This window comes from Aplidium turbinatum, chromosome 2 (assembly GCF_918807975.1).
Source record: "Aplidium turbinatum chromosome 2, kaAplTurb1.1, whole genome shotgun sequence".
NCBI classification, from domain to species: Eukaryota; Metazoa; Chordata; class Ascidiacea; order Aplousobranchia; family Polyclinidae; genus Aplidium; species Aplidium turbinatum.
The window spans coordinates 12,394,937-12,467,025 of NC_137473.1; the positions used below are offsets into that span (position 1 = coordinate 12,394,937).

General features: G+C 38.4%; 3 protein-coding genes, 1 long non-coding RNA gene and 1 other non-coding gene across 6 annotated transcripts; 1 reads left to right on the forward strand and 4 right to left on the reverse strand.

Annotated features, from left to right (window-relative positions):
- Positions 1–5,552: 5,552 nt before the first annotated feature.
- LOC145788238 (DNA primase large subunit-like) lies at positions 5,553–30,591 on the reverse strand. 2 transcript variants are annotated; one of them, XM_082600012.1, is made up of 13 exons: positions 30,544–30,591; positions 13,689–13,789; positions 13,485–13,594; positions 12,559–12,653; positions 12,198–12,318; positions 11,303–11,455; positions 10,772–10,852; positions 9,961–10,101; positions 9,666–9,848; positions 9,233–9,359; positions 8,549–8,700; positions 7,366–7,435; positions 5,553–6,910 (listed from the first exon to the last, which is right to left on the reverse strand). In XM_082600012.1, exons 2-13 carry the CDS (start codon positions 13,762–13,764, stop codon positions 6,729–6,731), a joined length of 1,491 nt encoding a protein of 496 aa, XP_082456138.1. In that variant the 5' UTR covers positions 13,765–13,789; positions 30,544–30,591; the 3' UTR covers positions 5,553–6,728. The 2 variants fall into 2 exon arrangements, with proteins under 2 accessions (XP_082456138.1, XP_082456137.1); XM_082600011.1 differs by lacking the exon at positions 30,544–30,591 and adding an exon at positions 15,229–16,167.
- Positions 16,336–17,893, reverse strand: LOC145765219 (non-structural maintenance of chromosomes element 1 homolog). Its single transcript, XM_082577003.1, has one exon. It carries the CDS (start codon positions 17,855–17,857, stop codon positions 17,057–17,059), a length of 801 nt encoding a protein of 266 aa, XP_082433129.1. The 5' UTR covers positions 17,858–17,893; the 3' UTR covers positions 16,336–17,056.
- Positions 20,638–20,744, forward strand: LOC145765769 (U6 spliceosomal RNA). Its single transcript, XR_014288643.1, has one exon. It is a non-coding gene; the product is annotated as a U6 spliceosomal RNA (small nuclear RNA).
- Positions 30,592–31,704: 1,113 nt separating the features above from the next.
- On the reverse strand, positions 31,705–37,569 carry LOC145788329 (uncharacterized). The gene has a single exon (XM_082600107.1). The coding sequence runs from the start codon at positions 37,567–37,569 to the stop codon at positions 31,705–31,707; it is 5,865 nt and encodes a 1,954-aa protein (XP_082456233.1).
- Positions 37,570–37,663: 94 nt separating this feature from the next.
- LOC145764272 (uncharacterized) lies at positions 37,664–38,246 on the reverse strand. The gene is made up of 3 exons (XR_014288478.1): positions 38,131–38,246; positions 37,877–37,950; positions 37,664–37,776 (listed from the first exon to the last, which is right to left on the reverse strand). It is a non-coding gene; the product is annotated as an uncharacterized LOC145764272 (long non-coding RNA).
- Between the last annotated feature and the right edge of the window lie 33,843 nt (positions 38,247–72,089).

Genomic DNA, 72,089 nt, shown 5'->3' on the forward strand with positions numbered 1-72,089 from the left:
TAAAAATAGCCACTTTGAAGATAAAAATGGCAACACTATCCGGCATGGCTGATATACAAGTAGCACTGCATATGTGTGCATACACCTTTACATTAACATACCGTACAATATCATTTGTGACCTTAAAATCAGCAGAGACTAGGAGACCAAACTTGGATGAATGCATTGCTATTGTTCATGACATTAAGAAATACCAACTTTATTTCAGGATCAATAGGCAGCTTCTTATTTTTACTCCTTTAGTTTTCTTTGCTTGTTTGAGTGAAACTGCATTCACGCATGATTGAGGGTCACTTTCTCTTCATTTCTACAGCAAGTGGTCAGGAGAAACCAAAGTTGAATATATTTCTATTTTTAAGTCCTATCAATATAAATGCACCTACATCTATCACTATACTATGTATCGAGACCTTTACAAATACCCTGCATAATGACAGAATGGCTGTTTTGAGTCAATATTGACACTGTTCCTGAAATTTAAGAGTAAGATTGGCTTGGCCTGGCTGGAGAAGACTGCTAAAAAATAAATAGTGAAAACAAACGAAAAGGAAAACTTCTTCGAAACAAATGTTTGTTTATATACTAATCATTAGTTTTGAAAATCAACACCTTTCTGCAGTGCTGGAAAAAGTAAGCTGCATTGCAATTAGGACACTTCTGATTCTGTCTATAGTTGAAAGAAACTGCACTTCAACAGAAGTAAAGATCTATGATTTTTACTCAAAAAATCACACTTCCACTAATCTTTTAACTTTTTTTCGAATTTTGTTAGACTGTTATGACATTTGGCCCTGCTACAAGGACAAAATTATTTTTCTGCATTGCCTCCATGAAACTTGCTTGCATTCCAATATAGCAAAATCATTCAACAAGTCCTAAAAACTCAAAAATACTGTAACTGTCTCAGGCTATATTAGACAAGTTCCATGATTTCAGTACATGTAATTAGTATCATATCCAAAACAAAAAATACTTGAGCATTTCTGTACTGAAAAAGTGACAGTAACGACTTCTTGCTAAGTATTTTAACAATATTTCAATACTTTTTACTATTTTCTGAACTCTTAAAATATCACGCTAAACAAGATTATATATACAACTAAAATTGTACCAGTTCAACATGATCAGCCTACACATAACAGTCACTGCTTGCTTGTGTCATAAATTGACAAGATGTCAGCAAATGCATAGAATACCTTCTGTATGACTGTAACCTAACCTGATCAATCAATTGCTTATTAAAACATGCCGTACACGTACCCAAATATTCACATTAAAACACCCAGACTAACACTGAAATTAAAACACTAACACTGAAATAAACTAAAATATTCATTCATACCCATGAGGGGGCCCAATCGAAATATGAAAATACCGCTAATATAAAAAAAATAGGCTATATTATGCAAAATCAACTTGAGCATGCAAATTAAAACATTTTGTCGGGCCCTTTGAACTAAAAAAATTGAAAATTTTGTAGTTTTGAAAAAGGGCATACCCATGAGGGGCCCAATCGAAATATGAAACTACCGGCAATATAAAAAACAATATTTTATGCAAAATCGACCTGAGCACGCAAATTTAAACATTTTGTCGGGCCCTTTGAACTAAAAAAACTAAAAATGCTGTAGTTTTGAAAAAGGGCATACCCATGAGGGGGCCCAATTAAAATATGAAACCACAACCGGTAATATAAAAAACAATAATTTATGCAAAATCGACCTGAGCATGCAAATTTTAACATTTTGTCGGGCCTCCTGAACTCAAAACATTAAAAATTCTGTAGTTTTAAAAATGGGCATACCCATGAGGGGGCCCTATCAACATACGGAACTAATATAAAAACAATATTTTATGCAAAATCGTTGAAATCAACTTTAACGCGTGAATTTAGATATTTTGTCGGGCCCCCTTGAACTCACCGGGCCCCGGTGCAATGCACCGGTTGTCCCCCCCTCTTGTGGGCCCTGCCAACACGTGATCGACCGATCAATTGCCAAGTCTCAACAAGTCGATCATGTCGGTTTTTGTGTTGACTTGACAAAATTGCTTAAAGACACGTTTTTCAATTACCATTCCTGAGAAAAATTGTCGACTCACTCAGATAATTTACTTGGTTGGATATATAAATTCCATCAAGACTTTAGTAGGTGTAAAAACAGAATAGGCTACCTGTCTTACACATGACATGAAGCACATATGATTTAACAAGTATGAACATCCAAGTGTAAAAATTAGTGTGAGCTGAAAAACAAGTGGGCGATAACTTTCCAGTTTAGATTCTGCTTGCATTAAAAGAAGAAGCTAGTTATTTTTAAAAGAGATGTTATGTGCATATATTGCAGCCTAACCCTACTAACCTATACTACCAATTACCATACTAAATTAACTAACACATGAATATACTGCTCAGTGCTGACGTTGTGTGAATGTGTGATAAAATCCATTAACAGTAAGATGTCACAGAAAAAAAGTTGCTCAGTAACTTTATCACTACCGTACTGGTTGATTGGTAGTAAATAAGAAATCTTCTAGTCAATCGTAATCAATGAGAAGTTGGCTACCCCTGGTTTAGAGAAACTTTTTTAAACCAGCATTTTAACTTAAACATGCCTTTGATATATTTATTTATTTAGCCTAAATGTAATAATTCATAGTTTAAAATCAGCAAAATATCATGCTTTAAAGTTGTAAAGTAGCTTGTCTGCAAAACTTCTACATCATCCCTCAATACTCAGAAAAGAGTTTAGCTGCCTAAAATTTGCAAGACACTGCACTGTTCCTGTTTTGTTAACACTTTTCTGGTAATTTGCACACAATGCAACCAATAATTTGCACACAGGACATTTCACACTTTATCAATGACGATTATTTTAAAGTTTAAATGATACCTACGTTTTGCTAAAATTACTCTACACAAAAGGATGCAAATTCTAGCTGGCTTATCTGCACCAGCATTCTTCAAAACCGCTGATGATTCCATAGTTTGACCTATACTATGAAACAAACTCATTTTGATGCCTTGCAGTTGACTTACTACAGTTTTCTATGCTTGTAGCATTTAACCAAATTCTTGGAATATAGGTCAAAAAGGCCTTTCTTTTAAGCAAACATCACTACTAGTCTGATAATATTACAATACCTATCAAAATAAAATGACCTGTAACCTTACATAAACATTAAACAACCAACAAGGCTGAAACAATGCAGAGACTTGTGTTTCACAGCATTCATGCCAAGCTCGCGTGCTGAGGCAGATCTCTTTGTTGTTGTTGCTTGTTGTGCCACGCGAAACACGTGATCTGATCAGCTGATTTATTTATTTTGGTCTGTGACGCGTTGGAAAGAAGCCTGAAGCGAAGTGTTTCTTTTGAATCTCCATTGTTGTTGGTAGGTTTTAAGCAGGGTTATCACAAAAATTTTAGAGGGGGAATCAACACCATTGCACATGTTAGTGAGCCCAACAACGAGTCGGCGAAGCCTCTCCCCAGAAAAATTTGAAAAAAATAACTCAAAATTGTTCATTCTGAGTAGGTATTTTCAGCCAAAATCCATTGTAAAGTTTTGTCAAAAATGCTGCAACACAGGTTGAAATGTTTATTTGAAATATTTCGAGGGGGTGGCAATTGTCCCCCCTGGTTTCCAGATAATGTGACTAAACCACAACTCTGCATGTGGTGTACAGCGAGTTCTACTTTTAGATTATTATAAATCAAAGTTGCAATTACAAGTGTAAATCCTTGTAGATAATTATTGTGTTTTGTCTTCGGTTTATCAACGTTTCTGACAGCCGTAGCCTATTTGAAATGATGGAGCCCAGAGCGGAGTTCGAATGACTTCGCAAATCTTATCCTTCTTGAAACTCATGCTGATGATAGCCTACTGAAACCATTCTTTGAATTTCCACTCCCAAATTTCTAGATTTTCCTCTGCAAAGCCTACAAACCACACAAATTATTTACCTTTTATTCATGCTTAGTTTATCTTTTACCACAAAGCTTGACATTACGCTGCTATGGTACTTTTTAAGCACTTTGATAGTTGATTCATTTTTAATTATGTTTATGGTCATTACCACGAAAAATAAACTAAAACACATGTGCGCTAACTATTGACCGTTGCTTGGTAATTCACCGGACGTGCATTCAGATGTGCGACATAATAACGTATAAGCTAACCGCAGCATAGACGTGTCACATTTGCAGTGCATAAACCAAGTCGGCGTTAAAGATTGGTCATTACCGAGAACAGCAAGAGAGCATCGAAGTATAATGCTGTACGTAATAGTTAGTGTAGGTTAATATGGCAATTCGTAAGGTGACCGTGCTTCACGAGCTGCAACAAAAATGACAGGGCGCCAATAAGCAGTTCATACAATCATGTAAAGTAACAGACAAATGAGCTTAAGAGACATTGATCAACGTGATGCCAACAACAAACTCGTTGGCCTCAATAAAAAGGTAAACGATAACTTGGCCTGTATGTTTTCAAATCATGGTGCACGCTCGTGGTGATTATTCCCTTGAGGCTGTTGCTATTTCCAGTTAGCTTTTCCCACTTTTGATTTCGGTAAAATGCTAGATACAGTATTTCTGACGAGGAAACCTATCGATTGATGTTTTTACACTGGCGCTATGTCAGCAAATGTTGGATCAGTGCAAAAGCTCGATCGCAGTGGTGTCACAGTGGGTCAACTGAACATTCCTCGAAATGTCAGATCGTGTAGAACAGCATTTCACGTAACCTGCCTCATTAGTTTGCAAAACTGTTCACCCTAAACAGACGTTAAGTTTCCGTAGTGAAACGTTGCTTTCCTTCAATGAAACATCGGTTTGCTTGAGCAAATGCAGAAGATGGTGCAACTACATTCCTGCTGCATCAAGATGAGCCACTTCGCTGTCAAGTGTAAACAATTTCTATTGACAAAAGCGTTTTTCCTTCACTAACAAATCAGTTTTTACTTCGTTCCAACGTAGTAGCTGGCAAAAATATAAAGATTGCGTTACCTTGTGGAAAAGTATAATTTTGTTTAAAAACTGACCAACACAAAATTTAGTTTTAACTAACGAAGGAAAGTTGAGAAGGAGCTATCTTCCTGGGGTAAGCACTACCTGATTACTCACTATAGAACAGCGAGATCTATCGCTGAGTTCTTGCTACACTCGACTGCCGAGAAACTAACGGAAAGTTGAGATTGTTGTATGCTACCTTTTTCTCACAACAAACTTTAGTCAGATGAGTAGATTTTTCTTTACATCTAAAGAGGATCAAAACTCAAGAGCACCATTTTTAATCAAAGGACTCTAGCTTAATGCTTTTCATTAGGGCTGCCTTTTGCACCTAATCTATCTTTTTTTCGCCACACGATTAAAAATATGATCTGATGCTGATTGGGATTGTTAAGTTTATTATTTAAACATAGTTTTCAAAGTTTGGTATGGAAATCATCTCCTTGTGACTTCTGTTGTGATGTTTTGATTTGTGATGGTGACTCCAAGGAAGTGGAAACCGTTTAATTCATTCTTGTGAAGTATGAAACAATGATGTAGTGGCACTAAGTTTTATTAACTTCAAACTAAAAATACTGGACAATCAACAGACATTTTAACAATGGCCTTCGAGCATCGATAGCACCAACAGTGGAGAAGGTCGGCAATCAGTCAACTAGTTGATTGGGGAATAAAAAAAAAATGCAAAACCCGCGTAACATAAAATCTGGCAGATCTATGTGGTAATTTTATCATCGCTAGAAAAAGGTGATTGACGAAGTAATTCATAAATTGACATTTTAAATCAAACCAAGCAACTAACCTTAACCCACAATCTAGTCCGTGTTATGCGAACGTTTAATTTCAATAACAAAAAAGCGTACGAAATATACGATGTATCAAAATTCCTGGTATGCAAATGGGATTATACTTTAGTAGGCCTTGGTCAAGGGTCATGTTAAGTTTTACCACACAGGATAACACGGATTGAGCACTTGAATTTTAGTTAGGTTCAATGCAAACTGTTTCAACCCAAGACATTGGAATAATGCGACGAGACTTTCTACAAGGACAAATTACGTTCAAAGCATGTTAGAAATCACACCAACAAAACTCATTTGTCAGTCATTGGGGGCTGATAAGCGAAGAAAATTTTAGAAACATCAGCAGTCTCACTTATTTAGAAGGTGAAAATGAGGATATTTCATTTGAAAGTGCTCGTATCTTTGAAAAAAGTCTTCATATCTGATAATATAGAACACTGGCCGCGCGACCGGCCGATAATCAAGCGCCCCACATGGAAAGTTTCCGAATTCTCGGTGGAACAATTTGCCATTGGTTCAAGTAAAATCGCTGGATGACGAATCCAGAGTTTTGATGATGTTTCACAACCACTGGTTTTGCGTCACAAACAAATTTTGAAATTCTTTACTGTTAAAAATCACTGTTACACACTAAGTGCAATATCGTTCTTCAACCTAAAACCGTTTGCTAAATTGTTCGCTATGCGGATGTTCGGATGCGCTGTTCGCTGTTCGGATGCGAAAATAGTTTGCTAAATTTGTCAAAACCTTTCTCAAAAGCTGATTATCCAGCAGCAGTGAAACGAGGTTTATCAAACATGTGTGAAACTGCTGTCAACTTTCGTGTTTTTGACTGATTCTGAATGTCATCCAACAACCAATGCCGCCCACTGGCGAATATATTCCATCAGAAATGTCTCTGCTAGAGGGAAACATCTTATTCTTGTCCTTCTGAGTACTCCATCATCATTTGCTCTATTGCGGAATCTTCCCACTCGCTCTTGGCTTTCTTTGCCTGTACTGGTGTCTCTTTGTGTGGAGTTGTGACTGACCAATTGGGTGTGAAGCCAGTTTCTTGTCTGTTTTCTTTGCCAGCATTCTTCCGTGATGGCTTTTCACCTGTGATGGGAAAAAACGACAGTAAACGCTGTGTATTGGTGGAAATCCGAAACAAAACTAACAGAAACTGTGAACAGCGGTATATTGCGCACACTCGCAAAAACTAAAAACTTTTTAATTGAGTTTGAATTCACATTTGGATTAGTCGCTAACACATCTCCATCATCTTTTTTAAATCTAGGACAGAATTTCTCCATCTTTTTACTATCGATAAATTGAATTTTTTCTATCTATTACTGTTTGCCGACTTGATAAAGGTAATTTCACTCGTTTCAATGTTTCATGTCATACTGTCTGTCTTGTTTTCTCGATTAAATTAACTTCTTTGACAAGCAAAACAAACTCCATGGGGTTAAATTTATATGTGAGTGAAACTGAAAACCCTTGATCTATGACTTCCATGTTAACACTCAAAACTTGATATTAGTTTACTGACACTAAAAAACTAAATGTACCTTTCAATATCCGTTGGCTTTCATCGAAATAATGGTTGGGATGTATGACCTGAAATGATGAATCTTCCACCTAAAATTATAAAGACAATATTATGCCACTAGTTGTGCAGTGGTGTTACTAGCTCACTAGCTTTTATGAACTGGTTTGAGTCAGTTAAAGTCAAAAGCAATCAGATTACTTGAGCCGGAAAGCGAAAAAGTTGGCAAATAGGAGGAGTGATCAAGCCAGTTTGGTTTGCACATTCAATCAGTGCTTTTCCGGTTGTGAGAACAAGCATATGGTTTTGTCCACCGTTCATTTGATCGATTGTTAAACCTAATGTCATGCAAGTACTTGCTAGGTTACTAAACTTAGAAGGTCCTGAGCATAGCGCTGATTCCCAGCGACGTGGATTCCAAAAAGTGCTCCCTGATTCGCCAAGGGTGACCTTAATTGCAAATAAGAAGTAGTATGGGTGAAACCAGGATTGCAAGACCAGGCTATTGAGACAGATTTATGGGCACAGTTTGGATCCAATTCAGACTAATTTTCCGAACATATTGGATGCTTTTTACAAATACAGTGATTATACAGTATAACGAAAGTTGTCTCTAATGTAACATTGGTTTGGTTTTGAATCTTTATCGTCGGACTGACAAAGCCTTGATAGGTTATTCCTGGTAGTTTCGCATACTTGTAGAGGCTTTTGACGCAGGGCCAGTTACCGACATTGGCAAAGTGAAATTTTCCGATTGTTGAAGTGTTTTTGCTGGAGAATTATTCCATCCATTTGGTGCCACTAAATGGAGAGCTGTCCTCAAGCGCACACCACAAGAGTCAAACCAGCACCGTGTGATCTTGAGTCGAGCGCATAACCACTGGAGCTAATGGGGCGGACAAACATTGTTAAAACAAAGCCGTTTCTAGTAAGATTCGAGAAAAAGTGATATATCCATATTTGATAACCCAACCCTAACCCTTACTTTGTAGATTTGGGTTCGATTTAAGGTTGGGCTATAGCAAAGACTTTTAAAATGGCACTGATTGAGTTCTTTCTTGCATAACGTAATCAGGATAAGTCGGGTTATACCGTAATGTGGTGACATCGTAAACGATATGATACAAAACTGAATGAGAGAACTGGCGCTGAAATATCTTAGCTCTTGTAGAGAGGCAACAAATCAATACCATTAAATTCCTTACTTTGTGAGTAGCTTCGAAATACTTCTGGCAAGCGATCTGGAAATGCTGCCTTCTCACCAACTCAATGATTTCTTCAATGGCGTCGTTCGGAGTTTTGTAACCTCGCAGTTTCTGTTTCAGTAGGTCTGGGGAGGTGTGTTTGAATGGACAACCTGTATGGATATCACAAAAATAGTTCAGCTCTCGTCGGTTGGAAACGATTTTAACGTCTGCAGGCGTTGAATTAATGTCAAAAAGGACTGGTTTGCTGACTGGAATCCTTGTTTATAAACAAGGACAACCCAGACTGCAAAATCGGTCATTTTTACATTGATTCAACGTCTGCAGACGTTCAATCTACGTAAAAATGACGGACTTGGCACTGATCTCCAATGACCACTTTGGTGTTAATGCTGGAACTTTTTACAGCGAGAATTCCTTGATTTTGTTTATTTGTATCAATTTAACAGCAACTCGAAAGCAACTTTATTTTTAGAAAATTCAAAATTTTTATTTAATAAACACGAGAAAGCAACCATCAAGTACTGTATGTTTGAAATTGGCTTGAAGACCGCTGCAAAAAATTGTTTCCAAAATTTGTGCTGTGCGTGTGTGCAGTAAAATGGGCCCCTGTTATGGAAATATGCTTCCATTTGCGTGAACTAAAATTTAAAAACATTAAATAAAAGCAGCGTTTGCACATACCATGGTGGTCTTGGGCGGATGGTGGGTTACTGGTGATTATTTTCATGCAGCTGTAAGGAGTGTAGTTTGTCCTTTTACCCTCCTTTCCATAGTTGTGGCGGATGTTATACGCATGCTCTTTTTCAAACTGACACAGACAAAAAAAAGTTTCGTAATAAAAATATATACAAAGTACAGATAGCGTCAAATATCTCTAAAGTCGACTTTTTACGCTACTGATAATGGTACATAAATTTTTTTTTGACACACCTAAATGTAAAGTGAAGACAATTAATATCATCAACTTTAGGCCGCATTTCAAAAGTTAGCCCAAAACCATTTTAGTGGTGAAGTATAAGTTTTAAAAACGTCAAATCAAAATGTTCAGCACAAATCTCTAGCTAGGCCTACTGAAACAAGTAGCTAGAGATTAGTCTTTAAATAAATTGCTCACCTTTTCTTCGCCTATTCCTTTGCTAAATTCTTGTCTCCAAAATTTCAAGGAATCCTCCAAAGTGACTCCTATACCTTTCAGGAACAGCCCGTATTGCATTCTTCCCCAATGCCTCATATGGTGAGTTTCTTTCAAAGCCCTATGCACTTGTCGCATGCAAAGAGGGTAAGAAATTTGGGATAACTGAAATAAAAAATAAATATAAAAAAACGTGTAATGTTTTTAATAACAAAAAGTTGACATGCAGCGAAGGTACTTTTTACACATAAAAAATCTATGGAAAAATAATTTGAACCTCATCTAAGTCTTTGATAGACACTTTTCCTTCGTTCCTTTTCGGGTCGTAGGCAGAGGACACCGCGTTTTGATTAAAGGAACGCAGGATGGGAAGGATTCTGTCATCCTCCTCCAGCTGGGGGAGTGATCGGGATGTCAACTGAGAAAAGATTCCGAAATCAATGGGAAGCTTGAAAGGCATTCAAATAGTTGATGAATCATGAAATTTTAACTTCACAAATGTAGATACAAACGACCTGTATTAGCCTCATGCTGTGAGTTCGCTGTGAGTAGCGGTTTGCATCAGCTTTCGGAACACAGTTTCCTAGTCAAGTGCTATGACGAATGGTCTTCGTCAGTCGCCAATGGTATTCGTCATAGCACATGACTAGGAAACTATGTTCCGAAAGCTAGTGCAAACTGCTACTACCAAAACGAACACGCAGCATCAGGCTAATACAGGTCGTTTGTATCTACATATGTGAAGTAAGCAATAATCATGCTGCTAAAGGCGAAACTCAATCTATTGCTTGAAACTTTTTGGTTTTTAGTGAAACCTGTTGGAAAACAAATCACGGAAATGACACGAAGAGGAAAATGACACGGAAATGACATGAAACTGAAGAGGTTATCTCTAACCCTAAGCACTGAAAATCAAAGGTGGTGACTTATGAAGATAGGAAATTTTATAATAAATCTATCAAGGTGCTTCCAACAGTAACCAATAATGGAAACATATCCGCTAACCAATCTATAATAGAAATTGTGATAAATTGTTAAGTGATTTGTTGTTACAATTATTGTCTTAGAAAATTTTAAGAGGATCCTACCACTAAAGCTTTCGATAAATCTTCACGGAAACGGGTACTTATGATTGAAAGGAATTCCTTCTGGGGCACAAAACAATCGCCCTGAAAAAAGGAAGAGTTATTGCCAAATACGATATGCCTAAGCAGTGGTTATTGACCAAACTGAATGATGCAAAACTGTTTATTTTCTTCAGTAAATAACGCAAATTGTTTGCTTGGCGAGTTCCTTTTTTACAAATAATCTCAAAAACCATAGACAGACAAAACAAAGTAACTTTAACGAGTTTAACACAATGTATTACACAAAAAAATATATTGTACTTAAAATAAACTCTAATGTTTTTCGTAAAACGTAAGTAAAATAAACTCTAACATTTTCGAAAACATTAGAGTTTATTGTAATTATGTTATATACAATAATACAGATTTTTATTTCGGTAATACATTATGATGAACCCGTTAAAATTACTTTGTTTTGTCTGTATATGGTTCGACAAAGCGAACTCTCTACCAAAGCTTAATCAATCTCAAAAACACAAAAAAAGTTCTTACCTCATAAAGGAAAACGCGCCTGTTGCTGACCAAATTCAAAACTTCGGTGAAAGGAACGCGATAAAAAGTCGTTTTTTCAACGCTCGCTTCTGTTATTTCGGCTGTGACTTTGCTCAGGCTTTGACTAAATCGTTCCTTTTCGTCGTCGGAAATCTTTCGAGCAAAAAAATAAGAGTGCATTATAAAAAAAAAGATTCTGTTTCACACGAATTACAATGCTTCTTTAAATTCACTACAGCGATAGTAGTTTGATAGTTTAGTATTACAAAATGTCAGTGTCCAATAAAGTAACATTTATAAAACAATTTGGATGAAGGAGTAATACCTTTAACTATCAACAGACGAAACTAAGCAACGACACGGCATTTAACATTACAAAAGAAACAAATTAGGAAACGTTTTCGGCTAGAATCTGGCTAGCTATTGAAAGAAACTACTGTAAGTCTGCATTGAAAACAAAATGCCAGAGAACACACAGTGGACTATTACACAAAAAACGGCCAAATATTTGAGAAAACTGCTAATGCTGCAAACGTTGCTCAAATTTACCATTTGTTGATATTAATCGCAAATCTGCATCACGACCTCCTCCATAAAAGTATTCAGTTAAATTGTATTCTTTAACAGGTCAGCTAAATAATATCTGTATACAATGAATGCATATTGCATGGCTAGCTTGTAAACAGAAACTGTAAAAATAATGAAAAAAGCAATATAACGCAAGAGAACAACTGCACGCCCAGCAAGCTGGTGCGAGAGAGGCCCAATTACGGATCTGTATTATGTAAGTTTGCATTTAAGAAGAAGTTAATACTTCATATTTTAATTGAACCTATCAAAATATTAAGGAATTTAGACTCCTATATACAGAGGTTTTATTGCGTATCATACATACGGGGTTGTATGTCAGATTGTTCTGTTGAAGAAAATCTTGAATGCTGTGAATCCCTTCTTGAAGAAAGCGAAATTTGAACAGATCCAGTTCTTTATCGAGGAACCATCTTCGAAGGTCTTCACTATATAAAAGAAATTCCAAAAACAAAAATGATGTTTGACAATTATGACAGCATAAATATTCGAAGAGTAACTTTCAAGGTGGGGAGGGGGTTAAACGGAAATTTCAGACAATTATACGAGGTGTTCAAAGATCTGGGGTATCGAATAATCAGAGCTAAACTTGGACTTAAAGGTACGTAGGTACACACCAAAAAACGTGAAAGAAGACTAATCTGTACAAATGTATGAAGCATTCTTACGATCTGCAGTAGGCAAGTCTGAGAATAAAGTGGGAAATGTGATCTTTTCTTCTCCATTCCAATTCAGAGGGTCTCACTTCCCTGTCAGGATCAGTCTGTTGAGTGTAGACAGTGCCGTGTCTTAGTAAGCATATTGTTATATTATTATTTTCAAAAGCTATCTTTTTTCAAAATCAAAAATGCAAGTTTTGTATTGACCGGTGATTATAATTTAGCTGGACAATTCAAAATAATGCCAATAAATATTATTATTGCAGGTTCAAACTTGAAAAATTCATCGACAAGGAATTACAAACTTCAATAAAAAATGCATTGAAACCTGAGGAAAATCTTACCAGCAACAATGACTATTATTTACTGATGATCTGTTTAGTGTTTATAGATACACTACAGTAATGACATTCTGTTATTATGTCAGTGACACCACGATTCGATTTCATGAGATATTTACAGGAAATACCTTATTAGTATTAGTTAGTAATATTTGGTTATTAAAGATATTGGTAATATATTATCTGGAGATTTTAATGAATTGATTTGAACATTGAGTTGTGGAAACAAGTCTTCATTGCCAAGCTCTACTTTTAGTAGGCCGTATCTCTATGTATTATTTTAAGATAGTTTTAACTTTGTTTTCAAAAAGCTTCCATTGAAGATAAAGCTTGAAGTTACATTCCTAGAACTTCGTTTAAGGCTCTGCGGGTGACGTTATATCCTTCTTCCACGCCAAGTTGACGGTGTTTACCCAATACCCAACCCAAAAGAGAGACTGCTAGAGAGTCATTTATGAATATGATTAGAAAACATATCAAAAATAAATAGACTATGATATTAACAAATACAGTACCATGTTTTCACAATTAGTGCAACAAAGGGTAGATACATGATTTGTGATGTTATTGTGATATGATTTATGATTTACTCACAGTTAAGAGAAAACCAGGATAGTTCTTATGCAAGTATTCTTTTAACTTTTCATTGTAAGCGTGGCTATTCTTTACAGCAGACACAGCCAATGAGTCCAAATAATGCAGTACTGCAGAAAAATAAACGTAAGAATACAGTAAATCATAATCAATCAACACCATTGCTTATCAAACCATAACCAAAAATGACATGAAATTTCTAACCTTTAACACGCTCATATGCAAATGTCTCAAACTCTTGTAATGTGATGTTCATTGCTGGAGGGTTTCTGTACATCATTAGTCCATGTGGATATGATTCTGTCCTGTATCATTTGAGAAAATATAACCATAACTTACCAGAAAAAAATGTTGTTACTTTGAACTTTGCAGCATTAAAATCAACATAAATTGACTAGTATTGATATGAAACAATTAAATGCAATCAAAACATCAAAAGTAGTCACAAAAGCATAGTCTCCAAACTAAAATCTGAATTACCGGTACAATAGGTTAACACTTTAGCTGCCAGCGTTTTGAAAAAGTGAGAGGAGTTCTCCTTTTTCTCTTGTTGCCATGGTAATGAAAAAATGGGTTGCCAAACTGTTGAAACGCACTTTGAAATTTTGGAGCAAATCGGTGTTGCAATTGATCGTCGAAATGACCATTGCATTTACAAGCGCGCCAGTCAGCAAAACAGTTTTTTTGCATTGAATCAACCTGTTCAGACGTGAAATCAATGTAAAGAAAAATAATAGGCCGAGTGATTCAACGTATTCAAACATTGAATCAATGTAAATACGAACTGTTAGGCTAATTCGGTTCTTTGAACAAATCGAATGGCTTTTGTAAATATTTCTCAGTTGCAACCTATACCTGGTCAGCAAAAGTTCCTTTTTTACACGATTTCAACGTCTGGCGACGTTGAAACGATGTAAAAATGACAATTTTTGCTGGCCGATAGCTAGGCTACTGTACGGTACCGAAGTTTAACTTAACCAACTAGGCGATTGCAAACATATTTCCTTTCGATGAAACCTATAGGCTACCACGCTTGGTTTGCCTTTACATTACATTCATAAGTTTTGTTGACATCATAGCATAGTCAATTAGTCATGGCCTATATTCATAAGAAAATGCTTGCTTGGATTTTTTTAGCGACTAGGGTTAGATAGCCTACCGTACAGGACTTCTAGCTAGTACCAGTAAGCAGTCTAGTCTAGTGACTCTAAATGAATAGGTATATTAGTCTAAACCTTAAAAAATAATAGAATATTTCAATTACCTTGCTGCATAAAAACTAAGCTCTTTTACATGACCTATGTGCATTGATCAATATACTAGTTGCCTAGCAACATGATTCCAGTCTAAGAATCTCTAGACCTCGAAGTTATTGCTGAATTCCAAGCTTTGTTCACACTGATTGGTGTTTTGACTTTTATTTAATTTTAAGAATTTGGCGGGGAAATGGGTTAAAAATCGTTTTTTTTGGTTGAAAATTGAAGCAACCTGTCAGGCCCCCAGACTGGCAACACATTATGATTTTTGCGGCATTGTGACGTCATGTGACGTTAAATTACATCACAATTGCACGAGCTAACTCGTTTCCAGCAGCAGAACTGTTAAAGTATCTAAAAATCTGCAAAAAATGCTTTGACATGACTTCATGCAGTGGTGATATTCCACAATTTGTATCACAATGTGAATTGTGAAGAAAAAATGAAAGTGATAATCTATTATATATAATTATATATTGTCATTATACCCATGATCACTGTTCAATAGATATCTTCTGTTCCTTCGAACATTAGCCTGCTTAGGAGTGCCTCCAAATTGCATATTAGGTGGCAATTCACAGTAACTATATTTACAATTTTACTTTTTTATGACCAATCTGTGCACATTAGGAAAGAAAAATAAAATTTATCAACTGTAGTAGTATACACACAAAAAGAGCATGGAATTTAGAGTATTAAATTTCAAATAAGCAAATATATACTGTACAACAGAGATAGACAATTGGACACATCCACTTGATCAATTTTCTTAGCGCTTGTCTATCTTATTAGAAATTTACATCATATATACTCAAAAAATATTAAAAAATTTACGAAACAAATGCCAAACATTTGTATACAAATGTGAAGACAAACATGAAATCATCAAGAGAAACTTTTTTCATATTTAAACATAAACATGGTAGAAGAATTTTGTAAATTAGCATGTAATACATACAAACATAGGCGCCTAAGCCGTGGGGGCCAGGCTCCCACGCATATTTCTGCGTGGGAGCAACTTTTTATGCTGCATTGATACATAAAACAATAGATAAACTAGCGATCGGCAGCAGAAAAACATTTTTAAATGCAAACCGCAACAGCTTTGCGATAAATAATCACTAGAACGAGTAGCGATGCTACAATCCCACCCCAGCCAAAAAAATCTGTCATTTTTACATTGATTTAACGTCTGCAGACGTTGAATCAATGTAAAAATGACTGATTTTGCTGCCTGAGACATAGCAAAAATCTACCATTTTGCGTCGATTCAATGTGATCAGATGTTGAATGCACCCAAAAGCAACATAATTTGCTACGTTGACGCAGCGTGCGTTTAGCTAAATGCGCTTGCAAACAGACTCAATGTCGCTTTCGAAAGTCGAAACCTCTGCAGAGAATTGTCACAGCAGTGAGTCGCTTGCTGTGAAAATGAACTTGAAATCTCGGCCCGAGGTAACCACTAACCAACGTAACAAGGGCTGGTACAAACTGCATTGCGCACACGCGGCATAAGCAACGCAGCAACGGAATCGTGCAAACTGCATGGCGCACACACGGCCGTTGCCATAGAAACCCGATCAAAGGCGGGAATATGCGCATCTTTTGTTTTATCTGCAACACGAAAACGAGCGTTTTATAGCGAATTAAACGTCTCTCCTTAACTATTTTTCAAGAGCTGTTTACGGATGTCAGCAACTTTTAAATTTATTCAAGGTGACGTGCTGTTGAATTGATGTAAACATGAATGATTTTACTTTCAACAGGTATATTTTCAAGCCTATGATCAAGTTAATATTTTTATTCCATTTACCTTTTAGTAAACTTTTTCGTCTCTTGTTTCATGCTAATAAATCTAATTCGTTGCTAAACTTTGTGTGGTGCTTAGCTTAAAGAGTCGCAGTCTATCAACCGCTAGCCAACGCAGACGCATAGCATGTGTTTTGGTCGAGTTTTGTTTATAATAATTAACGGTAGGTCGAACATAGCGATAACTCCGAGTGTGGCAATAAAAGCAATCCTAGTGTGACGAAAAATTACGTCATCTATCTGCGTGACATTTTGCTGAATTTACGTTGCTGCTGATGAAACACGCTTTCGCCCCCACGTTCAAAAAAATAGTTAGGCGCCTATGCATACAAATCTTCATATCCAACAAGTTGCTATGTCCCTGCTATGCTAAATCACCTATGTCCCACATATTCAAAGCGTTATAAATCAATAAAACGGTAGCATAAATTGGCTCCAGTTTCAAAAACACATGTTGTATAGCTCTAAGCGTGGTTTCAATTTTTGTATATTGAAAAACTGTCCACCTTAAGGTACTTTAGACTTTCTACGACGTTTATTGACAGGCTCAGGTTCAGAATTATCACCAACAGCCATAGGTGATTCACCAGTATGCAAATTTTGGTACAAATTTGGCCACAGATGACCACAGTTTATACATTTATTCGTATTCAAAAAATATCGCGTTGCACAGAAGTTATGCAATCGAGCAGGACAGTTTTCACAGCCTTGTCCATGAAACACAGCTCTGTCACACATCTTGCATGTCTTCATAAAATCTTCATATGATTTTGAAAAAAATTCTTCTAGTTCTAATATAGATCTCGGGGTCATTGTGATCATACCATTATTATCATAAAACCATTGTTCGTTGATAAATCGGTCAAGCAACTTCTTAGCATCAATTTTAGACAATTTTGGTGATATAGTGTCAGCTAAATTTAAAATATCTGTAGATGAAGCTCTGCAAATGTCTTTTAAGTCATCACATAAAATGATTAATTCAATAATCTTTTTAAAAAAGTCAATTTCTTGTCGAGAGAAATCTCCCCCAACAATTAGACGGTTTAAGTCATTTTCGACAAGGCTAACAAGGACATAAACCAGTTCACCATTATCTTCTCTCTTGCTTGACTTGATTTCAAAGTGAAATGGCCTTATCTGTGTGTTGATAATTTCTAAAAATTCTTGCAAAGTTCCAGAAAATTGTTCATCAGTAATATCACAGAACTTTTGACAAATATTTTCACATTCCAATTCACTAACAAGTCCTTGATTCATCATAGTTTGAAGGAAGTACTTATGACAAGATTTGTATTGAGATGGCATTATGAAAAAAATTAGCTTATTTCTTAAATAGCCTACTGCAAATAGTTCTGTGGAAAAAACAATTAGACTGATATTAAAATGAAGTAATAACATAGAGCCATTTTCTTGACAGCAAATTGTAGCAAGAATTGATATGGATAGCAAGCCTTAAAGCAGCCGACTGCTAAGTAGTGCTTGAATGACCGCCTGTGCTACCTCCTTCGTCGGCCAAGTTTGGCCGGCGGTTTCTTCTAGCCAATTATTTAATTTCGCAATAGAATGATCATGGATTAAATGTCGAAAATATGTAGTATCAAAGAGTGATGCAGAATTAGGTCAGCGCATCATAGCCACTACTGTTGTATAGAATATATCCAGCTGCGATCACCAGCGCTGTAAGTCTTGTTTGCAATTCCCGATCTTTATTTTAATGAAGTGTTAATCCGGAGTGCTAATTCACATCGGCTGGCAATATTGTCGTTTTTATATTGATTCAATGTTGTCGGATATTGAATCGTTGTTAAAAAGGAGAACCAGGTTAGTTGACATCCGTGGGTAAAACACGTGTCTTCATAGTTGAGAACGCTGTGGGTTAGTGACTTCACACCCTCAATGGTGACATCATAACGGAATAAATGGTCAGGTTTTATGAAAGGCGGTATGCAGTTGAAACAATTTACTGAGCTGCGAGCAGTTAGAACAATTTAGGGTCGTTAGATGGTCCCGCAATACCGGATTACAATCCCGATAATCATTTAATGCGTGGTACAACGATTCTATTGCAGGACGTCGCCCAGACTGCAACAACGCTAAGTGATCATTTTAACATTGTTGCAAGTTTAATGCTATTTACTTGTGCTATCGTTATTGTATTTTAGCCTCCAAGCAAGCAGATTTGGCCGCCGAGAAGGAGCTCTCGGTAGGCCACGATGGCTGCCGGAAAAAACACGACTTTTAAGGCCTGGGATAGACATCGTGTTTTACCCATGAGGCTTGTAGTTCATTGGATGGTTTAAATGGCTAGCGTAGAAGCTACACTGTTATGGACCTTACTAGTTAACGAACCACAACTGCTCATTGTACTAGTGAGTGATCATCCTTGTGCTAATAGCCAGGAAGAAAGGGTCTGCTACTATTCGGTGAGTCCGATTCGGTGAGTTCCTAACCTCTAACCCCTAACCCTAAAACGGCAATGATAATTAGGCTACAGTACCTGATAATTTTTAAAAAAAATTGAAAAAATCCCGTTAAGGGATCAGACTCACCGAATCGGACTCACCGAAACGGGCCATTCCGAGGAAGAAAGCTCCCTTCTTCACAACATACAGTCTTGCTTATTAAATCTAATTATTGGTATGAGTGTATTATAGTCCATCTGCATTTGCAAACATTTTTTCAAGGACTTCTGAAAATCGTATTTGTTACCTTAAACAGTTACTCTTTTTTTATTAAGATATTTTCATGCTTTTAAGCATGTAATAACTTGGTGGTATTGCTGTGTGTATTAAAATTAGAATAGCACATTTTTTCATTGCTATTTTCATTCTAAAATACTTCCAAAGACCACTGTGATTGGTGGAATAATTCTGCACGATCTGTCTTATAAAACAATCTGTAAAAAATGTGCGATAAATAATGCAATGACAGCAACAACACATGGACCCTGATATAAGCACTTCTCGTTGATATATTTATTTTTATGCCACTTGAAAGTCGGGATGTCATTTTTTATAGTTTTTTGTTATAAAAAACAAAGTTTTTCGAAAAATGTGATTTGAAAACCAAAAAACAAGTCACATACTTGGTGTAAACAAATAAAATTTAGACAAGTTGTGATAACATTATTGATAAATAAACTGTTAAATTTTTTTCAGTCAAATAATTTTCAATTGTAAAATATTTACAAATTCATGAAGTGGGTGCAATTACGTCGATGTATGGTTGGTCACAAATACGCATATCAACCATACTTAATTTGAGACTAAAAACTTTGAATAGCTTTAGAAGCCAGACAGTTAGTCGGAACCTTGCCACTTGCCAGCTATAAAAAAATTTGCATAAAAATAAAAAGGATAACAATTGTGTTGGGACAGCATTGAAATAATTTTATGCTCAAGTGATTGCAAATGTGTAAGCAAATCCCACTGCAAAACCATATCAATCAATCATATGCTCAATACTTCCAACTTTCACAATTCCAATTAAAATTGGAAGTTCAATTTCTGCTTAATACACATGGATGTGCACCACTGATGAACCCAAACAAAGGTAAAAGTTGAGTACGACGTCTTCCATTTTTGTTCAATAGGGGCCTTAATAATTTTTTGGTAGTGGCTATTTGACCGGCTCCGGTCTTTTAATCTGAAACACTATTTGACCGGTCATGACAAATTCTTTTTTCTTTTTCTCTTCTATGATAGCCTATTTGGAGAGTTTGCGTAAACAATTTATTAATTTTTCAGAAACCCTAATTATGATGTAATGTTTCTTCCCTTATACCCCAATTACGGTGGCCTTTCATTACTAAAACCTACTATTATGACACAACAATGCGATTGAGATTGGATTCTTGAATGTTTAATAAATTATGCCAATTCAAAGTTTTTTTTAATAGTTTTATGCAAATAAGGTAGAACTTAGCATTTGATATATTTCCTTGCAAATACCAAAATTGCTTCTTTTTGTCACACCAAAGTATTGGCCAAAATATCGGTATCGGCCTAAAAAAGTGATATCGGTATCGGGATCGGTATTGGCCAAAATATTGATATCGGTACATCTCTAATTAAAAACATTTTGCAGTACTTGCTTCGGCAGTACATATACTAAAATTGGAACGATACAGAGAAGATTAGCTTGGTCCCTGCGCAAGGATGACACGCAAAATCATGAAGCGTTCCGTATTTCTTAAAAAATTCGTATTTCTTAAACATTTTGGAGGAGGCTACTAAGGTAAATATTTTCATAATACAACCAGAAAAAGTCTATAAATTTATACATGATATTTTACCAATTTATTATAAATTGAGTTGGCACACCGACCTATTTTGCCAACAAAAACTTGCATAAAAAGAACACTGGTCGTGAAACACAATAACGGTGAAACGCACACTAGTGTTTACATGACATTTGCAAACTTAAAATAAGCAACTCTTGTGTGTATTTAGTTCAAGTGCTAAAGGTACCCAAAAACTCATTAATGTGTGTGAATCCTATGCTTCTAGACATGACATTATTTTCAACTGTAACAAAACTGTTGAATTGGTCCATCAATGTCGCAAATTTAAAGTTTTGACTTCTCCATGCATGCGGCTGTACAATACACAAATTAAATTTGTTGGACAAGCAGCCCTCGAAATTAGCTTCCATCTACGACGGCAAAAACATTGCCGCCGCCAAATCAGCAAACCTTGGATTGCGGCGGCAATTGCCGTATGCTTTAAAGTTTAAACAAACGAAATTTTATGCGCTTATTCTTCGTGTTTCATACGGCGGTAGCGGAGAACATCACGAAAGCTATTTTATGCGCTGACAATGCTCTTGTGAACTGTAAAAAGTTTGCAACGTTGTAAATACTGGCTTAATTGTTACGAAAAAGTTATTCTTTCATAGAATGCTTATTGTTTACCGGTGTCGTTGCGAATATAAATCATGGTGAAGGATACAGTTAAAAAGTGGAATTTACCTGCTATAGGTTATCAAACAAAGGAAACAGAAGGAAAAGTTAGCGTGGTATTTTGCAATATTTATAAAGAATTTTATGACGGAAACAAATCGGAATTAGAAAAGCTACGGGGTCAAGTTAAAAAAGTAGAACAAAATTGGATAAATGGTTTTTAATAATGCTTCCGATCATATGGCATCGCGCGTTCACGAACGGGCAGTTTTGCGTCTTCAATTATTCCAGTGACGACGCGACAACCTCATCCTCCGATATAGCATTTGATGATTCCGATTCTGACTAGTTCTTTATCCAACAGACTTTGTGTTGCTCGCACGCAGTATCCCAATTGTGCCGAAATTATGTTAGTATAAACGTAAATCGAGCCAATCTTCTCGCAGGGAGCTATTAATTTGTTACCGGTACCTGTTTGAGCAATTAACGTTATTTTATGATGGTTCAACGTCGCTAGATGTCGAAAAACAAACGTAAATTTCTTCTTGGGCATTGTTGTTACCCAGGCAGCAAAATTCGTTATTTTTGCATTGATTTTGCATCTGTAGACGTTGAATCGATGTAGAAATGATGGTTTTGCTGTCTGGGTGCGCAATATAACCCGCCGGGAAAATTAAATCGATTTGTGCTGACTCGAACGTTGAATCAACCCAAAATTAACTTACTTTCCCCCTGAGTTATTTGACATGAATTAACGTAACAGCGTGCGTATTGCGTTGCTCGCTTTATCGCTACTTTTAGTATTATTACATCACAACAAATCAAACGATGCGGTCGTGATAGACTACTCTAGTATATTTTTCCCTTCTCGTTTTACATGCTTTGGTACAATTTTGTCGTAATAAACGTTCACAGCAATTGCCGACGCAATTTCAACTTTGGCCGTTTGGCCTCGGCAAAGTTTTTACCTAGTAAAAATATGCTATAAAATATAATATTTTTGAAGACTGCGTGAGTGTTCACAGCAAGTAAAGTGGTCCGAGGTGAGGTCTTGGCACGATGTTTCTGCTGATTAAACTCCCGCTGCGAGTAAATAATACAGGAAGAAATTTTGAACAATTTTTGTCTTAATTAAGTGCTCGTTTTACGGCGGCATTTTTATTGCCGTAGCAGAATGGCCATTATGACGTTTACGGCGGCATTTACCACGGCAATTGCCGAGTGCCGCCGCTAATTTCGAGGACTGGACAAGTGAAATATTTAGGTATACTGATTGATGATACCATCAGTGATGACGCAGATATTAAAAGGCACGTGCGATATCTTTATGTCGCTGCCAATCAGCTTAGGTCCAAGTTTGGAAATTGCTCTACCGAAGTTAAAAATGTAATGTACCAATCATATTGTATGCCAATGTATGGTTCGCAACTATGGTGTAACTATAAAACTTCTACTTTAAAACGCATACGAATTGCTTACAGCGACTCGTACAGAATTATCCACAATTTGTCGAGATGTGACAGTGCTAGAGTGTATCAGGTACAGAACGACGTGTTAACATTGATGCTCTATTAAGAAAAAATTGCTATGCATTTGTAGAACGTTGCAAAAGATCAACTAATCCACTTTTGCGCAATGTTATGTCTTCTGATTACTACTTTAATTCTACATTTTATATATATTCACTACAACAGTATTTTGTACGTTGTTTGATGTAGCCTTCTTGATGTTGAGTTAGTCTGATATTTTGTGTGATGACTGTTAACAATTTGAATTCTATGGACTTTGAGTCTGATTGCAAATAAATAATAATGTGCTCACAGACAATTTCGAAATTTGAAAACTGACGTTTTAATCAACCACTGGGACAGTGTGGCTGGACATCGCATTGGAATAACTTCAAGCAACCCCACCTAGAACTATAATCTGATTGGTCGGTCAGTGGAATCCTATGCAAAGCGAAAATATGCTTCCCGGAAAGGATTCTTTGCCTTCCTGCTCTTAAACTCCTCAAGAAAAGTATTTTTGGTTATACTTGTACGCTGATACCTTCCGCGGGCCGCAGCGATACATCGTGACCGCCAGTTGGTGACCCCTGCGAGTGTAAACTAAACCTTGGAATGAGTTCACTCAGTTCAGTCATTCACTCGTTGGGCTCTGACTGTTTCGCGCCAAATCAAATACAGAAACAAGGCTGCCAGACGTCATCGAGTAAATTTCTCCAATGCCGCTGAACAACTTACCAAAACTAATAAACCTTTCCAACAGCCAACCAATGAAGCATGACGTGGAAAACAAATCACTTCACGGGCTAAGTTCATAGTCATACTGTAAGTCGGATTACTTGTAGCCTAAAACTGATACAATTACCATCAGTTGTCAATAATGCCCGGGTGACACATTCCCTATCTACGCCACTGACCGTACCGCATGCGCTTGTAGCCCAGACAGCAAATCAGTCGCTTAAAAATATTGTGTGCTTCTCTCTGTTTTTGTTTTATTTTTTACTATTTGTTTTTTAGGTTTTGTGGCCGTGCTAACTACTGATATATAGGCCTAGCCTATTACATGATTTTCCATTCCGGCACGTTTTAAAACTGGTCACAGCGGTAAACCATAATCTCTTCGTGGGAAAATTGTAACATAAGATTCCCAAATCCGTTCGTCTGCAATTTGCATGTAATGACCGAAAAAGAAACACTCCTTCGAAACGTCTATTCAAATTTGTATTTCTGTAAAATTAGCCACCTGGCTGTCGAAATTGGATGCAACGCCGTACACCACTAAAACTTGTCACTACAGAACAGATTACTTAGATAAAAGACGGAATTTTTGTCCAGCTAGCAAGCACTAAGCCAACAGTTAAATGTGCGACTAACTCTCAAGCAACCATTTCACGAATGACCAGAATAGATAGCAATATCTCAAATGCACGTATAGACAGTAATTGTGACGCAATAATGAAAGACATTGTCACGCAATTCAAACCGATGTTCAAAGGTAGTGATGCAATATTTCATCAAGTCTTACGACCGATGGTGCAATATTTGGACATTTTCTAGCAATTTCCATGACGTAAGATGCCAGCTAGGTTAAGTAGACCATAACGGTTTTTATATGACGTTTGATTTGGTGAACAATTGGCTGGAACAAAACCTTTCAAGGTTTTGCCACCTTTCCGTTCTTTAACGTGCTGGTAGGTCTATATCGATTTTTGTAAGTTAGTTAGTATCTTTTTGGTCCCGGACGCGTAAATGACAAAAAATAAAATGATTGAAATAAAAAAACGACTAATTAGCTATCTTGGAAACTGCTTTCCAGCAGAAAGAAGCTAGAGGCTTTCAACGCCATGCCCTTTCGGTGGCAAAAGGACTTTCATTTTTAAAGAGGGACGAAACAGAACAGACAGAACGACTATCGAACAAAAAGGTAAAAATTACGACGAGAGAATGTCGCTTTTCTGACACAGTCGCAATGAACTAAGTTGGTTAGAGTTAGACAGGATAAGTAGGCTATAACTATTTCTCTGTTTCCCGAGTAAGTGCCTGTAACTTTGACTAACAAAAAATACATTTAACTTGTTTAAATTTTTGGGCAATCATAACTCTAGACAGAAACCCTAAATTATCGACTTTTAGCTAGAGACCCAGAGTCTCTCCACATCAAAAATCTATTACTAAAACACAGAATCAACATCAAGAAGCTCACAGGGCTTTCTTTGCCTGCTGTAATGATTGCTTGCCTGTAGTTCACCTTGTTTACTCGCTTACATAATCATGTGTGCCCTAGGTAATTGTACGCTTTCTAGTCCTGTACTCTAGCCTTGCCACTGATTCATCTTGCAGTTGTACTGGCAGAACGAGGAGAATAGAATTGTGCAGAACTATGTCTACCGTAGATATATTTAGTTAACCTTATATTTGTTTTGTTTGTTTAGCACGAATTTAAGTTGATTAGAGCCAAGTTATGTTTCTAGTTTGGTTTATATCGAAACAATTTAATCAACTTATTGTCTGGTGATGGAACGTTTGTTGAAACCGAAAGTGCTAGACCTTGACCCGAGTGACGCACTTGCTGCTAAGCACTACAGACATTGGCTGAAAACGTTTAACGCCTTTCTTGAAGCAGTTCAGCGTTCTGTGCCAAGCCGTGAACCCTCTGAAGGCGACCAAAGCTCTCAGAATTTCTCAGCAGTAGATAAAATAGCATTACTGCACTGCTATTTGTTACCTGAAGTGTACGACCTTGTTGAGGACTGTTCTACTTTCGACGCAGCAAAGGAAGTAGGCTACTCGATAAACCCTACTTAAAGGAGAAAAACGAAACTTTTGCCCGTCACCTTTTACTCACCAGGGAACAGAAGCATGATGAAACTATCACATCGTACGCAAGAGCACTCAAGGCACTTGCCCGAGATTGCCAGTGGCGAGCTGTCAGCGCAGGAGATTTCAAAAGGGAATTAACTCGAGATGCATTTATTACTGGAATCTCTTCTTCAGCTATCAAGCAGAAACTACTAGAAGAAAAATCACTCACCCTTGAGGATGCTATAGCTAAGGCTGAATTACTCGAACAAGCGCACAATCAATCCGGATGTCTTTCAACTACTCTTCAATCTTCCGTCGCTGCATCGTCAAGAAATGCCAATATCCCACTAAGGAAATGCTACTTTTGCTCCGGAAAACTGCACCCGGGCGGAAGGATGGAATGTCCTGCTCAGGACACTTCTTGCCGAGCATGTGGAAAAAGGGTCATTTCGAAAGAGCCTGTTTAAAATCACAAAAAAGACAAAACAATCGTATCAAAGCACAATCTACATCTGCTTCAATACTGGGAGATCAGCACTTATCGTCTGGATCTGAAGATGGCATTGTCGCTTCAACAGTTTCTTCTTACTTATTGTCGGTTTTAGCCGGTGTGCCATCCTGTTTGTCGTCTTCTTCAGTTTCCGTGGAAATAGCCGGAAAACACATCACTGCTCTTCTAGACTCCGGAGCATCTCATAGCCACGTTGACTGGAAGGTTGCGAAATGGCTTGGGTTGGATCCTCCATCAGGACCCACTTCTTCAGTTTCACTAGCTCGCGTAACTCAAAATTTTGAGTGTCTCGGAAAGACTGCTGCTAAAATGACTTTATTTAATCGCGAATATGATTTACAACTGGGAGTTGGACGCGAACTTTGTGCAGACATCATCCTCGGACAAGACTTCATGGCGCTGCATCGACGGGTGATTTTTGAATTCAATGGAAAAAAAGAGGATATCATAATAACACCTTCAAACTGTAGTGTTGCAGCGGCTAAAGTCACAGCACCTCGTCTATTCAAGAATCTGGATCCAGGAGTCCGACCAATCGTGACGAAGTCTAAACGTTTTAATCCAGAAGATCAGCATTTTATTCGCCAGGAAATCAACAAACTCCTTGCTGATGGGGTTATAGAGCCTTCTACTTCACCTTGGAGAGCTCAAGTTTTAATCGCAGATGACGGACGCCATAAAAAGCGGATGGTAATAGATTACTCTCGCACCATTAACAAGTTTACACTTCTTGACGCCTTTCCTTTACCAAGAATTGATGACCAAGTGAATGCCATTGCCCACGGAAAGATATTCAGCACATTAGATCTAAAGTCAGCTTATTACCAAGTTCCCCTGTGCATGGAAGATCGAGAATACACTGCATTCGAAGCCGCAGGTAGACTGTTTCAATACTGTAGACTCCCTTTCGGAGTTACAAATGGAGTATCAGCATTTCAAAGAATTATTATCCGCAAGCATAAACTCCGAGGGACATAGGCTATGCATATTTAGACAACATCACAGTTGCTGGAACAAGTAAAGAAGATCATGATCATAAGCTCGAAGCTCTCTTGAAAGCTGCTGATGAAGGTTTAACGTTTAACGATTCAAAATCTCTTATTTGCAAATACGAAGTCGACGTAGGCTACTTGGCTACAGGGTTTCTCATGGAGTAATCAAACCCGATCCCACAAGATTGCAACCACTACTGGATTTACCCGTTCCAAAGTGTAAAACTGAACTTCAAAGAGTCGTTGGGATGTTCGCTTACTACGCTCGTTGGATACCTCAATTCTCACAAAAGGTACGTCCACTAAACCTCGCAATTACTGGAAACACCTTCCGCTTGTCTCAACTGGCGTTACAAGCTTTTGAATCATTAAGACAAGGACTTATGAATACTTGTCTATCGTTTATTCGTGATGACTTGCCCTTTCAGGTTGATTGTGATGCATCTGAACATACAATAGCTGCAACTTTAAACCAAGGGAGGAGACCGGTAGCCTTTTTCTCAAAAACACTTTCAAAATGCGAAAGAGCGTACCCTGTTGTAGAAAAAGAGGCTTTAGCTATAATCGAAGCAGTTAGACGTTGGTGTCACCATCTTCATGGTAAAAAGTTTAAATTAATTACTGATCAACGAGCTCTTTCATTTATGCTTGACCCAACTAGCAAAGGTAAAGTCAAAAATGCCAAAATTCAACTTTGGAGAGCAGAATTGGGTTGCTTCGACTACAGTGTAGACTAGAGCATCGGCCAGGAGTCGATAACGTTGCTCCTGACACTCTATCTCGCTCCAAAGTGATCGCTAGCTACTCTCAACAACCCAATCTAAAAGACATTCATCGCCAACTTGGGCACCCAGGAGTTACTCGTCTTTGGCAATTCACTCGTTCAAAAAACTTGCCGTTTTCTCTAGATGATGTGAAAAATGTTTGCACAAGCTGTCGTTCGTGTTGTGAAGTGAAGCCTCGCTATCACAGCTTGGATAAAAACCAACATTTAATACGTGCCACCAGTCCCTGGGAAAGAATAAGTATCGATTTCAAGGGTCCAGTAAAAGGTGTGAAACCATACATTTTAATGGTTATTGACGAGTACTCTCGTTATCCATTTGCTTTCGCATGCAAGGCAGCTGTGGCCGGCCGGCAGCTGTAGCCGAGTGGTTAGCGCGTTGGGCTCGCAGTCGAGAGCCTGCATGTTCGACTCCAGCCACTCGCACTTGCTGTTGTTTCTCTGGGCAAGAAACTTTACGATAATTGCCTCTACCTAGTGATCGATTTTCGAGTAATGGGTAGTACCAAATTTAAGTCATAAGTAGAGTAGACAACCGGAAACAGACATTGCAGTCGGCTGCAGCGTAGGTCAGGTGTATGTCGGAAGGCGTACACCGATACATAGCGCTCAAGTCCGCTTTCCCGCAATGCAGGATAAAGATAAACAAACAAACAAACAAAGGACCAATCCTCATCAACAGTGTTAAAGTGTTTATTAGAACTTTTTGTACTATTTGGCGTTCCTGGATACGTACATAGTGATAGAGGTTCGGCCTTTATGTCAGTGGCGTATCCTGGTTGGTTGAGCAAGGGAAGCAATATAACTCGTGGGGGGTTAGAGCGTGCCGAAGGCACGTGTATCCTAGGGGGTCCGGGGGCATGCCACCCCAGGAAATTTTTTGCAAAATTACACTCAAATAAAGGATTATAATGCTTTCTAGAAACACTTTTAGGGTAATTAATATTTGTATGTAATTTAATTATTAGCAGATAAACAGCTATTAACTTATTAAAGGTAGCTCTTACACACAAACGGGCAAAATATGCTGCTAAAATTAGAGAACACCAAAAACTCAGCTACAGCTACCTACTGCTGAAGTAGCTTAAGCCAGAATTCATTTCAGTCAAGTCAATTCTAGCCTAAACCTCACATATCATGTCTTATGCCAAAGTCTACCCAGCCAAGATAACAGTGTAAAGCCAACATTTGGCTCAAACTTTTGCTTACTAGGCCGATATTATAACCATAACAGCGCCTTAGATTTTCTCATTAGGGAACGTTCAAATATTACGTAACGCCTTCGAGGGGGAGGGGGGGGTTTATGCAAAGCGTTACGTTAGCGTCACATCGGGGGGAGGGGGTTCAAGCAAAACGTTACGTAACGCTTTCGAGTACGGAATGGTAGTTTTTTGTGCTGAATTCGTAGTGAAAAAGCGTTACATGGGGGAAGGGGGGGATTGAAAAATGCGTTACGTTGGCGTTACATGAGGGAGGGGGGGGTCAAAAATTCGGAAAAAAAGCGTTACGTGATATTTGAACGTTCCCTTACCTAGCGTCCTAGCTCAATGACACAATATCCAACAGATCAGAATTGCCAGACTATGAAAAGGCCTTAAAGCCAAAATGATACAAAAAAGGCCAAAACAAGGAAAATATTAGACAAAAAGGCCAAATGGATATAGGCCTATTTACCTGTTTCTATTAAAAATTATGAAATGTAGGCTACATATATTTTATGACTTGTAGCGGATTTTAATAAACTGTAGCAAAAATAATTCTGAAAGTATCCCAAAAAAATAGCAAATATAAAAATACTGTAGCGGATGAGTTTTAATCGGCCACATTACGAGTATAAATAAGTATAGAACATGTATTGAACAATGGTGAATATGGTTTTATCTGGTAAGGTTACGATATTTGAGAAATATTGATTATGCATTTTGAAGAGTTAATTTAAAAAAAAGCCTAATTCGAGGAATTCGTCCAATCTGGCAACTCTGGAAGCAATTTAAATATTGCTTCCATCGATTTGTTAAAAGAAACATAAATCTCGCAAACTTTGCGCTGCTTTTTTTCCTTTCTCTCTTGCTTGTTTCTCCTTATAGCAAAAACGAGAGCAAGGGAAGCGATACAATCTTTGCATCCGTAAGCTTCCAACTTTTAAAAATTAAACCGAGTTGAAATCATACGGGAGCGTGAGTGAGAAACTGTTCTAATTCGTATTCAGGTAAAGAAATTACGAAATCGTTTTACTTAAAAATATCATCTTCTCTTTTTTCAATTTTGGCAGGGGAAGCAATGCTTCCCTTGCTTCCATTGAGGATACGCCCCTGCTTTATGTCCAATGATGTAAAAACCTACCTTACAAGTAAAGGTGTGGTTACCAGTAGGAGCACACCATATCATCCCACTGGTAATTCACAAGTAGAAAGAACGAATCAAACTATTTGGCAAACCGTACAGTTAATGTTACATGATCGTCAACTTCCACAGGAGAGGTGGGAAGAAGTCCTACCTGACGCTTTATGTAACGTACGAACACGCACACAGAGTGACGGTTATTGTATTCAGCTGTCGACGACAACGACAGCTACGACAACGAACAAGCGACGGTGAAGTGAAGAAGAAGGTTTCTGTGACAACACAGCAAAACAACGATTAGCAAACAAAACTTACGAATTAGGCCTAATGCGGAATTACAGATGATGAATTATAGGCCTAATGAATTCTTACCGACTAATTTGTGGCGCACGGAACAGCACAGGGAGAAACCCAACAATTGAAAATTCTACCGTTGTAGATCGAAACTGAACATATAAACAGTAAACAGTAAAATATTATGCTATAAATTTCACATCATAGGTGAGTCCCGTACTTGATTTAAACATCGGGAAATAAGACGAGGTACTTATTACACTTAACCATTGACACTAAAATTCACATTGGCCTAGCCTATCACAAAGGTTGCAGTAGGATGTTAAGCTTACCGTGAACTGTGATAATCACTGATTTGGCCACATAGGCTAACGGCAACGACAGATGAACTTGCTGCAGACTTCAACAACACAGTACGTTAACGCAGTAGGCTAACTCTTATTCAACTAAAAAACAGCAGCACCGTTAATAGCTCGAATAACTGTCAGTCGCTAACTAGTTGCTGTAAACGTTAAGCTGATCTTTACATGTACTGCCACTTGACAAAACTCAAAGAACAAAGAAACGTAGTAACGAACGCAAACTCGCAAATGCAATTATGACGTAACGATCACACCTCGAGGTGAGACAGCAGGGGTTGCCAGGTGCTACTTAGGGAATCCGAATTTAGTTGTTACACATAGAAAAGGAGGCGGACAAATACGACGTAACACCCCCACACAAAAATGAGAACTGAGTGAACATTTTTTTTACAATCCAAACTAAGTCGTGTTTGGAACGATATACTTCACAATCCAATCGGCCTCTAAGAAGGCCTTTACGAACAAGGGATTAAAAATGCAGTTACATATTTACAATTAAAAGGCACATTTTTGAAGCAGGTAGTGTGTTTTCACTATTCTCAACCAGAAATGTTCGTTGTTGGCTGTATTAGCCAACAGAAATTCGTTCAATAGTTCACAATACACATTGATCAATGTCTTTAACCCGGCGACAGGTAAACAGTCCATTTTGTTCTGCATTAAGCAGTTTCCAAAATCAAGCACAGTTTCGAAATTGGTCTCTTGACCACATTGTATCGAGTTTTCACCGAAACTGTGCGTACAGTCCCTTTATTGTCCGGGTATGTGTCAACCACTCGCCCCAACAGCCACTTCGAACGAGGTTGGGAATCGTCGACGAGGAGGACAACATCATCTTTTTCAAAGTTCTTCTCTCTTTGAAACCACTTCTGTCTCTGAATGATGAATGGGAGGAACTCACGGGTCCAGCGCAACCAAAATTGATTGGCTAGGTATTGCACCTGGGCCCAGCGGCGTCGAACATAACAGTCCTTTCTATCAAACAGTCCAGGGGGCAGGTTTGGTGCTTCTCTCAACAGCAATAGGTGATTGGGAGACAACGGCACATCATCTTGTGGGTCAAAGGTGATAGGAACGATGGGTCGCGAATTTATGATTGACTCCACTTCGACCATCAGAGTAACGAGAGCTTCATCTGAAACGGTTTGCTCCTTCATTAGAGCAGTTAGGATTCTTCGAATGGAACGGATCATGCGCTCCCATGCTCCACCGAAGTGAGAGCCGGTTGGCGGATTCCAATGCCAGGTCACATTTTGTTGGCACAGATACTCATTAATCTTCTGTTGGTTCCACAGTTGTAAGGACTCACGCAATATTCTTTCAGCACCGACAAAATTCGATCCGTTGTCACTATAAATGTCGGTTGGGAGACCTCGACGACCAATGAATCGTCGAAGGGCATCAATAAACGAGTCAGTAGACATGGTGTGGGTAATTTCAATGTGGATAGCTCTAATTGACATGCACGTGAATACGCAGCCATAACGTTTGAGTGAACTGCGGCCTTGCTTCACCATAAAGGGTCCAAAATAGTCGACACCGACATGAGAAAACGGAGGCTTATCGGGTTGGAGTCTTCCAGATGGCAAATCAGCCATAAATTGTTTGCCAACTTGTGCATTCCTTTTTTTACAGAGCAAGCACTTCCCGAGGACACGTCTAACGGCGACGCCTCCCTTCAAAATCCAGTACGTTTGTCGAAGAGATGCCCATGTATGGGTCATGCCAGAATGGCCCACTTGAGCATGGTGACTTGTAATCACAAGATCTGTAAGGTGAGAGTCAAAAGGTAACACGATCGGGTGCTTGGCATCTTCTTCGATTGGTGCTCGCTCCAAACGGCCGCCAACCCGAATGACCCCATCAACCAATATAGGGTTCAATTTAACCATGGATCGTGAGAATGTCCTTTTAGTTAGCATGGCACCTCCAGATAATACGTTTAGCACCTGTCCAAAGCGACTTCTTTGCACATATTTAATCAGTTCCACTTCAGCAAGCTTCAATTCGCGGACTGTGATGGGAGATCGATTAAGTGGAGCTTGGCAAACCGAGGGTCGAGTCTTCATCATGAGGAACTCTTTGTAGCGCATCAACCACGCTGTTGCTTTCTTCAAGCGTATCAGCTTGGAATATCGTTGCATCAATCGGTCAGTTGAACAAGAAGTCTCTGAAGCGGCACTCACGTAAACTCGTTGTTTCTTGACGGGCGCAAACTCTGCTGGAAGATCAGGTAGTTTTATTGGGGACTCTGGCCATCTTTCTTCGGCTTCCCACAAAAACGTTGGGCCAGACAACCAGAAGCTGGAGCTAATCAGCGTACTCGCATTCATCCCACGGGACGCACAATCGGCAGGGTTTAACTTTGAAGGCACATGTCTCCACTTCGAAAGGTCTGTATTTTGTTCAATCGTGGACAATCGATTGGCAACAAATGTAGGGAATCTTTTCCTTGCATTACAAATACTTTGTAAGACAGCGCTCGAGTCTGTCCAAAATCTTGATGTGCAATTGGGTAGGTTCAATTCTTTTCTTACTATTTTATCTAACCTCACGGCCATAACAGCAGCAGTGAGTTCCAGCCTTGGAATGGAAACTGTTTTAAGTGGGGCTAAGCGGGACTTTCCCATCAGAAATGCACAGTGAATCCTTCCTTCATCGTCAACAAGACGGAGGTAGGACACAGCTCCATATGCCACAGACGAAGCGTCGGCAAAATAGTGAAGTTCATGCTCCGTTACCACGCCAAAGTGGGGAGGTTTGAAACAACGAGGCAGACGTATGTCGTGAAGTTGGTGTAGCTGATTTATCCATTCATTCCAAGTGTCTACTTCAGACGCCGAAATTGGGTCATCCCAACCGAGACCTTGCTTGCATAAATCTTGCAACAACAACTTTGGTTTCAAGGTCACTGGAGCAACAAACCCCAGGGGGTCATATAGCGAGCTCGTCGCAGACAAAATACCTCTGCGGGTCAGGGGCCTCTCGGGAAGAGAAACGTTAAACCCAAACTCATCTGTGAACACGGTCCAATAGACACCCAGTATGTGTTCGTTGATACTATCCTCATTAAAGGTGTGGTTTCTTAAACACTTGGAACGTTCATTCTCGGGTACCGATTCCAAAACGCCTTTGTCGTTCGACAGCCACTTGGTTAAGTGAAAGCCACCTTTGCTCAACAGCTGAGTGAGTTGTGACATCACTCGTATTCCTTCTTCCCGAGAGCTCACAGACACTAAGCAGTCATCAACATAAAAGTTATTTTTGACGATGTCTGGAATGCCTGGACAAAGAAGACTACTAAAGTCCTGCGCCGACTGTCTCAAGCAGAATCCAGCACAGCTGGGGGAGGATGTTGCTCCGAACAAGTGAACCAACATTTGATGTGGGACCGGTTGTTTGTCCATATCTCCTCCAGGCCACCAGAGGAATCGCAGTGCATCGCTGTCTCGAGGCTCCACCTTAATTTGATGGAACATGGCCTCGATATCAGCAACCAAGGCGATTCTTTCCTTCCGAAAACGCATTAACACGCCCACAAGATTGTTCACTAGGTCAGGACCTTGCATTAAGGCGTCATTGAGTGAAATGCCATGATGTTTTGCAGCGCAGTCGAACACCACTCGTAACTTGTCAGGCTTCCGAGGGTGTAAAACCGGGTGGTGCGGCAGATACCATGTGGTATTTACTGTTTGGATTTCCTCTGTTGGAATCTCTCGCGCATACCCCTTCGAAAGATAAGTTTCTATTACGTCAACATATTTTTTACACAGCTGCTCGTCTCTTGTCAAACGTCTTCGCAGGCTAAGTAAACGACGATGAGCCATCTGGCGGTTATCTGGTAGAGTCAAGGAACAGGGTCTCCAAGGTAATGGGAGTTGATATTTTCCATCAATCTGCTTGACTGATTTTGTCATCATGTCATATGCCATTCTATCTTCACGTGAGTTGGGCATGTCAAGTACTGATTTTTCATCGCCAAAATCCGTTTTCCATAAACACTCGATTTGTTGCTCGATGGCAATGTCTCTTGATTGAGCAAAGTTAACTTGAAAGGACGAAGAGGAAGTTGGTGACAGAGATGGGCCCAACAAGGACCAACCCAACGGGGTTTTTATAACGATCGGCTGATCACGTGATCCCTTCCGTGAACGTTGAATGCAAAACACTTCTGGGTTGTCGACACCGATCAACAGTGTCACACTTCCACCTTTCACACAAGGAAATTCCAGATCATCTAGGTGGGGTAGTCCAGACAGTTCCTCTTGACTCGGAATGGCATTTGGAGTAGTCGGAATTTCATCAATTGACAGGACTCCAGACAGCTCAAACTTTCGTCTGTCATCTAGGGAGGACACAGACAAGCTTACAGATATTCCATCATATATTTTAGACGTGTTAGAAAGAGTCTGTAGTGAGATCTCTCTTTTATCCCCAGTGATATTCAAAACGTCTATCAATCTGTTAGCGCAAAAGGTTGCTGTAGAACCTTGATCGAGGAACGCGTAAGTCAAAACTTCATTGCCATTGTATCTAACCTTTACTGGCACAATGCACAGGTAGGCCTTGCAGACACCCGCGTCTTTATCTGGCGGCCGCGGTTCCGTCACTGAACAAGAAAGAACTCCCCTTTGTTCTTCATCACTGCGTGGCTGAGATGAATTAGGTGGATTAGGGTTGTGGAGCAAAGTATGATGGAAACGTCCCTTGCACCCTTCAATGGTACATGTGCTGTCAACTTTACAGTCGCGAGTTTGATGCTTTGTGCTAGTCAGGCACTTATAACATAAGTGTGCATCGTAAACCAGTTGTCTACGCTGTTTGTACATCATGTTTTTAAACTCGTCACAATCAACAAGCTTGTGCGACTTGCGTTTACAACATAGACAAACATTACTGAAAGATGGCTTTGATACACCTTTGAACGGAGGAACGTCCGTGTTAAATGCTGAAACTCGATCCTTACGATTGGGTTTCTTTGCCAGGGTCTGGTGAGTTTCCTTCGCCTTATGAATCCTACTTCCGTACAGGGAGTTCTGGATCTCTGCTCGCATGCCAACAAATTCTGCAAGATCTCTGAATCCTGCTTCACGGCTTGTGTTGTGCAGAACCATAACCGATCTCTCTGCCCATGCCTCTTGCATACGGAATGGCAACTTCTCAATCATTACCATCATTGTGTCCAGAGAGTTCAGTCCAGCAAACTCATTAATGTCATCCAGGGTTGAGAGACACACATCCATGGCATTGGCTAGATCCTTTAAGCCTTGAGGATCGTTATGCCCAACCTTTGGCATCCTCTTCAGTTTTTGCTCTGCTGCATTTGCGATGATATGGGGCTGGCCATACTCCAGGTACAACTTCTTCCTTGCCAGATCATAGCCATCGGATTTCTTCACAAGATGTTCTATTGAACGCTTTACGTCACTATGACAATGTTGTAACAAATAGACCAACTTCCTTTGATCGTTATGTACCAGCGGAACGATCTGTGCGTCAAACGTCCGCACAAAATTTTGGTAAGTTAAGGGGTCACCCTTAAATGAAAGTATTTCTGGTCGTGGTAAGAAACGTTCGTCACTATAAGAGAAATGTCTACTTGGTAGTTGGGGCTGCTGATAGGAGCACCCTGGTTGTTCGCCGACATGGGACTCAGGTTGGTAATCTGGTTCATACGAGTCATGTTTAATTGTTTTCGGTTGCCAAGCCAAATTTGGCGAACTAATATTTACTTGAGGAGTCGAGCGTGCTGCAGGGAACGTAGAATTAGGCTTGTTAGCTTTAGCCTCATGAGTAGCATAAGGAGATGAAAGGACAGGAGAAGATGTCTCTTGAAATTGCACAGAGGGTCTCTTTGTCAAACGGGAGGAAACATTCTCCTTGCTGTTTGGCAGACCAGGTGACGTGAATCCAGTTTCATCGACAGTAACGTAAGGTGAATCAGCGTCACTCATCGCCTCTGCCCGAGATTGCAATTCCAATTGTAACATTTCAATTTTGTGTTCAGCTTGCCTGCTCTTCCTCTCAGCTTCTATCCGAGCTTCTTCTTTCTTCCTCTCTGCTTCTATCCGAGCTTCTTCTTGAATATGAAGCTTTTCCCGCTGAGCCAGTTTCAGTTGGATCAGTACTTCACGTTGCTTTGAGCTTGCTCGCGAGCTGGTGCTTCCAGAGCGTAGGCTCACGGAACGATGTGAGGAACTAGGCTTCTTGTAAGACGTAGATGGCACAGGCAAGTTGGCTGTTCTTTCCAGCCACTCCTTGCAACGAGTGTCAAACTCGACCTTATTTTCTTTTATTAGGGAGCGTTCGGTTTCCCTATCATCTCCAATCATATTAACAACTTCCTGATATTTTCGGTCCACTTCGGAGCAGTAGGAACGGAATGCCTCCAACTTAGTACTAGGATGAAGCATTAGCCGCTCTCCATGCAGATAGGACTGCTGCAAATTTTTTGCGGCCCCATCGAACTCAGCTTGCTTGGCTGCAGAAGCATCCTCGAGTGGACTACTGCCTTGGACGCTCATCATAAATAAACAAATGTAGAAACAATTAAGCCTACGGCAAACCTTCGGGACTTGAGTGCTGCAACTCCGAGGACTGTCCACTTTAGTCGAAACGCTTCTATGTAACGTACGAACACGCACACAGAGTGACGGTTATTGTATTCAGCTGTCGACGACAACGACAGCTACGACAACGAACAAGCGACGGTGAAGTGAAGAAGAAGGTTTCTGTGACAACACAGCAAAACAACGATTAGCAAACAAAACTTACGAATTAGGCCTAATGCGGAATTACAGATGATGAATTATAGGCCTAATGAATTCTTACCGACTAATTTGTGGCGCACGGAACAGCACAGGGAGAAACCCAACAATTGAAAATTCTACCGTTGTAGATCGAAACTGAACATATAAACAGTAAACAGTAAAATATTATGCTATAAATTTCACATCATAGGTGAGTCCCGTACTTGATTTAAACATCGGGAAATAAGACGAGGTACTTATTACACTTAACCATTGACACTAAAATTCACATTGGCCTAGCCTATCACAAAGGTTGCAGTAGGATGTTAAGCTTACCGTGAACTGTGATAATCACTGATTTGGCCACATAGGCTAACGGCAACGACAGATGAACTTGCTGCAGACTTCAACAACACAGTACGTTAACGCAGTAGGCTAACTCTTATTCAACTAAAAAACAGCAGCACCGTTAATAGCTCGAATAACTGTCAGTCGCTAACTAGTTGCTGTAAACGTTAAGCTGATCTTTACATGTACTGCCACTTGACAAAACTCAAAGAACAAAGAAACGTAGTAACGAACGCAAACTCGCAAATGCAATTATGACGTAACGATCACACCTCGAGGTGAGACAGCAGGGGTTGCCAGGTGCTACTTAGGGAATCCGAATTTAGTTGTTACACATAGAAAAGGAGGCGGACAAATACGACGTAACACTTTACATGCAGCGCGATCATTATTATGCACCAGCACAAATGCTACTCCGCACAAACGTTTTCTTAGGTTTGAACGACGTTCAATGCTCGGGAAGAGTTTACCTGTCCTGCTTCGTCGGTTTGTCAGGAACAAGGACGAGCCATTAGTAGATGAAGTTGAATTGCTCGATGCGAACCCTAGCTTTGCACATGTTCGATATCCAAATGGCCGAGAGCGAGAATCAACTGTATCGACTACAGACCTTGCTCCTTGTCCGCAAAAAGAAAAACCAGCAGAAGACAACAACGTTACAGCCTCACCCGAACTACTGGATTTAAATTTACAACCTGCACCTGAATCACCAAAGTCCGGACTTGAATCTCCAAAGTCTACACCTGAAAATCCGGTTGTTGAACACTCGCACAAACCGGCCGTGATCGATATTGAGGTTCCTGCCCTTCGCAGATCCTCTCGGGTACGAAAAGAACCTGACCGATATGGTGCTTATGTAAAACATTGATGTATCTATATTCTTGAGACAACAAGTATCGAAATTCTAAACATGTTCATAAATCAGCGGGGAGGAATCAGTGACGATCGGTGAGGGAAAGCAAGGAAAGCAGTGCTTACCTAAGCGAAAACTATGCAAAATAAAATGACTGAATTCTAGGTTTAACTTCTTATTATTTTTATCAAGTCTATTTTAACTTAAAAATTACTGTGTTCGTGACTAGAATTACTCGTAACGCTTGTGAGTAGTCTAAGTCCTCACCAAACCGCATGTCTTGCCTATAAATGCCAATTAACTCAAACGCTTTTGTCAGAAACCATCACTAAAGCTCCAGGGAAATCAACTTTCAAAATTGCTTACCCTATATTGAAAAACGCCTTCGTTTTATCCAATCCTCAATCGTTTTGCTAAACGACGCCAGCTGCTTAGCCAATCAGATGTGTTATCTGGTGTTATGGTTAAAGTTGCTTTCCCAGTGACGTCAATGCGTATCTCATAGCGGCTGCTTTTGGTTTCAGGCGAAAGGAATACAGCCTCTACGCATGAGTGATTTTCGGGCTTGTAACTATAGGCCAGTGCTCTTCAACCGGGTATACTGTATACCCAAGTGTATACCAGAACAAAGCTAGGGTATACAGCTGGAAAAGGGTATACGAAGGGTATAGGCTACAGCTTAGATCTGTGATAATGGAAGTCACAACAGAGACAGCAATCGGCATGTTTGTAAACTTTTATTTTTGGTCGTTTGAACCAAGTGAACATCAGTCTTCAAGTGAGAGAGGGTGATATATTTTGGTCAACTAGCAAGATCAATGCGCTGATTCCGCTGAAGATGCACTGAATTGCACTGAAGATGCACTGAAGATGCAAGATCAATGCGCTGAATTGCACTCTCGAAAGAGAATGCTTTGTCGAGGAACTTCAATGACTTTCCTGTATTAAGTCAATAGCCTACATGAAAGAGTCTAGCTGAGAGTTTGAGGACATTTCTACTGAAGATAACTTGTCTGCCCTTATTGTTGGTCACCTGAAATTACTTGCCGGCAATTTGACTACGTAATTTCCTGAAGATAACGACCAATGTCTGAAAGCAAACTTGTGGATTATCCAACCATTTAATGAAGAACCAACTGAGGATGAGGAATTATTGGAACTACGGGCTAATTTAAATCAAAAATACTCGTTCCGAGAAGTGGATTACACAGAATGTTGGGTTTCTCTTCTTGAAATTCCCGAATACAAAAATCTCGCGCAAAAAGCCATTGATGTCTTGGTGCAGATGCCTACCACTTATTTGTGTGAAGAAGGATTTTCCAGTCTTGTTGAGATCAAGTCAAACAAACGAAACTCGATACTTGACATTGATTCTTTAATGCGGAGAGGAATAGAGAAAGAGCTAACACCACGTTATGTCCAACTTGCCAAAACAATGCAACAACAAGCTAGCCATTAAATCAACTTCATTTTTGACGTTTTTTACACTTTTGCATGCGTAGTTTCTTGTGCCCAGTTCAAGACTACTATAATCACTTTAACAAACAATTAATTAATTATTAGTTTTTTACGTCCAGTGCACAATTAAACATTGCTATTTGTGAGGTATACGAAGTTATTAAAAATTGAAAAAAGGTGTACCACGGACAAAAAGGTTGAAGAGCACTGCTATAGGCTACTGAGTACGCTGAAAATAAAGCTGGTTCTCTTACCAAAAAAAACATAGATTCTACAATAAAACATGCAATTCCAAAGGGTACATTAACCAACCAGTACTGAAACAGCACAAGTGTTTTTTAAATTCTTTGGGTCAACAGACTGACATCACAAGTGCAGAGCAAACATACTTGTGTTCTTCAAGAATGGACTAGCTTAATTTATAGGCTAATTATTTGCTCTTTACTATAGTGCACCAGTCCAATGCATGTCGTAAATGCTTACAGATGACATTGACAATAAGTTTTTGTGCTCAGTCTAAAAAAGCAGCCAACATTCTAGACTAGTCCCAGTTTGATTGATTGAATCTTTATCCTCGGACTGGGAAAGTCCGAAGATTTTGTTTTGGAAATGCTCTCAGAGCGCACCAAATTGGAAGTGTTTTTCAAAATTTTCTGGGGGAGGCCCCCCAGACCCCCCGCTGGAAGTGTTGCCTTCGGGCTTCGCCCGACGGTTACGCCCCTCGTGCCTACTACCTTGCTGCAGCATATTTCCAAGTTGCTTTCCCAATGGTTTAAGCCACCGAACGTCACTGGGAGGAATGTAATGATTGCTTGCCTGTAGTTCACCTTGTTTACTCGCTTACATAATCAATGTGTGCCCTAGGTAATTGTACGCTTTCTAGTTCTGTACTCTAGCCTTGCCACTGATTCATCTTGCAGTTGTACTGGCAGAACGAGGAGAATAGAATTGTGCAGAACTATGTCTACCGTAGATATATTTAGTTAACCTTATATTTGTTTAGCACGAATTTAAGTTGATTAGAGCCAAGTTATGTTTCTAGTTTGGTTTATATCGTAACACCTGCCTTGCTCTTTTTTGCTATAACGCATCAAGATTTGTTCTTCTCACGACAATCAGCGCTCTTGGCAACTCACCATGGCCAATCTTCATAGCAAGTTTCTATTTATACAAATCTTGAAAATATCAGCCAAAGCTATGGGCTAATAAAGCTATTGCCTAATTATATGTTATTGTTTTTATTTGCAACTCTTTCATTTCCCTTTCTATCTTAAAGCTTTCTGAAGGTGTTGGGACCGTGCGAAATTTCATTCAACTTAATAACTTAGCCTATTTCGGTTACGGTACAAGCATAGGTTAGATTTTGAATCTTTATCCTAGGAGTGACAAAGCCTTGATTGGTTATTTATTGTAGATTTGTAGTTATTTTTTGTGTCATTTTGTTGTGATTATTCCTGGTAGTTTCGCATTCTTGACGCAGGGCCGGTTACCGAGATTGGCAGAGTGAAGTTTTCCGATTGTTGTTGCCGGGGAATTATTCCATTCACTAGGTGCCGCTGAATAGAGAGTAGTCCTGAAATGCGTTGCTCAAGCGCACACCCCAAGAACCGAACCAGCGCCGCGTGATTTTGAGCCGGGAGCGTAACCACTGAGCTAACTTTGCGAGTTTTTTGTTTCAGCGTGATGTCATTGTGTACAACATGCGTTTTAGCAAAAAAATAATCCAAATTTTGTTGCCCTCGTCTCGCTAAGGCCGCTTTTGTTTGATACCTGTTTGCGAGGTCTCGTTGCGCATCAAGCTGTGATTCTGTTCGCTGTGACGTCACAAGGTACATATAGTTGTGGCCAAAAGTTTAAGACCAGACTTGATTTATGACGATTTTTGCATTACTTCAAAATACTGCATCAGATATAAGATGATGCATAAAGATGATGCAACTGAAACAATATATGATGCAGTATTTTGAAGTACTAATGCAAAAATCGTCATAAATTTTTTTTTTGCTAAAACGCATGTTGTACGCAATGACATCACGCTGAAACAAAAAACTCGCAAAAAGTGAATTTGGGTTTCCCCGCCCTTTAACGTTCGCGTTTTGTCGCTTTTAACTTTTTCTCGACCTTTGCTATGTTGGTCAGAAATAAAAAGAACTGCACTGACACTGCTGCACCGGCAATCAGCCATACCAAAAGAAATCATGTTAAAGTATGTTTGTATGCACCATTATAGAACAGTCGTGTGTTTGTCGAAAGAGTGCTGCATGACGCAAAAATATTTTGCGATCTGCCACAAACCACAATAAATAAGTTACGGTATTTAAGTCACGTACGTTTTCCATCCGGCACCTTAAACATCCGATAAACTCACTTGGATCAAAAAATCAAACAATTCTTAAAAATAACCACATAAAAACAGTTTCATCTTAATCTTGCGTTAAATCACTCACTGACAAATCTTCAATCTATAAGGAGGCTACAGCATTTTTTTGACAATAAAACTTTTTGGCATTGACCATACAATAGTTGCAACTTCCGTCACAGGAAGTTTAGACGTAATAAACAGAGGTAAGGATCACACGAGGTACTTGAATATCATATGAATCTTTGAAAAGAGACGACAAATGCGTCATATTGATTTTCGATGCGTGTATGGTAAGCAGATAGGCTGGCCTAAAAAGTGTCATCTTATGCGTATTGCGTAGAAATTTCCTCCTCCTGATGAGAGGTGTGAACAGCTTTTTAATTGGTCAATTCTGCCTGATGGTGCCGAATAACGGTAGGTTTTACATTGTATATACGCTTATTTTATAATATTCAAACAGCAAGAAATACAACAGCGCGATAAAAATGTAATTGGACTAAACGTCATTTATGCCAGCAAAACAAAAATGTATTTCTCTAGTGACATCATTAATGCGTTTTCCAAAAAAATAAATTTCCTATTTGAAAAAGCACAAGTGCTTTATGTTGCACTGATATAAATACAAGAATAAATTCAAGATAGTAAAACACGTATAAAGATACATTTGAAATGTAGTAATTTAAGACATCTAGAACTATTGGTAGTTGGTACATATTTCCATATAGCCTACCATGGTATGGGTGTTTAAAATATGTATAAACTTTTTAAATGGCTTAGTTAATGGCATAGCTACAATTGTATAGATATCTCACAAGTTACAAGTATGACATATATACTTGGTGATAGCTATATAGTACTAACACAATTGCTTTGAAAGAACAATACTTTTTGATAATTAAATTTCACATAATGGAGCAAGTATCATCTTTTTTGGTTTGTAACTTTTCTTTTCTTAGTTGTTTACTTTTTTCAAAATCTTCTTGCATTTGTTTTCTAAAGAATGCATCACACCAGTGTGCAGCATAATTGCTTGGTGCATTTGAATTCGATGGACTATCAAACTTCATATCCTTATCATGAAACATTTCTTCGTGTTCCTTGAAAGCAGATGCCTCATTATGTCTTTGATGTTGCCTTGAACGAGTTCTTCCTTGATACCACGGACGTATCGTCTTTGACTGTTGCCATGTGGAAAAATTGTTTTCATGATCTTCGCCTCCAAGCTTTTTATGAGTAATCAAAGCCTGATACGCTTCTGAGATTTCATTGAATCTCAATCCTGCTTCAGAGCCTTTGTTTCTATCTGGGTGCAAAGAAAAACTTTTTTTATAAAATGCCTGTTTCACTTTTGCAACCGAAGCACTGACAGGCACACCAAGCACATCACAATATCGTTTTAATTGACTTCGTGACAATGGTGCTCTATGCTTTGTGGAAAACATTAATTTTCTTGTTTCCAGTGCTATGGGTAGATGTTTCTGCCATTGTTCAACTCTTGTTTGAGCATTTGATATGTGCATAACAGCAAAAGTGCACTGTCTGCTACATTGCACTGTGTATGAGCTACAGATCAAACTACACATCTAAGATTTGTGCACATTTGAAATCTGCAGTGAATAATAAGTGTTGCTGAAAAAAAAATATACACAATGATTTAAAACTTACAACTTAAACGAATAGTTATGCAGCAATCTTGCTTTAGAAAACATTATACTTAGGCTACATTTCTTGCAACAAAAAACATAAATTGTTAGTACAAATCATAAATGTAAAGAGTAATAGGCTATTTTTATTTGATTGTCAAACGCAGAATTTTATAAAGTTGAGGGGCAACTGCAACATATACGTAAACAATTTCAACATGCGACTTATAATCAAAGAAATACAGTAGATTCTAAGCTATTGTCATGTAATTGTAGATTATAGAGATGCAGTTCCAGAATTCTACAACAAAAGGCTATTATCATAATTCATAATAAAGACTAACATTGATTGGCTGATTATGAAAAAGGAATCTTTATCCTCAGACTAAGAAAGCTTCCTTGAGATCTTCATCTTGGCAATTTTGCGAACTAGTAGAGGCTGTGAACCACTGATGCAGCCCAGTCACTGAGATTGGCAGGGTGTAGCTTCTACTTGTTAATGGAACAGTTAAAATAATTGCAGCCACTTCACATTCCTTTACCGAATCATAACTACCCAACAGCGTCACTGATTTTAGAAATTCTACAAAAGTTTCTGAAGTTGTTCTGAAAATTTACTCAACTTTATTATAAAAGATTTACCAAGTCACAAAATATTCCAATAGTTTAAAGCAGTGGTTCTCAATGGGGGCGGTACCACCCCCAGGGGGCGTTTTAATTTTGCAGGGGGGCGTTATGATTACTTCGGATTAAAGTGGGCGTTTTGATTATTATGGGGCATTCTGGATTAACTCATCTACCGCCCAGCGTAACGATTTCGTCAAAGAGCTCGTATCTTCGTGGTAGCATTTCCTACCGCATACCTGGTGGAAAAGGGATTCAGCTGTGTTGTTCTGCTACAAACCCAATTGACATATCCATAAGAAGTGATCTTCGAATGTTTCTCACTGGCTTTACACCGGATGTGAAGAAACTGGCACTTTCTCACCAAGCCCAAGGTTCACACTGACTACCAGTAGGCCTATAGGCTACTGTTTTCATGCTCGCAAATATATATTTGCTTTTCATCAAATATAGTTACTAGTCTCTAAAACCGTTAGAGCCTGTTTCACCCTAAAAGGGGATCATCAAAAGGTCTTTATTTGGGAGCTTATGAAAGGTCAACAGAAATCGGACCTTCTGATAATCCCCCTTTTAGGGTAAAACAGGCTGCAAGGGTTTTAGAGACTGGTAACTAGCCTATAATTGATGTAATTCGCTCTGCTTGGCTTTTTGCTTGGCATTGAGCACTTTTTATAGTATTAATAGTATTTATTGTTTTGTATTTGCTTTTCGTAATTAATCGTTTTTATTGGGGAGCGGTAACATTTTTCCAGTTCATGAAGGGGGCGTTGGGCCAAAAAAGGTTGAGAAACACTGGTTTAAAGGTAGGTGCAGAGGCAAATAGTTAAAAACAGTTATCAAATAAAATAAACATAGCCTCTGAGGCAAATGTCCCCAATCCCCATGTCACTGAAGCATCAAATTTATAGTAAAGCACTTCTTCACTAATGTGCCATGGAAGGTCACGAGGTATGCTACAGAGAAATTGAAAAAACATTCAAAAAAATTATTTTTAGAACTAGGGATAAAAAGTATGAGTTCTTTGAATCTAAAGCAATGAAATTAGTACTTCCGTTTATTAAATTGAGCGACATTTTATTTGTCAGAATCAATTTTTTTCAACCAAAGGTTGTGTTGTGTGTTTTTATAACTTGAAATTATTACAACACAAAGAGCAATATTTCTTATGTTTTTTTGCTTTCTTTTTTGGCTTATTTCATTGAGCATACGAATTACGGATACATCACTTTATGCCATGGTTCGAAATTCAGTAGCTTACTAGTAGTACTCAGTAGCCTAAGTGTATGGTATGATACATACAGTAGCCAACTATACCATACATCACTGGCTGATCACCTCTCATAGAACTTTTAGTTCCTACATAACGAGCATTTTGACTTGTAATGTGTTGTCTTTCTTCCTTCAAATACACAATAGCATACTACATGACATAACCGCTACGGTTGCTGAAATAACAATTCAGTGCATAGCAAAGCAATAACTAAAACATGTATTCTGAAAGCTTAATAATGCAATGAAGTCTATCATCGTTTGTCAACTTAATGTAGGCCTAATAGCCTACCTTGTAACCCATGCACGTTCATCTCTCTAACATTAATAACACATACTGCAGTAAACATGCAACAAGCAAAAATAATGATAAGAATTTGGTGAATTTGGATCTTTACAACGTCAGACGTTAGTTATCAACTTTAATCAGACCAAAATTTAGTGTTGCCACAAACGCAATAGTTCAAAACTTTCTCTGGGTCTGAGAATGTTGCCAGGAGCTCATTAAAATTTTGTACCTTTTAGCACAAAATCAAAAAAAAAAAAACTCATGAAATTTAGGAACCAGATCCGATCCGGTTTCCATTAAAAAAAACAGATCCAATGAAAAACAGTAAGATCTTTCAGGATCCTGTACTACACCCCTGTAATGATCTGAATGCCAATAATGGTCGCTAGCGTGGCCAGACAAAGCAGATAAATGTCGGAGATGGTCGAGTTTTTCTTTTCCAAAATCCTGATCTGACAAGTATAAGATGCGATGGTTGTTGAAGTTTAAAACATCCTGTCTTGATCCCCCTAGCGTTGACAGGGAGGTACTTGTGGAGCTGGGCCTGGGATGATTTTAGGGGCCCGTAACCTTTCCAAGGGGCCGTACAACTTGAAGAAATCACTAAGTATTCTAAATACAGTGCTTTTTTCTTTAAAAGTGTCTCGATTTGAGGCCCGAAGATTTTATTGGTAGGCCTACTGGGTATAAATAATCCTCTCAAAGGCCCTGCCTGATCCTGTCAATTTTCAATGATCTTGTCAACATCTCTGCTTCCTGGCATTCCCAATACACAGTCTTTACTTTGTTTTTATTTCGTTTTGTCCATCACAAGAAACAATATGTGCAGAAGACAGCAGAGGTCTACAAAAAGTTAGAAGCGCCAAATGTAAACTTGATTTGATGTGATTTTGAATCTTTATCCTCGGCCTGGACAAAGCCATAATAGAATACGGTAGGTAAATAAGTTGGGTGTTCATCAGGAAAATTATCTTTTGTAGCACTATTATAGTTGCAACGTTCATCTGATGAAAGCAAAGACAAACATGTTGATTTATTGCTTCACTGACATTTCCCGCACCATCACAATGCGCATTCTCAGAGCGAATAACATACAAAATAATATGTAGGCTACAAAGTTAAATGCTGCAGTGCGGTTAAAGGCAAGAGAATAAATTAAACACACATTATTTTAAAGTTTGACCAAAAGATGTTTGAGTGGTTACTTTCCACGTTAGATAACGTAAAAACTTCCAACATTAAAATTTTGTATCCGGCATATTCGATAAATTATTGCTGTGTAACAATGATATCGCGCAAGAACTTTCAAGTTTGCGTTATTTACTGCTTCGTGCTGAAGTCAGGCGCTTAATAAACAACTAATTGACTACTGAATAAACAACTGGTCTCACACAATAAAAAAACTAAGCAAAGAAATGAAGACTGTAGCCTAATTAATAAAAAAATAAAGTAGTTTATCACACAGCCGGATGCGACATATGAAATATAATTTGATATTGTGGGCCCAGGAATATCTAAAGAAGGAGATTCGAAGGCTAGCCCTGTTTTCAAGACACTAGAAGGGCGGTAGTTGGTAGCCTACCGCGTTAAACATATGGGTCTTTTTAACATTGCAGAAAGTTTTGTAGTGCAGCTGGTATAGTTAGCTACAAAAGACAGTTAGAAAATGTTATGTAGAGCATATATAAAGAATCCTTGTTTGGAAAAACTGTTGAAAGGTTACCAGTAGACTACCAAAGTCTTTGTATTAGGCTGGGTGTAAAGAAAGCATACTGGTAGTGGAATTAACAAGCCATTATTATCATTCAGTAAATATCCATGCCTGATGGTAACAGCGCAGTGCAGGTTATCATAACAAGGTTTATTAAATTACTATTGGTGCTAATTGTCATTTACGATGAACAGAAGCCATTTTATTGTCAGACGTAATAGAAGTCTTTGCATCCACTTCTTTTGATATCCCTGAATAGACCTACGACAACAACAAAAACGTTGCTGCTACACATTTGTCATAGCGTTGTCCTAATCGGCAGATAAGTCGCTTTTTAACAATGGTTAAGCTCCTGCTGACGTTTATTCAGAGTAAAAAATGACTTTTTTTGCCAACTGGGACAACTTGTCAAAATTTGTTATTCACGCCCTTTCCCACTGAAGTTTTATATAATTATACGATTAAAAACAAAAGTAGCGACAAGCAGTGGCGTAGCAACCCATGGGTGTTGTTAGCGATGGATTTAAGGTTTGTGAAAGGTCCGAACCAAAGTTTCATGTCGGCCCCACTTTGGCGATCGCCAGTAATATGTTGCTATTTAATTTGCATCTTGCCATACAGCGAATTTTTCATGCCACAAAAATCCTGCATAGAATGTCAATAAACACAAGTGGGCGGTCCAGCTTCATGTACTTTTTTTTATCAGAAAAGTCAAAACGTTGTAGAGATTAAAATGTAGATAGGCCTACTAAACTCATGTTCAGCACACGTTTCGAAACCTACACTGGTTTCAGTGTAAACTGCCATGTTCAGAGCGAGAAAAACAGTTTAATTTTTTGAATATGAGTTTAGTATCCAATCTACACTTTGGAATCCTTATTTTTTTATTATATTGACCAGGTGTCCCAACCATTTCGCTCCTTGTAGGATAGATTGTTTTTATAAATGGAATGAGGTTTCCCTGCAATTTCCTGTTGACTTATGACGTAGTCTAGTGTCAACTAGGCTGGGCTATGGAATCTCCTAAATACACAAAAAATGAAAAGATTTTGAAGAAGAGTCTTCGCAGTTAATGCTATCATGTTTTTGAACAAACACGATTTTTCATTTATGGTCATCGTCATTCAAATTTTGTAGTGGCTCGAGTAATCAAGAAATAACCTTGAGGTTTAAGTTTTTAGCAATTTTAGGTTGTTTCAACCGACTGGTTGCCTCGTCAATTTTTATCATTTGAGAAAAACTTGGTTTTAAAGCTTGAATATTTACCCTCAATTTCATCAAGCTACACCATTGAAGGAATAGCCTAGTGATGTCAACTGCAAAGCCGGATTAATTAATGCTTAAAGGGAAGGGGAGATAGTGCTGCTACGCCACTGGTAATAACCCGATGCTAAGCAAGAAGACCAATGTCGTGTTTGTCGTCGGCAATAAACTCAAATCTGCTGACGAAAAACTTCGTCAACAAACCTGTGTAGGTTTTAAAGAACTCTATTAGAAACAATCCAAACTCAGCTCATCTCAAAGAACATGTGATTCTGTAAAAATAAAAAGTAATAACTTTCATGTGATAGATGGTCTATGTAAGTTCTGAAACAACTATTCTTAAAGTTTTTATTGGAAAAAAATAAGCAATTTATAAGGCTAATTCAACAGCTGACCTAGCCTACTAATAGGCCCTGTTCAGTTAGAGTTAGCCTAATACAAATTGTAATAAACTTAGACAAAAATCTGAACTTTGTCTTTTTTTAAAAGAACAATTTCGAAATAAACTTGTTTCGAATAACTATTCGCCCAGACCACTGAATAAGCAACTTAGGCTACGTACCACCAAGAATGTTGCAGCCAAGAGAAGTCCTTTTGTGGTGTTGCTCATTTTCTTTGTATCTAAACAATTTTGTCATTTATTAACCTATTTACTACACGTTAGTGTTGTAGCTCTTTTACCTATAGGGCTATTGGGCATCGAAATAAAACCAGTCTCAGCTAAGGTTAAACTGTTCAGATAAACCTGAATACAAACTATACCAATTCAATGAAACACAAAAAAGTACAAAATTAGGAGAATTTGGTTAACACTACATGTCACTCCAATGTTTTCATGATCTTCGTTTATTTCGTGATTAGACGACTCTTTCCATTTTTTCCAAATCTCGCCGATTTTATTTCCTTCTTCAGAGTATATCTGTGAAAATATCAGCAAAGATATGTAATTCGTAATTTATTTCTATTCTGATGTTGGCAGATATTCTGATTGCTAATAGCACGCTAGTGTGCCACAACAGCAGCAACAACCGGCTCTATTGGCCGTACCACGACAGGAGGTCGAGGAGGTAGCTTACTTTTGGAGCCGAGCCAGAGATGATTTTAAGGGCTCTAACCTGTACAAGGGGCCCGAAACTTGTCAAGGGGCCCGATTCCTCATTGGGTCATCACTATCAAGACCCTACTTCAATGCGTGAGAGCAGAATTCTGGCTCTGGAGAGACGTTTCTCAATGGTATTGGCATTTAGCACGTGTTTAAATGGGCTCATCTTCAAATCCTTCTTGAGAGCTGTGAACATGGTTTCATAGGCCACGTTCGCCTCCTTTGCCAGTTTTTGAATTGGATCTCTTGTAACGTTAATTGCTGATGACCCTGTAAACTGTACATGGGGTCTGAAAGGCAATATAGCCTACCCTCTCCTGTCCTCCGACCAAGGAGGCAATCACCTTAGGCTTAGAGGCAATCACTTGGCACTAGGACTAGGCAGTCTGAAAAAAGGCAATTAGCAACGCGTTCGAAGACATGAAGGGACTAGCCTTATGCGCTGTCAAGGAAGTTATTCATTTCTGCAACAAGGACGCGCAGTTTAATTCTGTGTAGACTATGCTATGTAAGTGGACTTGGATGATTGGCAAAATTTGCTAAAACCCTCTGTGGTAGATCTAAGAAAACCTCATGACTAGAGTTCCATTCCGGCTTCCGCTCATTATTTACATCCTATGCTATGCAAATACGTCATGATTTTAAAGTAGCTTTTTTCTTAGTCATCGAGATCTGTTTTTGCAGGTAGTCTTAACTTGCATACTAGTGAAGGTTATACCAGATCAAACCTATTCATTATCCTGCAGGAAATGCGTAAGCCGTGTTTAAAACTTTATGGTGGCGCGATTTAAGCGAATCTATCACTATACTTTATACATTCACATGTTGAGAAATTCGTTTTCTGGTTTAACTGAAGTGTTGTTGGAGGAGAATTGTCATAGATTTTGGTTTAAAATATGTTATTGCTATTTAGACTTGTTTTAGTTGGCAATTACTTCAAAGGTCTGAATTTACAGCTTAATTATTTAAAATTTCTGGACGCAATGTTATAACAACGTGAGGTGACGTCGAAGCTGGAGTTTATGCATTCCAAATGCGTCATAAATTTGCCAGAGAAAATGTGGCTCTGTCTGTTGTCCTAAGAATTAAGGATGGTTTGATTTAAACGCAACGTGTTTTTATGTTGTGGTTTATCTCGCAGCAATCCGGCCTTCAGAGAAAAAGGCTTGGTGACCCCTGGTATAGAGCAGTGGATCAGCGGCTTTTTCAGAGTTTTATTGGCGGTTTTTATTGTTAGATTAATAGATTTTCAGCATTGTTTGTATCGTATACAGTAGACTAGAAGGTTTTGTTGTAAAGAAGAGTTTCGGTCGATGAGTGGATATTTGTTTATACTGTAGTAATTACTTTATAATCAAAACATTAGAGATTTTCTCAGTTACCTATTAGTTTATTGTTGAATGAAACGCTGTAGGCCTATGCCTTAAGATTTTGATAGGTTTTTGGTTCGTCAGTTTAACAATTAACAAAGAATTAATAAGTGCTGCATTCTTTCATCTTCGACTCGTTAGGCTTTCGATTTAATTAATCTTCGTTTCGGTTTATTAAACCTTTCTCTAGTTAAGTCTGCACTTCGTGATAGCCAGTGTAACAAACAGTTTTAGCCAGATTGAAAGTAGGGGAAAGCCGTGTATTATGAACCCCTTAACAATAAACGTTCCTAAATTCACAACTTCAATGAAAATATGGACAATATTTATAGAACAGCAAGCTAACATGCATACCTATTCCCCATCAATACATTAGTATGTGATATTTTGCAATAAAAAAGTTATTTCAATTTTATTAATTTACCAAAAGAGTTCATATTACACAACCCTCTGTGTAATATGAACCCCTGTGATGTGTAATATGAACCGCTTTGAATCATTGCTTATTAGAGGTGGATTGACTACACAAAACTGCACTAAAGCAAGCCACATTACATGTGCAGCATAACAAAATTTATTACCATAAGGTTTTCAAATAATTTACATCAATTTTAGTAAACATGCACTACTTTTTAAATGTAAGCATTAAATTCACAAAAAGATAAGCAACATTAATCGAATGACGTGCACTGCATTGAGAATGCTGGTAAAATTGAAGTCTGAACCCCAGTTTACAGAACCCAGAACCACCCCAGTTTACAGAACCCCAGTTTACAAAAATTCATTACACCATCATAAAGCACTTGGTAATATGAACCTATGGGTTCATATTACACATTCAGCTAGGGTTCATGTTACACACTCGTGGTGATTCCAGTTAAAATGCTGATAATCAACTAAATAATGCATTTTTTAAACAAAACTTGTTGTGATTTCCATCATCAAGTTTATTTGAGGGGATATTAATCAAAAAATTACAAGTCCATTGATACGCTGATAAAAAAAAAACTGCAATTTCTCCATCTGCAAAATAATATCACACAAGCTTTAAACCTTCATACCCCCAAAACTTCAGCAACACGCCAACTTTCAACAAGAACATTTCCGGTCGAATGACCAGCAAACTTACTTAATTCAAGATGTTAAAAGTCAAACATTTTTATTGCCACGTTTTCTGAAAACAACAGGGGGTTCATAATACACAGCAGTTCATGTTACACGGCTTTCTTCAGTAAACATATAAATCTTACAAATCCGTGACTTCTTTGTAATAAAGCTGGCCCTGGCCACCATACAAAAGTTTTGGCTTTCCTTTTTCGTTGCCATTCTGAATCAGGGACTCTACACTCTGTCTGCTCGTCTACAGCACGTCACATGTAGCACATCTCTAGCATATAGGCTACGCTACCCTAATTAATTGTTCGTAAAGAATTATAACTGTTTTACGAACAATTAGTATTACGTTCAATTGCATGCACGAATAAATGCTTTACGAAGAATTAATTTCACGAACAATTGTTTTATGAACAACTGTTTACGAAAAAAACGTCGGACTCCGAAATGCAGGGTCTAGAAACTGAAAATTAGGACTTAGTCAAAAAACGGACAAAATGCATTATTGAAAAGGCATTGAAAGAAAAAGAACGTTATATTGTTGATATTAAACACCCTTACTTACCTTAAAAGCCATGTTAGAAAGGCAGCGACAAGCAATGCTTGGTCCAAGAATAGTTAGCTTTTCACTTTTCTCGGCGTTTTCAACAATAAATTTCTCTCTCCAAAAACTCCACCTGCACATTAAAAGCAATCAAAAGGCAATGTAGGCTCATTATAGTTTTTTTTATTTCTCAGGGGCTATAATAAGGCTGAATCAGCTATGGATACGTACAGAGAGTGAAAGAGAATTACCATGTATTGTTGACAATGGTACTATGGTAGCCACTTTAACAAGTCGAAATTCTGCCACTGAAACAGTGGCGTAGCCAAAGGGGGGGGTTTTGGGGGTTACAACCCCCCCCTTTGGCACGCGTGTGACGTCACGATATTGAGAATGATGCTTTCAGTCTAAAAAAAATTGCCTAAATAAACAAAATTGCATTAAAAGAGCGAGTTTTGCCAATACCAAACATTCAAACATCTCAGCCAGGAATTAGCAACAAGAAAACACAGAGACTTAGCTTTTTTTTCCGAAAAATGCCGAAGAAAACATGATCTTATCCTTTTGCTATGCTACCGGACAGCACCATTTTACAGGAATATTCGTACCCACATTTTTGTTGAAAATGCTCTCAGAATGCACCAAATTCAAAGTAATTTTTCAAAATTTTCTGGGGGAGGCCCCCCAGACCCCCCGCCGTTGGGTGGGCAAAACCCCCCCTTTCAAAATTCCTGGCTACGCTACTGCACTGAAATTGACTAGAATGAAACCGCCAACCAATCATAAGCTACGGTTTAAGTGACATAAAAAATGGCGAAAAGAAGATAATAGAAAGCAAATTAAGTGATGGAATTTTTGTCAGCTGGTTAGCTTAAGGGTTAGGGCTAGAAAGTAGTCATTTCATTGACGCGGGTTCGATTCCCACTACTACTATTGCTCTTTTTCTTCTGTATTAATAACTTCAATTACCAAATAAAGTTCAAAACAAGCATTAACTCTCTGGATGAGTGCTAGAAGGATCACAATTGGACGGTAGCCTCTTATAACATGTTCTGATTGGTTGACGGTTGCATTGTAATCATTCGCAGTGGCAGAATTTCGACTTGTTAAAGTGGCTACCGTTGACAATGCGTCACTCAAATATGACGTCATACGTTTTTGTGAAACGCAAGTTGTGTAATCGTGCAAGTATCATAATTACAACGGGATGTCGTTGTTTGTTTGTTTTTCATATCTTTATCCTGCATTGTGGGAAAGCGGACTTGAGCGCTATGCATCGGTGTACGCCTTCGGCCTTCCGACGTACACCTGACCCACGCTGCAGCCGACGGCAATGTCTGTTTCCGGTTGTCTATTCTACTTATGACTTAAATTTGGTACTACCCATTACTCGAAATCGATCACTGGGTAGAGGCAATTATCGTAAAGTTTCTTCCCCAGATAAAGGAGCGTACAATAAAGGAGCGTACAATCAAAAATGTGATGCAAAACGCGTTGAAAAATCATCATCATAGAACGAACCGCTTCGAATTTGAATTTAAGCGTGAACTGTGAAAAGTTACAAAGCTATGAAAGGCAACTTTTCTATGTTGTTGAAAGTTTGACGACAGAAAGAAACAACTTTCATGCTTACGTGACCAGGTGACCTTAGAGGCTATGCTTTAAATTTTGAAATAATAACTGACGCTTGTCCTCCTTCCAAATTATTAACTGACATTTGTCCGTCATGCAAATCTGTTATCGATTGTCCTCTATTGACGTCACATAGGCTACGCTTAAATGAGGGTTGTGACCCCTACACCGTCGTCTTCTGGCTACAATTCTCTCGAGTTTTGAATATACATCTTTATACTTTTGAGTGATTTTTCCCATTTTCTCTTCCAACAGTTTTCCAGTGACTCGCATTTCCATAAGTCCACATCCACAGCAACACCAACAGTTGTCATCGCAGCGATATGGCCGTTGAAACTTCATCAGTGTTTCCCCAGCTAGATTGTTGATTTCCATCGAGTACGATCGAGATGGGCCGCAACAATGCACACAGCAGCAGTTGGATTCTATAGATTTTCGTAAGACATTTTCAGAGGATTTAAAAAATGCGCTTATCCAAACACCAAAGTTTGGAAGTTTTTTTAAACATTTTTTACATTAATTTGTATAGGCCTACAGTAGGCTACTACGGTACTGTAGCCTAATCATGAGAATTTTCTAATATTAAAATTATTTAAGTAAAATTAAGTTTATGTTGACATGCTCCCTTTCCTTTTCCAAACTGTTACCTAATTATGGTAGCCTACATCATTTTGTCAAATAAAATGCGAGTAGACTAGCAATGCATAAAACCTTGTGTTGTCCATGCAATGGATTGTATAAGCATTGCGACCTTCATCGCTATGCTTGTAAGTTCAATTAATCAACGGTTTATTTGCCAGAAATAGGATCAGTAACGGTAGCCTACATAGTCGAAATATGCATGTTGTAGCCTATAGCCTACACTGCAAAAGTGGCACAATTTCCTATACTGACAAGGAGACAACGAAACGACCATACGGTCTACTAGTGAACTAGCATAGCATCTTTTCACAAATTGGAACTAGGTGGGCAAATTTTCAAAAAAGGGCACTTTTAGCTCAAGAGTTATGTTAAAAAGGGCACTTTTCGCGAGTAAATGATGTGAAAAGGGGCATTTTTTTTCCGAGCGTAAAACATGTAGGCTACGGTACGCTTAAAAATGTAGATTTCTCAGGCAAATTGTGGGTGAAAAAGCATATTATAACTAGACTAAACTTTTGAGACCCATAATTGATTCTTATATTCATACCCGCCCACAATATTTTGTAAATAATAATGTAATAAAATTTAATCTAGCAAGATTTAGTTGCAGAGGTCTCTTGTAATAAAGTAAAAAGAAACAACTATGGTAATAGCCTAGCCTATATTAAACACAACTGCTAAGATAGTTGTGTTTCAACTCATATTATAATGAGTTGAATCTATGCAGAATTAGATGATTCTAAAGTGCTGTTATTTTATTTTGATGAAAATCAGGAAACAAACTTCGGTAATTCAGACATTTAGAATTTCATACAAAATTTGAGGTAGGCTACTCACAACACAAATTGATAATTAATTTGCTTGAATGGAGCATGGATACGGTATTATAAGTAAGGTCAAAGATAGGTTCATAAGTTCTAAATGTATGCTAAAGCTTTCCATTTAGCATAGCTGTTCATTCTTTAACTTGGGTCTAATATAAACAAACATTAAGTCTTAAAAATAAAAAAAGTCTTAAAAATTCTAGGGGGGCAAAGAAAGGGCCAGGGAGGCAAGCAAAGGAACTAGGTGGGCAAGTGCCCACCTAGTTTATATGTGAAAAGATGCTATGTGAACTAGTCAATTGCCACCCTACAGAAATTTTAATTTACCGGTAGTTCATTAACTAAATTGCTTGAATTTCAATTAACTTAGTTTATGAGGTCAATTATTTCAGCTATGGATTTCAGATTTTCAATCTTTTCAGATTTAAACTTACTTTCAATTGCATTAAAAAGGTGTTTTCCATCCTGGTCTGATATTTCGTACGTATGGTCTCCTCCACAGATTGTTCCTTAAATACAAGTTTAATTTTTTTTTACGTTCAAGTTTTTCCGGAAAATTTGTCATTGTTTTACCGGTTTTACCACTCGTTGCTGAAGAAAACGTACTAGCCTACTAAATCATGGAAAACTGTCTAGGCTGCGGTTGCTACAAAAAATTGACTGGCCCATTTGGAATTCACACCATTGTTGATTGATTGAATATTTATCCTCGGACTGTGAAAGCTTCTTTGAGAGCTTAATCCTGGCAGTTTCATATTCAACTATGCAGACAGTTTAGTTTTTAGCCTGTTCTTCAAATGCTTTCCTGTAGCCCACCGTTTCAATAGTCAATACGGTTTATTCTAACCAAACACTAAACTATCTGAGCTGCCATGTTCTGAAATCCTTAATCTGCTATACAGCAGCATGTAAACTAAGGCTGATGAATTTTTTTAAATTTTGCTGAAATAATAAATAGGGTTTTTGGAAGCTATAACAGTCCATTTAACAATTAAAGGTTTTCACCTCTTTTTTGTATTGTTCGATTTATTTGCAAAAGTTCGGTAGTTGCAAGTGTGTCGAGGAATAATGTTTCATTACATTCTTGCTTCGGTTTTTTAATCCACGCCTTTTCGCTTAAATGTTTTTCGCGGACGATTGAAAACGGTTGAGGTTGATCTGTTTTTGGTCCAAGCGACATTGCTGAAGTTTTAGTAATGACTAGTCAGAAAGTAAAGTTAGCTCAAATATTTAGCTCATGTCTGCTTTTTTTATGGAATTCTTCAGCAAAAGTTTCAAGGCTGTATGTTTTACATCACTTCAAGTCTAGAATTGTTGTGTTGTCATACGCTATTGTTTGACGAAGTATGCTATCACAAAAGCACAAGTTTTCACAGTAGGATGTTTATCTTTCAGATTTGAAACATCGCGTTACTATCGCAACGTGACAAAAATGATACACTTGAAAGAAATGTAAGGCATGTAGTCTACAAAAGAATAGACTATGACAAGAGCCGTTGCCAATTTATTACGTAACAAAGGGCCAGTTAATTCACATAGGGGCTCAATAAACAAAATTGAAGTTTATTACAGTATGTTTTACTGTCGGACCCAAAATGCAAAAAAAACATTGATGCAGTTAAAACAGAATAGACAAGAGGAAAACGACAAATGGAGAACGTAGCGATACCACAACGATCCTCCATTATAGTACCTACAAGCCACAATATTGGATGATGTGACGTAACAAAATTACGTTCTTCATCGGTGATTTTTATATCCGGTTATAGCAGGATCAAACCGTGACAAATAAACGCACAAGGGTTCCGAAAAAACAAGCTTTGTCAAACGTTGTGAATCATTCTGTTTGATTATTCAAATTCAATTCAAGTAAAATTTTCTTACAAATAGTTTAACGAAGAAAATTGAAGTATTTCGGACACACAATAAAGCAAATTTCGTTACAAAGATCATTAATAAGGGAAGATAAACGGTAAAAGAAACAAAGGCAGAGCAAAAGTTATTCGGACAACAAACATCTTTAAATGGACAAAATTTAATTATAGAAGTGCAGTACGAACAGCTCATGATTGAGATCACTGGCGCATTGTAGGTAGGCTATACAACTCTTTATACGTACTAGGAAGAAACATAATGACTTCAACACCATTCGTCCTAACAGTGCCGGATTAAGGGGGGGAGGGGACTGGGCTGAAACCCAGGGCCCCCACTTTTGGGGGCCCCCACATCAAAGAAAAAAATCTACTATTTTTTTTAGTTGCACAGCTGGAGATTACTGCTTTAATTCGTATCTCAAACAAGCAAGGGCGGCTCACTCATATGTGCTGCGGTGCTGCAGCGCCCCTGCCCAGCCCCAGTTATTCAATTTTTCCTCGTTTTTTTAACAAAAAACATATTTATTTGATACTTTCATATCCGAAAATGGTACGGATTACGGGTCAAAGTTATGATAATGCTGCCAATATGAGTGGCAAGTATAACGGTCTTCAAGCTCTTCTGCGCGAGAAATGTAGTGTAGCTCATTATGTCCCTTGCACAGCACATTCACTCAATTTAATCGGTAGCCTAAATGTCCTGAAGAAACATGCCATTCTGCCGCTGAGCTTTTTGAATTGTTGCAAAGCCTTTATTCATGGCTCGTCTCGTCTACTCATCGTTGGCAAGTCCATCGAAAATTCCTAGATGGTTTGCCTGTTTTGAAGACATTATCTGATACAAGATGGTCAGTTAGATATGATGCAGTTCTTCTTCTTCTATCGAGTCTTCTAAAGTTCGTTGATAGGCTACACCAGGGCTTCCCAAACTGGGGGTCGCGACCCCCCAAGGGGTCGCGTAATGAACTTCAGGGGTCGCAGAAAGTATGCCAATTTGCACAAGGTAGGCTAGGCCTACTGCATATTAACACTTCTTGCGAGAAGCTGTGACAGTTATCAACTTTATTAAGAGTCGCGCACTCAATAGGCTGCCCGTATTTTTGAAAATTTAAGAGGTGAAATGGAATCGGAGTTAAAAACTCTTTTACTGCATCGTGAAGTGATGTGGCTTTCAAAAGTCAAAGCTTTAAAATGGCTAGCCAATAAACGTTGAAAATCGAAATCGTGATTTTTCCAACGGAATAAAATTCTGTCTTGGTCCACCGACCACCATTTTCGCAATGACATTTAGCTTTTGGAATTAGGCCTACGCCAAATGTCAGATATGCTTGAAAAACTGAACGAATTTAATTTGTCCCTCCTAAGAGAAGACATCAATATTTTGAATTGAAGTCTAAAATTGATGCGTTTATCAAAAAATTGAACATCTGGAAACAAATATTTCAAAATGATTTAGCTCACCTACCGTTCCAGCCTAAACAACATTGAAACCGCCCTGAGACCTGCATTAACAAACACTGAGCCACGGCTGGACTTGCTTTGTGGCAGAAAGCAGTCACACCCATCACACTGAATAAATGTGTTTACTTTTTTTGTTTTGTTTCCAGTAGGCTGCCCATAGACTTCGTTGTTATGGTTAGAAATAGCCTAAATAAAAACAAACTGAACTGAGAACGGTAAATTGTTTTTGGTTTTCGTTAGATTTAAGCTTTTCAATAAATATCACAAATGTATATTTCGCACTGTTCGTCGTTTTAATCGTAAGGGGCCGCGAAACATTTTAGGAGATTAAAAGGGGTCGCGAGCATAAAAGTTTGGGAAGCCCTGGGCTACACCACAGATTGACACATTCTTTAAACGAGTTAGGCTATACACTGACAGGTCCCACCTACTGCACCGGGTGGCAAGCCGAGGGCAAACAAGAAGGTGATCCGCTGCATAGGCGTAGCCAGGGGGGGGGGGGGGCGAAAGAGGCCATGCCCCCCCCCAAATTTCCAAGTTTGGATTCCGAAGTTGAGCCCTTTGTTGAAAATATAATAAAGTTTGTAGAAATTTATATCGTTTTCCAAGACATCTGGCTATTAAAACCCCCAAGGACTTGTTTTAGACACACAGAAAGACACCAATAAATTTTGCAAATCGTAAATCGCGCAAAATTTACGCGATTTACGTTTCTTTGAACTAATTTGTGGAAGCAATTTCAGAATGGCTTACTCTATTGGGTTTTTGTGTAGTTATTGAGTTTTTGTGTAGCTGAGTTTTTAGTGTTCTCTAATTTTAGCCGCAGTTTTTGCTCGTTTGTGTGTAAGAGCTAGCCTATCTTCAATAAGTTAATAGCTGTTTATCTGCTAATAAATTTCATACAAATACTACCCTAAAAGTGTTTTCAGAAAGCGCTATAATCCATTATTTGAATGTAATTTTTCAAAAATTTTCCGGGGGAGCATATGCCCCCGGACCCCCATAGAATAAGCGTGCCTTCGGCACGCTCTAACCCCCTACCACTTTTATTGCTTCAACCCACCAGGATACGCCACTGCACATCAAGTGGCGATGGCTTTAAAACAAACACTTTGTTGTTCTCTTCAATTCATCAAATATTTGGCCCCCCAAAAATTGTTTTCTGGCTACGCCACTGGTCCGCTGTTTGGGGCTCGGTGCCACAGATACATGCAACTGGGCCCCGTGTCGTAGCCCCACTCCACCATTAATTTTTAGCGAAAAATGTCTCTTGGTAAGGGCCCCCACTTTTAGGTCAGCCCAGGGCCCCATAAACCCTTAATCCGGCCCTGCGTCCTAGGCTCATAGCACATGACTAGGGAATTGTGTTTCGAAAGCTGGTGCCATTCGCTATTACCACAGCGAACTCGCAGCATCAGGCCAAAACAGGTCGTTAATATCTCCATTGTCAAGTAAGCAACGATCATGCTGTTAAAAGCGAAACTCTATCTATTGCAGAACATGGCCTAATGATGATGGTTTTTGTTTAGAAGGAGCAATCTACCTGACGTCAGCACAAGGCACAAGGCTGACCTACTCACAATAGTCAATTATCGTTGTCAATTATTTCTACACTCGACTGCCAAGTGCCAAGCCAGTGGCGTAGCTAAGGGGGGGCGGCACTTTCAGACTACGATTGATTATTTTGATTATTATATGATTATAAAAACGCATTTCATATTCACATGCTTTTTCTTGAAGGGGCGGAAAAATCTGAATCCTCCCCGGGCGCAACTTTCCAAAAGGTACCATTAAAAAATCCCCTTTGAGCAACAAAGGAAAACGTATATTTTAGCTAAATTAAGTCATTGGTTTACCAATGGCTGATTTGGCGCAGAGGGTTAGGGCGGTGGTAGTCATTTCATAGACCTGGGTTTGATTCCCACCACTGCTATTGCTCTTTTTTCTTCTGTAATTACCTGCCTTCTGTAACAAGCCAAACATATGTCTAGGTGCAAATACTGCTTATTTTACTTACTTCTGCAAATGGGAAGATGACAGGTTTGTCATAGCTTGAATTGTAACAATTCAAAATCTTAGAAATTTTCTCAAATAGCAACATATTTGGCCGTGTTCTAGTGGGTCATGAGCTGTCATTTATTAGGCTACTACATGTGTGCTTTTCTCTGTTTTTGTTTCATCTTTTGCTATTTGTATTTTGGGTTTTGTGGCCGTGCTAACTACTGATATATAGCCTACTACATAATTTTTCATTCAGGCACGTTTTAAACCTTTCAAGGTTTTGCCACCTTTTCCGGTTCATTAACTTGCTGGTAGGTCTATATCGATTTTTGTAGTTAGTATCTTAACACCAATATTAGGACAATAGATGGACTAAAAAATTAACAACATGGACACCACGAGAAACCAAAAGAAAGAAAGGAAAACCAAAAGTGAGATGGAGGGACGACATTGACAAACAATGCAATACAACCAATTGGTAGCCTACCAACTATCAATCAATCAATCAATCAATCAATCAATCAATCAATGTTTTATTTGTCAGTACCGGTAACAGGAACATAGGTACATGTTTGAAATATGCAATATACACAATACAAAAGTTGCACAAGTTCCCATACCGACAGGGAGACAACGAGACGACCATACGGTCTACTAGTCAATTGCCACCCTACGGAAATTACGATTTTGCCATTTAAAATAAGCTTACAAAAGAAAAAATAAAATAATTGAAACGTTCCCGCGCTTCAACAACAACATACCCATAAAAAAAAGCATATTGATGATAACCAGAGGTGGGCAATAGCGCGCTACTTTTGTAGCGGCGCTACTTTTTTGGTAAAAGTAGCGGTAGCGGCGCTACTTTTTAGTTGGAGTAGCGGCTGCAGTAGCGGCGCTATTTTTATTCCAAAGTAGCGGGAGAGGCGCTACTTTTTTTCAGTCGCACTCCCGCTACCCGCTACTTTTTAATTTAAATTGAAAAAAATGCTTGTTTTTTTTTGCAATACTGGCGTGGTCAAGCAGCTATATAATCGGCTTGGTTGCAAAGTTTCGGTCTTGTCTAGCTGACGTCAACTTCTTCGGCGAATATCTCCGTGTGATGAAGCCTATCTGCCAGGCTTTAGACATTCTCTAGGGCGAGTCCAAGGCATATTACGGAGTCTTGCTTCCAACCATCACAATTTGCGGGAAGAAGTTGACCGAGATCAGTGATCTTGTGACCTGTGAGGAGTTGAAAGTGAAAGTCCTTGAAGGGGTGAAGAAACGATTCAACAAGTGCTTCAACAACATGATATGCGTTATGGCATCATGTCTTCATCCCTCCTTCAAGACGTCGTGACTACAATTTCTGCACTACGTTTCCACGGATGATGTTGACGCACTGGGAGAAAAAGTCAAGACAGATGTAATTCGACTGTTGCGGGAGACATCAAGCCAGGTTGATACCGAGAAGAGTGACACCAACACCAGTCATGACTCCGAGTATGTATTTTTTGGAGTGTCTGCGCCATCCCGTGAAACTTCGGTGCAGAAGGAAGCAACAATTGTGAACGCCTTTTTTTCGGACAAGAGCAAGTCCTTGAGCTTTTCAAATACCGAGTTAAAACATCTGTTCATTAAATACAACACCCCCATTCCTTCCAGTGCTGCGGTGGAGAGACTTTTCTTTGTTGGAAAAGATGTGCTTAAGCCAAAGCGGGCAGGACTTATAGTGACTCTCATTTTGAAATGATCGTGTTTTTGAAAGATGCGTAACAATAAATTTTCCTTAGAATGTGTTTTCTATAACAACGTTAAAATGACAGCGTAAACGAATGATAACATTCGTTTTCAAGGTCATTTTTGCGTCACTATGGACTTGAGTGTTTCCTAGTGTCATTTTAGACAAAAGTAGCGGAAGAAGTAGCGGTAGCGCGCGCTACTTTGGCCCGAGTAGCGGTAGCGGGTAGCGCGCTACTTTTGTAAATTGGTAGCGGGTAGCGGTAGCGCGCGCTACTTTGGCCCAAGTAGCGGTAGCGGGTAGCGCGCTACTTTAAAAGTAGCCGGTGCCCAACTCTGATGATAACGTAGGTGGTCACAGCGGTAAACCATAATTTCTTTGTGGGAAATTGTAACGTAAGATTCCCGATTCCGTTCGTCTGAATGTAATGACCGAAAAACAAATACTCTTTTGAAACGTCTTTTCAAAAAGTGTATTCCTGTAAAATTAGCCCACGGCTATCGAAAATGAGTGCAACGAGATACGCCACTAAAAACCTGTCACTACAATCCAAACTACTTAGATAAAGACGGAATTTTTGTCCAGCTAGCAAGCACTAAGCAAACAGTTAAATGTGCGACTAACTCTCAAGCAACCATTTCACGAATGACCAGAATAGATATCAATATCTCAAATTCACGTATGCAGTACTGTGACGCAATAGTGAAAGACAATTATGAAGTCATTCAAACAGGTGTTCAAAGCTGGTAATCCTATGTTTCATGTTTAAACAGGTTTCAAACTGAAACAGTAGGCCTAAACACAAAATTCCATGAAGCAAGCAGAGAATAATCAAGTTTCCGAAGAAACTGACAAGTTGGTTTCATAACATAGCCTATCACTTACGAATTACGATGCACTGTAGCTTTGTAAAATTAACGTTTTGATCTCTTTTTTGAAACAATGAAATGATAAGTTTTTTAGCCTACTTGGAACCTCTGACCAGAGCATTGGTCCCAATACCTGCATGGACTTTTTGCCAAATTCTGTGTTTGATCTATTTATAAAATAGTTGTTGCTTGTTTGATATCTTGTGTTATGCTGATGAATAGATGAAGCATTTGTAAATAAATCACAATACGGTACGTAGACGGATACTCATTCATATGAACTTTGTAGGCTACATATGTTTTTTTATTTCAGTGTTATATATTCATGTGTATACATGTATATATTCATTTTCAGTGTTTATTTCATGTGTTAAAGGCCTATATGTTTTTTAGTTTCAAGATGTTCATTTTGAAAAATAAAAAATTAGTGTGAGCATAGTAATTTTGTTTCGTAATTATTCTTATAATCTTTCTTTGTAATTTTATTAAAGGATCCAGTGCACTGTCACAGGCCTTTTCCCAGCTTGAATTACAATATTGCAAATGACAGTAAATCAAAGCGTGATACACATCGTTTAAAGTGTCTGTGTTGACATAATTTCTGAGTTTAAGCAACGCCCATGAACCTTTTGCTACTTTTCCGCAAATTTTATCTATGTTATATTTCCATGATAATTTGTTATCTAGCACATAATCATGTAAATTGGCATGAAAAGGAGAAGACTTACGCTCTGCAGTGGGCTCTCACAGGCTGAAAATGATGATGTGATCTTTTTCGTCCCGGACGCGTTAATGACGAAAAATAAAATGATTGATTGATCGGATGAAATTAACAAAAAATGTGGAAGCTCTGATATCTAGTTGTTTCCGGCATTTCCCGGTTTCCCGCGAATGTTAGCTGGTTTAGAATTTGGATTGAAAATTTTGGAACTTAGAACTTGGTACCATGTCCAATTGACAATTGTCCATGTGTCAAAATATACATAAGCTTATTCCGAATAAATTATCTTTGAGTGAGATATTATGAAACGCATTTTCATTAGGCAGCGGCTATTTGACCGGCTCTGGTCTTTTAATCTGAAACACTATTTGACCAGTCATGACGTACGTAGTATTCTTTTTTCTTTTCTCTTACAAAGCAAAAGACGATAGGACTAGGACAGTGGCCTAGCCAAGGGGGGTTACAACCCCCCTTTGGCACGCGTGTGACGTCACGGTAGTGAGAATGATGCTTTCAGTAAAAAAACATTGCTTAATTTTAAACAAAATTGCATTAAAAGAGTGAGTTTTGCCATTACCAAACATTCAAACATCTCAGCCAGGAATTAGCAACAAGAAAGCATAAAGACTTAGCTTTATTTCTGAAAAATGCTGAAGAAAACATGATCTCATCCTTTTGCTATGCCACCGGACAGCATCATTTTACAGGAATATTCATACCCACATTTTTGGGTGCTGGTTTAGGATCGGCCGCCTTGGTCAGTGACGTCACGAAAATCTGTGACGTCTTGCAAAAAAACGCAACTACTTTTAGGAAGGGTGCAAAAACGCGGAATAGAAGAAAAAGCGGAATGCCTATTGATTTTTAAATACAGTATTTGTAGGCATTATATTGATCTAGCGCTAACTTAAACTGTTACTTTTTTGTACCAATTCTCAGCAATTCATCCACAAAGCGAGCAACCGTTGTTCAAACGTAACCGCTCGACGAAGCTTTTTACCAAAACAATGCAAACACAAAGCGATCAGTTTCGAGTGTTCATTACAAGCCGCCCACAGTTTGATGCGATCAGTGAATAGTGCCTCTACCAAATATGCTGTAGCTTTCTCATTTCTGCTTGGATTTTAACAATTTTACTATCGTTGGATGGCATTATGCTTCATCTACCACATGGATCAATTGCCAATCTAAAGTAGGCATTATATTTATGTAGCGCTAACTTAAACTTTACTATTTTGTACCAATTCTCAGCAATTCATTTTTTACAATAAAAATACCAAACTAACACAAATTAAAAGAGTATGTCTTGCTTTATTAACCTAACAACTTTCACGTTTATATGTCATCTACAAAACGAGAAATCGTTGTTCAAACGTAACCGCTCGACGAAGCTTTTTTCCATTGCATTTTTCAAGGCGATTCGATCGTGGTTCAGTATAAGCCGCCCACAGTTTGATGTGATCGATGAATACTGCCTCCACCAAATATGCTGTAGCTTTCTCATTTCTGCTCGGATTTTAACAATTTTACTATCGTTGGATGACATTATGCTTCATCTACTCGAATGGATTAATTGACAATCTGAAGTAGGTATTACATTTATGTAGCGCTAACTTAAACTTTACTATTTTGTACCAATTCTCAGCAATTCAATTTTTACAATAAAAATACCAAACCAACAAAAATTAAAAGAGCATGTCTTGCTTTATTAACCTAACAACTTTCACGTTTAAATGTTATCTACAAAACGAGAAATCGTTGTTCAAACGCAACCGCTCGACGAAGCTTTTTTCCAATGCATTTTTCAAGGCGATTCGATCGTGGTTCAGTATAAGCCGCCCACAGTTTGATGTGATCAGTGAATACTGCTTCCACCAAATGTGCTGTAGCTTTCTCATTTCTGCTCGGATTTGAGAAATTTTACCATCCTTGGAAAGAACGATATTGCATCTATCCGAATTAATTGGTTGCAAGTTTAAAGTAGGCATTATATTGATCTAGCGCTAACTTAAACTTTACTATTTTGTACCAATTTTCAGCAATTCAATTTTTACAACAAAAATACCAAACTAACACAAATTAAAAGAGTATGTCTTGCTTTATTAACCTATTAGCAGCTTTATATTAGCTTTATTAGCAGAAATGAGAAAGCTACAGCATATTTGGTGGAGGCACTATTCACTGATCGCGTCAAACTGTGGGCGGCTTGTAATGAACACTCGAAACTGATCGCTTTGTGTTTGCATTGTTTCGTCGAGCGGTTACGTTTGAACAACGATTGCTCGTTTTGTTGATTAGATATAAATGTGAAAGTTAACATATGAATAAAGCAAGACATGCTCTTTTAATTTGTGTTGGTTTGGTATTTTTATTGTAAAAATTGAATTGCTGAGAATTGGTAAAATATAGTAAAGTTTAAGTTAGCGCTACATAAATGTAATGCCTACTTTAGATTGGCAATTGATCCATGCGGTAGATGAAGCATAATGCCATCCAACGATAGTAAAATTGTTAGAATCCGAGCAGAAATGAGAAAGCTACAGCATATTTGGTGGAGGCAGTATTCATCGATCACATCAAACTGTGGGCGGCTTATACTGAACCACGATCGAATCACCTTGAAAAATGCAATGGAAAAAAGCTTCGTCGAGCGGTTACGTTTGAACAACGATTTCTCGTTTTGTAGATAACATATAAACGTGAAAGTTGTTAGGTTAATAAAGCAAGACATACTCTTTTAATTTGTGTTAGCTTGGTATTTTTATTGTAAAAATTGAATTGCTGAGAATTGGTACAAAATAGTAAAGTTTAAGTTAGCGCTACATAAATATAATGCCTACTTTAGATTGGCAATTGATCCATGCGGTAGATGAAGCATAATGCCATCCAACGATAGTAAAATTGTTAAAATCCGAGCAGAAATGAGAAAGCTACAGCATATTTGGTGGAGGCACTATTCACTGATCGCGTCAAACTGTGGCGGCTTGTAATGATCACTCGAAACTGATCGCTTTGTGTTTGCATTGTTTTGGTAAAAAGCTTCTTCGAGCGGTTACGTTTGAACAACGATTGCTCGTTTTGTGGATTAGATATAAATGTGAAAGTTAACATATGAATAAAGCAAGACATACACTTTTAATTTGTGTTGGTTTGGTATTTTTATTGTAAAAATTGAATTGCTGAGAATTGGTACAAAATAGTAAAGTTTAAGTTAGCGCTACATAAATGTAATGCCTACTTTAGATTGGCAATTAATCCATTCGAGTAGATGAAGCATAATGCCATCCAACGATAGTAAAATTGTTAGAATCCGAGCAGAAATGAGAAAGCTACAGCATATTTGGTAGAGGCAGTATTCATCGATCGCAGCAAACTGTGGGCGGCTTATACTGAACCACGATCGAATCGCCTTGAAAAATACATTGGAAAAAGCTTCGTCGAGCGGTTACGTTTGAACAACGATTTCTCGTTTTGTAGATAACATATAAACGTGAAAGTTGTTAGGTTAATAAAGCAAGACATACTCTTTTAATTTGTGTTAGTTTGGTATTTTTATTGTAAAAATTGAATTGCTGAGAATTGGTACAAAATAGTAAAGTTTAAGTTAGCACTACATAAATATAATGCCTACTTTAGATTGGCAATTGATCCATGCGTTAGATGAAGCATAATGCCATCCAACGATAGTAAAATTGTTAAAATCCGAGCAGAAATGAGAAAGCTACAGCATATTTGGTGGAGGCACTATTCACTGATCGCATCAAACTGTGGGCGGCTTGTAATGAACACTCGAAACTGATCGCTTTGTGTTTGCATTGTTTTGGTAAAAAGCTTCGTCGAGCGGTTACGTTTGAACAACGGTTGCTCGCTTTGTGGATGAATTGCTGAGAATTGGTACAAAATAGTAACAGTTTAAGTTAGCGCTAGATCAATATAATGCCTACAAATACGGTAGGCACTTTAACATTACCCACTGGTCGAAGAGGTACGCAATCATGCGTGACATGTTCATTCGCGATTCAGCTGATTTCAGTCATGCAACTCGTGACGTGATATTCTGATCGAAAAATTTTGATGCAAAGAAATTTAACTGAACGCTTCACTACAACCACCGTTGCCGAATGGTTAGGGCAGAGGAGTATAGTAATTTCGATTTCGTGGGTTCGATTCCCACACTCTGCTAATACTATTTTTTCTTCTGCAACTGAACTGAGTGCAAGAAGGATCTTAATGGTAGCCACTTTAACAAGTCGAAATTGTGACTAAACAAAAATATTGATTCCGCTTTTTCTTCTATTCCGCGTTTTTGCACCCTTCCTTAAAAGTAGTTGCGTTTTTTTGCAAGACGTCACAGATTTTCGTGACGTCACTGACCAAGGCGGCCGATCCTAAACCAGCACCCATTTTTGTTGAAAATGCTCTCAGAATGCACCAAATTCAAAGTAAGTTTTCAAAATTTTCTGGGAGAGGCCCCCCGCTGCTGGGTGGTCAAAACCCCTCTTTTTAAAATTCCTGGCTACGCTACTAGACTACGAGAAGAAAAAAGGAATGCAACCTAGTTCGTTTCGTACCAGTACCCTGAACAGTTTGTACTCTGAAAAGATCAAGAGAAGATAGTCAAAAAGATAGTCATTCTATTATAATACAGTCAAAATTTTGAAATTTTGTAACCCATCCTCTCAGAATTTCTTCATTTTTTAATATGTTAAAGCTAATGGGAAAAGATGAAGATTGGCATTAACGCTGTCAAAATCCATCAAGCGGTTTTCAAGATATCAACAGTTACATTTTTGCCACTAGAGGCGCTGTTTTCGCATTACAAAAACAAAAATGGTTTTTAATTATTTTATAAGATACAGAAATAATGAAAATATGTACTACTCTTATAGTTTTTGGGGCAAGAAATTCAAATATGTTAGGCAGTGGCTATTTGACCGGCGCCGGTCTTTGAATCTGAAACACTATTTGACCGTCATTATACAGTCACTTTTTTTCTTTTTCTCTTTCCAAGCAAAAGACGAGAAGCGCGTTGTATATAAGTCCTAAATCCGACTATTTTATTCAACTCGTTACGTGGCGAGTGCGATACGTCGCCGCTTCCTATTGTAGAGGAACTGAGTTCGGTACTACCCGCAAGCGTTCTTTTTTTTTTATTTAAATTTTGACACGAAGTGCATTTTTGTAGTCAATTTTTAATTTGAGTTGCATTACATTTACATACCATTAATCATTTTATTTTTCGTCATTAACGCGTCAGCGACGAAAAAGATACTAACTACAAAAATCGATATAGACCTCCCAGCACGTTAATGAACGGGAAAAGGTGGCAAAACCTTGAAGGTTTAAAACGTTTAAAACGTCCGCCCCGTTAGCTCAGTGGTTACGCGCCAGGCTCAAGATCACGCGGCGCTGGTTCGACTCTCGGGGTGTGCGTTTGAGCAACGCATTTCAGGACTGCTCTCCATTCAGCGGCATCTACTGAATGGAATAATTTCTCGGCAACAAGACTTCAACAATCGGAAAACTTCACTCTGTCAATCTCGGTAACCGGCCCTGCGTCAAGAGCCTCTACAAGTATGCGAACAAGTACCAGGAATAACCTATCAAGGCTTTGTCAGTCCGAGGATAAAGATTCAAAACCAAACCAACGTGCCTGAATGAAAAATTATGTAGTAGGCTATAGTTAGCACGGCCACAAACGGAAAATTACCCAGAGAAATTCTCAAGTTTCAGCAAATTAAAAAAACTCTAACTTTATTACTCACATTTGAAAAGACATAAAAAATTGGGCTGTAGACAACTCAAATTAATAATTGACTACAACAATGCACTTCGTGTCAAAATTTAGTTAAAAAAAAAATAAATAAAAAAAAGGAACGCTTCCGGGTAGTATCGAACTCAGTTCCTCTACAATAGGACAATTTTGGTAAAGAGGTCACTTTCTTCAACCACAGACATATACAACCAAGCAACCACACGGCATTTAACATAATCGATTAAAAATTGAACAAACTATAAGCTACAAACGTTTTCGGCCATACACACGTTAGCCCTTATCAAGTAACAAAAAACAACTACTTATCATATCTACAATGAAAATGAATAACTGATCTAAACACTGAATTGAAAAACGAAATGCAAAATGAAACGGCAGAACAAAGGAGAAAGGCACATCACATGGCGTTTAAATTACACCAGGCAAAGACGCATCATATGACGTATCAAGAAAAGACGTTGAGTAAATAAGGTGCTTCTTATAATTTCTTTTTAAAAATTTCAAAAACTCGCCGAATAGGGCACTCTTCGAAGAAGGCTCTCGTCGAATAGGGAACTCGCCGAATCGGACTAGTCAAATCGGACTCGCCGAATCGGACTTGCCGAAACGGGCCTTTCCGGAATCGGCTAGTTCCCTATTTGGCGAGAGCCTTTTTCGGCGAGTTTCCTATACGGCGATTTTTTGAAATTTTTGAAAGGCAGTTATCGGGTACCGTAGCCTAATTATCATTGCCGTTTTTAATCGTTTTAACGTAACTAAACATTGAAATCGTGCAGGTCATGTTTATGTCTTTAAGTTAATACTTTTGAATACCGTAGTTAAAATG

Bases quoted from the DNA above. Each gene is read 5' to 3' on its own strand.
- LOC145788238 (XM_082600011.1), bottom strand. From the start codon at position 15,302: ATGCAATTTGGAGGCACTCCTAAGCAGGCTAATGTTCGAAGGAACAGA. The intron at 9,360-9,665 runs GTGAGCAATTTA...TGTCTGTGTCAG, and splicing joins AAGGAATAGGCGAAGAAAAG to TTTGAAAAAGAGCATGCGTA. The intron at 6,911-7,365 runs GTACATTTAGTT...TTCCCATCACAG, and splicing joins AAGCCAACGGATATTGAAAG to GTGAAAAGCCATCACGGAAG.
- LOC145765219 (XM_082577003.1), bottom strand. From the start codon at position 17,857: ATGCCATCTCAATACAAATCTTGTCATAAGTACTTCCTTCAAACTATG.
- LOC145788329 (XM_082600107.1), bottom strand. From the start codon at position 37,569: ATGAGCGTCCAAGGCAGTAGTCCACTCGAGGATGCTTCTGCAGCCAAG.